The sequence below is a fragment of the Acartia tonsa genome, chromosome 4, assembly GCF_053477335.1.
Source record: "Acartia tonsa isolate MP-2025a chromosome 4, ASM5347733v1, whole genome shotgun sequence".
Taxonomy (NCBI): domain Eukaryota; kingdom Metazoa; phylum Arthropoda; class Copepoda; order Calanoida; family Acartiidae; genus Acartia; species Acartia tonsa.
This window is the reverse complement of record NC_137263.1, coordinates 56,879,115-56,951,203: the sequence shown is the minus strand read 5'-3', so window position 1 is coordinate 56,951,203 and position 72,089 is coordinate 56,879,115. Positions and strand designations below refer to the sequence as shown.

The following is a 72,089-nucleotide window of genomic DNA, read 5'->3' as shown; positions in this document are numbered from 1 at the left end:
AAAAAAATCTACAAAAATTAAATAAAATCATAAAAGGGTCATTAACATAAGATATTGTTTAATTTGTGTAGATTTTTAATGCAATTTTGGATGATTTTGCACACATTTTTTTAGCAAGCCTCACTGATTTTAGTGAGCCAAAAAGTTTTTTAAGAATCCACCTCAGTAATGGATATAAAACATGCGTGGATGTATAGACAGGGGAAAATTTGTCAACAATTTAGTTTGCTAACATGGACCTTATTCATTGGTCAGTTCGTTCATCCAGTTGGAGGGAAGGGTATGGGCTAAAGGGGGTTGATAGGGGGATTATTATTTTAGCAAGCTGCGATTATCACTTTATTAGATTACATGAAAATCTGATGCAACATCCAAGTAATAATATATCAATTAAAATGTCAAATGTATTTTCAATTCAATAACTAATGTCAAAAATCAAGTTTTTTTAAAGCGAAGCTTTTCTACAATTATGTTCGGTATGTACGGCCGTACGTCAATTCGATCTTCAATAACGAAAAGATCTTATGGATTATTTAGGCATGTTAGAATTATTCTATATACAATTTTGTTTAGACTTATAAATCAATATTTTTTTTATTACGTTATTACGCTCTAATTCTACAAGGGTTAATGTTCGTTTGACCTACCGTCTGATTTTAGATGTTTCATTAATATATTGTAATATTTTATTTAATAGAAATAAAAAATAACAAATAAACAATAGCTTAAATCCTGTCACAATTTTCAGCGAATCTTAGTATTCATCTATGGTAGGTTAAAGCCTATTTGGCGTAGGGGTAGGTGGAGTAAAGTTAAATAAATGTTTGTTGTAGCATAACCGACAGACCAACTGACCTAGAAATGCTGGATGATCTCAGGTAAGAGGTATATTAGCTAAAAAAACTCGGAGAGTAGCTTCGCTACTAAAAACAGTTTAACCTAAAGATAATGGCAGCTAATGATTTTTGTATAATACAAGGATGACAACATACAAAGAAAAAAAAGAATATCGATAGAAATAATTAAAGATATTCATCCAATCTTTCTGCCGAAGACCCTTTACTCATTATTGAGATGAAATATATTATTTTCTCATCTAATCTACATATAAACTTTGAAAAAATAATCTTGAATTTAAAATATAATATTTTTTTTACGAAAGTTTAACAATTGAATAATCATATGATGAATGTACGTAGTAATAAGGGAGGGTAAAAATACAATGGTTTTATAAGCACGTAATCTTATTCGTTGGCTCAATACTACATTTGTTGATTTTTTAAAATCAATAACATTCAAACTTTTCATACAAAAATTTCATCTACAGGAGGGGTAATTTTGTTTATCTTTATTGGGGATGTATATAAATTTATCGTCTATTGTCTTATCCCTTAAGATCCCTGATAATTATAGAGAAGCGTCGCTTTTAAAAAATATATAATGTTGTAATCGTTGCGTTGTCTGTAAAACTTCCTTTCATGTAGTTTCCTTTTCAAAAGCGAAGCTTATCTATAATTAGAATTTGTCAGTCCGTCTATGCGTTCGTATATACGTAACGGTTAGCTCTTTTCGTTAACTTAAGCATGTTAGAATTGTCCAATTGATTTCAAATTTTGCGTAGCAACTCTATGATCGTTACCAGAAAAAGTATCCTGTATTTCACGCAAAAAATATTTTTTCAATTTGCTTTAAGCTTATAATGTTCTGACACTTTTTATGTTCAAAGGATCTCAGAATCAACGGACCGATAAGGTCCTCCTTTACCATGAAGCTTATCATAGGTACAGGGAAGGTTTATAACTATTTTGGGGGAGGGTTTCTCTATCCTCCTAAAAAAATCACCCGTAGGAAATTATCCTCCTACCCCAAAAAAAAATGATTTTACTTTTCTGTTTAAAAAATGAAATTGAAAGGGGATGGTTGGTTGACTTCTACTCCCCCCCCCCAAATCCCCCCCCCCACCCAACCTTTTTCCCAAATGTACTAAAAAGCCTCTAGGGACATGAATAAATTGAAATTACAAAGGAAAATTCGATTTGCAAGCTTTTGGGATTTTCACATTACTACACATTGGCAAGGGTTACTGGGCCAATATAAAACCCTGTGAAACTTGAATGGGGTTTTGTAATCTTAAAACAACGGGCGCGCGGGGGTATATAATGTGCACTCCCCCTTATAAAACCAAAAATTTAAATTCCTTCAAACACAGGCATGTTGCATATCAAAATGACCGCATTGAAATGCTGATTACGAATCTAAAAACCGTTTTGAAAAATATTGATTCAGTCTTAACTGATCTTCAAATAAACTACCAAAATAAACAGTGTTTACTAAATCAGCTGTTTTAGATACTTAATTCGATCTTATTTGAACTAGGATCAATATTTTTTAAAATAGTTTTTAGATTCGTAATCAGCATTTCAATGCGGTCATTTTGATATGCAACATGCAAATTATAATTTTTGGTTTTATAAGGGGGCGGGCAAATATTATACCCCCCGCGCGCCCGTTGTTATTAGATTACAAAACCCCTTTCAAGTTTCACAGTAACCATTCCCAATGTGTAGTAATATAAAATTTCAAAATCGACCCACCCTAATGGTTGGTCGACTTCTGCCCCCCCCCCCCCCCCCCCCAACATTTCCCCAAATGTACTGAAAAAGCCTCTAGGGACTAGATATGAATAAATTGAAATTACACAGGAAAATCTAAAACAAAATGTTTTAGCTATCGTATTTCTCCCTCTAAGGATTACTAAGTAAAAGCATTTTTTTATTGTATGAAAATCCTCGTGTCTAAACTTTAAATTTGCATTTGAATTTAACTTGAATGAATAACTTTGGATAATTAATCCCTTTTAAGGTGTGGGGAGGGGGTGATTTTCGCCAAACCCTCTTATTTTTCTGTCTCTTTAAAACAAAAAAAAGAAAGCCTTATTGACTTATAAGTGGAAAAATATTTGAAATAACCACCTTGTAGACCTTAAAAAGAATTAAAAACATAACATCAAAAATTAGTGTAAAACACGCAAACTTCAGGATCCAGGTAGGATCCTGGATCCTGCAGGCAGTGATCCAAAAGAAAATAATCTTACCTGTAATTTCCTAAACTGTGGACTCACTTTCAGCGCCTCTATGAACCTAAACTCTGTGTAGGACGGATTTCTGCCGCCAACCGTGGCGGCAGGACCGATCCGGTGACCGCCAGCCGCGGTCATGACCAGTAGGTCACTATTATGGTGGTTGTCATATTCCATTTTTAACTTTTTTTCCCTTTTTTGTCACTTTTTTTCATTTATTTCTCATTTTTTATTAAACATTATCAAAATTCACTAATTAATAAATAGAATATATGTTATAAAATCACAATAAATCACTATTTAACAGATATTTTTCTTTAAATAAATAATGCCACTTATAAAAAACGTATTTTCACTAAAATTTTAGTAGAAATTTTTTTCACATTTTTGCGTCTTGACTAGATTGAGTTCTTGCGTTGACTGAGTATGACTTATTTGTGTGTAGGTGTGTGTGTTTGTGTGTGTATTTCTGTGTATATGTGTGTGTGTGTGAGTGTGCGTGATCGCGTATATTGATCTACGCTACGCTACGTTTATGCCCATCTTCAAACGATATTCGGAAATAAGAGCAGATCCTATAGTCCGTATAACCACAAAAATCACTGAAATCACAGCAATTGTAGCGTGTTATTGTACTGTTATAGTCTTTTTGAAGGAACCATCAAAGGACCTTTAAGCACACACACGCTCACGAACCAAGAAAGGGAAAGGGGGTGGGGGGGGGGTCGCAAGGATAATATGTACGGCGCATAGCGCATGGAAAAAAAAGAAAAATACAAGGGGGGGGGGGATTTGGTTGACGACGATTTGGTTTTGAGGATTTATAGTTCATTGGGATATTAGCAGAGATAGAGACATGTGTAAGGGGAAACGGTTTAATGTGAATCTAAAGGGATAAGACAATGGCAGATAAATCACCAATTAAGATACACAAAAGTACCCCTTAGTAGCTTACAATTAGTGGTTGAAGTAATTGGACACTGAATTTAATGTAGAAACCAATTATTTTGTTAGGGTTAAAAGTTCAAGGATATGTAAACAGAAGAAAATTTTGTATCAAACATAATTTCTGCTTTTTTAAAATTTGGTAACGAATATTTTTTCTTAAATTGTTTTGTTCTCAAATATCTGAAATATGGGAAATGAGAATGGACATAATACCCAGTGATGCTAGACAAAATTGCCCCTTATTTTGATGAAAAATATTGGATAAAATGCACTATAAGTTTATAACTACCTAACTAATAAAAATTAAATAAAAGTACCCAAGGTTATTGATCTAACGAATAAGATAACGTGGTAATAAAACTTTGGGTACTACTGTATTGACAGTCCAAAGTCCTCTCCCTCTCTGTCTATTCCTTTATTGTGATTATCAGAATAGCGTTATCTATTTGTGTAGATGATATAAGACAAACAAACGATATTACTACGGACTGACACTCTAAGAAATAAGTATTTTTTTCAATTTAAATACAAATACAACTTTATATTTAATACAAAGTAGAATGATGTCTTTCCGTCCCTTAAGATCTCCGTAACCACTGAACCGATAAATTATGGGCAGCAGCACCAGAATTAATTTTTTTTAAAATTACCTCATGGGGCAAATACCCTAGAGGTTAGGGGCGAAGCCGCTAGTATTATTATACAGTAAAACAACGTTTTTTAATTCAATTTTATTTATGTTTAACTTAAAGCTTCATGCTTTCGCAATCTTCAGAAAGATTCTAATATAATTAGATGATTTATTAAAAAAAATTTGCAAGATTTTTCAACATTAATTTCATTCAACTAATCACCAATGTAGATGTATATTAATTGTTCGTTCATTGTCTTATCCCTTAAGATCCCTAATTTTGGTTCTTAGTTTCCGGAGAATAAACCTTCATGTAATATCATTGTTTTATGCTATTTCTTTAGAGTGGTATTACTACACATATGTATTCTGTATTTGCATAATACATATGTACCCTTTAAATGACTCTAAACTACATGTAGATGTTTGTGTGTGTGTTTTCATGGAGGGAGGGGACATAGGGCTGTTTATTACTAGTTCCCAAAGTTTTATAAATATAATACAAAGTTTTCTTATTCGTTGGCTCAAAAACTTTGAGGACTTTTGTTAAATTTGATTGGTTGGTTTATCAGGCAAAGTGTTTTATACGTTTCAACCATTAATTGTAATCTACAGGAGGTAATTTGTGTATCATCATTTGGGTTGTACATCAATCTATAATGTCTTATCCCTTTAGATCCCTGGTGTTTGTGTGTGTTTGAGTGTATAAGTGTGTGTGTGTGTGTATGGGTGTGTTTGAGTGTATATGTGTGTGTGTGTGTGTATGTGTGTGTTTGAGTGTATATGTGTGTGTGTGTGTATGTGTGTGTTTGAGTGTATATGTGTGTGTGTGTGTATGTGTGTGTTTGAGTGTATATGTGACAATGTGTTTAATTGTGTGTGTGTGTGTGTATGTTATTCTTACTATCTGAAACCAAAAAGGTAGGAACCTACATGTGTAAAAATCTTATTTTGGTAGCTACTAATTTATTAATTTAAACATGTTAGAATTGTGCTTGCGAATTAAAACTTGTCATGAGCATTGCTATAATAGTTTGGTAAGATTTTGGAAGCGTAGGAACTGTTTAATCATTACAAGAAAGTAAGTATTTTTTTAACAGTATAATTTTAGTCTTTTTAGCCATTTTTTAAGATATATTCTTATTCCTAGTTTTAATAGTTTGATTTCTGGGACGATAAGGCACAATTTTTTAAGAAAAGCACCTCTATTATCAAGTATTGAAACTGAGTATTTTCATATCAAGAATTCTGTATTTATGTAATTTTTGGATTGAATTATTTATATAAAGCTTTTCAGACTTCTTGTAAACTTTTTTTAGTATGGCTTCAAAACCCATTAATATCCGGTGGATTAGAACTGGTTCTCAGCTTCACTGAAAAATCATGTCTAGCATCGTATTACAGATACATTTCAATGAATATTAAAATAAAAATCATAAAATTAATACCCGTTCTGTTAGCCCGGGCCTTCGGCTCTTCGGAGCTAGCAAAACTGGTTTGCATCGAATATTTTCTTATTTTAATATCCGCGGAAAGCTTTCTATTATACGATGCGATAAATCTTCAGAAGACTTCACCCTACCCTGGAAGTAAAAACACGACAATTCCACGACGCCCATTCTTTCTGAAATACTACAACTTAATTCTCTTTCTTTCTTTCTTTTTATTCCTCTTTTTCTATATCTCCCTTTGTTTTTATATCTTCTCTCCCTTTATCAATGTATTTTTTATCATTTTCTCACTTTTTCTTTTTTTAATCACTCTTTAATTCCCTCTCTCTCTCTCTTTCTCACTTTTTCTTTTTTTAATCACTCTTCAATTCCCTCTCTCTCTCTCTTTCTCACTTTTTCTTTTTTCAATCATTCTTTAATTCCCTCTCTCTCTCTTTCTCACTTTCTCTCTCTCTCTCTCTCTCTCTCTCTCTCTCTCTCTCTCTCTCTCTCTCTCTCTCTCTCTCTCTCTCTCTCTCTCTCTCTCTCTCTCTCTCTCTCAATCTTTCTATAATTATCTTTTTCTATTGTTGCCTCTCTTTTTTCTCCCTTTTCTATTTTTCATATGGCTTTTAAATCATCTTTATGCCTTTTTTCTTTTTTTATGTGTTTTTAAAAGCGAAGCTTTTCTATAATTAGGGTCGGTCCGTCCGTACGTCCGTACGTCCGTAACGGATAGCTTTTTCCGTTAATTTAGGCATGTTAGAATTGTCCTATCGATTTCAAATTTTGCATGGTGATTCCTTTAGTAGTTAGGTACGATTTAGAAAGCGTAGCAACTCTATAATCATTACCAAAATGTCCGTACGTCCATTTTAAACATGTTGATTTTTTACTTTTTTAACAACAAATTTTTATGTGATCAAATCATCGGATTGATCTGATTTTTGGTATATTGATTCCTGGGACAACAAAGTATAATGTAATAAGCGAAGCAACTCTATAATCAAGCCCTAAAAATGTAAGTATGTCCATAAAAATTATCCTGTATCAAGCAGTTTTACAACAAATTTACTTACAATTTTGCTTTGACTCTTATAAATTTATATTATGATAATTAAGTTCTAACACTATACAAGTGTTAATGTCCGTTTGTCCTACCGTTTCAGTGCTTCGCTTTTATGGATGTTGTCATCCTTGTTATTTTGTTTTTCGTATACAAAACAATAATTTATAGTTTTAACAGATAACCACCACTTTTGATAAAAAAAATTACCCTTATTCAAAATAAAACTGTTGTGTAAGAAGTTCAGAAGCATGTAGTTGTTTCAACCTAAACTAATGAATATTTAAGCAATTTAAAAATATTTTTAAAAGCGAAGCTTTTCTATAATTAGGGTCGGTCCGTCCGTACGTCCGAACGTCCGTACGTCCGTAACGGATAGCTTTTTTTGTTAATTTAGGCATGTTAGAATTGTCCTATCGATTTCAAATTTTGCATGGTGATTCCTTTAATAGTTAGGTACGATTTAGAAAGCGTAGCAACTCTATAATCATCACCAAAATGTCCGTACGTCCATTTAAAACATGTTGATTTTTTTACTTTTTTAACAACAAATTTTTATGTGATCTGATCATCCGATTGATCTGATTTTTGGTGTATTGATTCCTGGGACAACAAAGTATAATGTAATAAGCAAAGCAACTCTATAATCAAGTCCTAAAAATGTAAGTATGTCCATAAACATTATCCTAAATCGAGCTGTTTTTCAACAAATTTACTTACAATTTTGCGTTGACTCTTATTTACTAAGTATATTTGCGATAACTTTTATTTAATAGATTCTTCTAATTTCTAACATTTACAAAACAGCCTGCTTAATTGCTTCAAGATCCATGTCAGATCTATATAGGAAATAAATGTCTATATATGAGCTCAAGTTTTCCAAGGAATATATGTTTAAAACTCATAGCGCTCCAATAATCCATAATAAACTTCCATTGACCAGAACGATATGACCTATTATTTTACTGCTTGAAGAATAAATTCTTTTTTTTGTTGTTTCATGTTGCTATTTGAATTATATTGAAGTATCAAATTTATATTCATGAAACAGAAAATTTAAATTTATAATATAGTAAATAAAAGAAAACTTAGTTTTAAAATAATTTGATATTTGCGATACGTGCGTAATGTGGTCAGATATTGAACTAAAATTTAACAGTTAACAAAACATTTTAACCCTTTCAGGACGATAATTTGAAATAAAAAATATTAGGATCCTAAAATATTTTAAAGAAAGAGGAAATACTTTAATACTTTAAACAGGGATAGGACAATGGAAGAAAAAGATTAATATTCAATCTAGCTAATAGCGGAATAATTTTAGAACGCCACCTCTAGTACATTTATATTCTGATTATTCAGTTCTGACACTATACAAGTATTAATGTCCGTTTGTCTTACCGTTTCTGTGCTTTTCTTTTATGGATGTTGTCATCCTTGTTTTTGGGGACAGTTTAATTTCCAGTCCAATGTCACCTCCCTGCCTGAGTTTCAAGGCCACCACAGTAAATGATAGATTAGCTTCGCTCCTAGCTTGGTTAGAAAATGATTTAGTATCGTTAAAACCCTGTATAGTGATAAGACAATGGCATAAAAAAATAATCTACTTTTGAAAACCTATTACTTAAGACATAATTTATTCTAATCAAGTAATCTTTGGGTAAAGAATTATTTATTGTTCATTGTACTTTCCCCACGTCCCTGGCGTAAAACCCAAGTGTAAAGCTAAAGGTTAATTTTTTGTCGTGTACTTTAACTTCCCTTCATAATTTTCATTTTCTCTATATCTATCTATATATTTTGTCTAACTATTTATCTATTATTCAAAATCTATCTATCTATATATATTTATGTCTATCTATTTATTATATAATTTCTATCTCTTAGAAATTTGTCTATCCATCTATCATTTGAATTTTACCTATCAACGAATATCTGATTCTTTATATATATATATCTATTTATCTATCTTTCTATCTTTTTTTCTGAGTATATCCTTTTATAAATTAAGCAAGATTTGTCTGTTTGTCTATTTGTCTGTCTGTCTGTCTGTTTGTACCAAAAGATCTCACTATCCGCTCGAAAAATACTTGAAAACCTTCCAAAGACCTATAACAATCATCACTATAAAGTAGACTCATACCGGTGTCTAGCAGCATATGAGATCTTTCGTTACAGATAAACAGACAAACATCCTGTTACTTGACTTAATACTTTCTAACAAAAATAAACATTATTTCTTCTATTTTTATACCTTATGTTTCCAAAGGTACCCAAAGTTTTATAAACAATAATATTTTGAGAACGTCTAATCTTAATCTTGATATGTGGTTACACACCAAAAGTGTCTAAAATTTTCCACCAATCATTTTGCCGGGGTCATTTTGTTGATCATAATTTGTCATATTTGTCTTATCCCTTAAAATCCCTGGTGTCTCTTGTATTCTATATCATTAACTGTTAAAACAGAAATACAGAAAAAATAGCACAGTAGAAATTTACTGTAAGTTTAAAGTTATACCTGTTGATCTAGCCCTGTCAATCCAGGGAGGGATGGGACATTTGGCTGTTTACTACACTTTAAATTCAAATATGTATTGGGACAAAACAACATATACATTTAATATCAACATTTATAAATGATAATTACATTGCATTAAAAATTTATTAATAAACTATTTTTTGTACACAATGAATACTATAGGTTTAATACAATATAATCCAAGGACTGAATGTTTTAAAATTATATTTTCTTATTCGTTGATTTAACAACTTTAGGGAATTTGAATTTAGATTAGTTGATAATGGATCATGAAATTGAGTGTCCAAATGTTTCAACCATTAATCATAATCTAGAGAGAATGCGTAATTTATTGATCGTCATTGGGGGTGAACAACAATATATTGGCCATTGTCTTATCACTGCTGTAGGAATTATATTTTTTCATTTTAAACCATTTTTAAGGAAGGGGGGGCGAGGAGATTAATATAGGTTCCTCGTATTTAATGATTTCTATATTTCAAATATCAAAATACAACAATCAGAATCACACTTCGATGACACTGCCTACGTTGAAAATCATCTCACTGCGGAAATTAAATTTCACAGTAAAAGAAGGTTTCAGGACAAAAGCAGGAGTGACAAACGTCGGAGTATCTAAAACATTAAGTTGATCAAGTATTTCCATACAGGTTAGGCATTTAAAATTTAAAATAAGTTAGGTTAGGGTAAGTGTCCACTCCGACGTTTGTCACTCCTGCGTTTGTCCTAGGACCTAAAATTTACATAAAACATAGACAAATTAATTGAAACACGAATATCAATATGAGTTTATTAAAATAAAATATGGACTTTTATGTTCGAAAATTTTATAAAAAGTTGATTGAATATAAGACTTGATATTTAAAAGATACGTGTTGCTTATAAGTATTTAAAATATAAGCTTAAATATCAAATCACATATATGACTTAGGAATAAAGGGATTCTTTATTATACTATAAAAATCATCGAAAATTCATCCAAAACTTTTAAAAGTATCATGTGACATCCTTATACTAAAGTAACAGGATGTCTGTTTGTCTGTTTGTGTGTTTGTGTGTCTGTGTGTTTGTACCGAAGGATCTCGCTAACCGCTGAACCGATCGGTTTCTCCTTAACAGGGTAGCTTCTCATAGGTCCCGGAAAGGTTTATAACTATTTTGGGGGAGGGTACTACCACCCTCCCAAGAGAAATCGCCCCTAAAAAAATTCCCCCCCCAAAAAAAAATTTTTTTTTTTAATTTTTTTAACTAAAAAAATACTGAGGGGCAACCCCCCTATAAAAAAAAATTTCAACCCCCCACCCAAAAAATTGTTATTTTACTTTTTCTTTTCAAATCTAAAATCAAATTCGACTCTCCCCTCTTCAAGAGCCCCTAGAGGCTTCTAGGGGCGTAGCCGCTAGTATAGAATGTAATAAGAAAATATTGGAGGAAACATCAATTAATCTTCCACTTATATTTAAGTCTGCTTATTCATAAACTATAGACGGTTATGATAATAGTTATTTTAAAAGTGATAAGACAATAGCCTATAAATTGATATACATCCCCAATGATAATACACAAAATTACCCCATTTTGTAGATTACAATTAGTTGCTGAAACGTCTGGACACCCAACCTTAAAAACCAAATGATCAAAATACATGAAGGTCCCCAAAGTTGTTAAGGCAAATGAATACGAAATCGTTATTATACAATTTTGGGTACTAGTGGAATAATGTACCCTCCCCTTCCTGAGATGGGTTTTTAAAAGATGAATGCCGCGTTTTTTCGGCGTTTTTTAGACATTGATTGATTGAACGAAGACGATAGAATTTCAACAGAGTATATAACTTAAGAATACTGAATTTTAAATTATTTTTTTAGCAATTTTTATAATGTCTAACACAGCTCTAAAAAGATGCATTAATTAATATGCAGCAAAAATGGATTGAAGATAATTTGTTTTTCTTCTATGAAGGCCGTACCAACAAAAGCGAAATAATTAAATAAATCGTTGTATACTCTTTTAGATTTCGCGAATGCCGCGCTTGTTATTCATAGCGTAAAAAATGTCGAAAAAACGCGGCATTATCTTTTAAGAACCCATCTCTGGCTAGTTTGTACAACGCAATCAAGTCCCCAAAGTTTTAAGTTAAACTATGAGGGAATCATTTAATTATTAGACTACTAGTCCCTTACTCACCTAGCGTGCGTCCGTCTTTAAACGTCTAATAAGTTTTAATTATAGGACCCGGGTCATAAAAAAAGAAATCTAAGGTTTTTTGGTTCTTTTGGTTTTGATATGAAAACCATTTACAATAAACATTTTTACCCTTTATATAGATTGAAATTATTGGTGGAAAAGTTTGGATAGAAAGGTTTGTACAAACCAATCAAGAATTAATAAAAAAGTACCCAAAGTTTTGAAGTCAACGAACATGATTATAAAACTTTGGGTACCAGTGTAATTTACAGTTCATTTAAACTCCTCCTATTTGAACTTTTTATGAATGATTATTTTTTTAATAAGATAATTCTAAAAATACTATTTAATATGTAAGTTTAATTTATATGTCATAGAAAATAAAAATCTATTTAGAAAGGTTAATATCTATGGTTTTAGGCTAGATTTTATTTGAAAGAGAGGGGACAATGGACTGTTTATTACACTAGTCCCAAAGTGTTATATTAAAGTTTTCTTATTCGTTGGCTAAACAATTTTGGAGACTTTTAATAAATTTTGATTGGTTGGTTCATTAAGTTGAGTGTCCAAACGTTTCAACCGCTAATTGCAATCTACAGATGGTGTAATTTTGTGTATTAATATTGGGGATGTACATCAATTTATCGGCCATTGTCTTATCCCTTTATATCCCTAAGATTTTTTCCTTAACTATGGCTTGGGCTAGTGAGTTTTATTTATGAGTAAGGAGTGATTTTGTGTATTATCATTGAAGATGTACATCAATTTATCGGCCATTGTCTTATCCCTATAAATCCCTGAAATGTAGAGAATATACATAATATTTGTTAAGAAAGGTTAATGTTTTAGGCTAGATTTTTACCTTAACTGGGGCTGGGGCTAATGAGTTTTAATTATGGAAAACGTGACCTTGACAAAAAGATAAATAGATCAACTTTTACACAATATTATACCAGGGATCTAAAGGGATAAGACAATGGTTGATAAATTTATGTATATTCCCAATGTTTATACATTATATTGCCCCTTGTGTAGATAACAATTAATGGTTGAATCGTTTAGACACAACTTTTTGAACCAACCAATCTAAATTCATTAAAGGTCCCCAAAGTTTTTGAGCAAACGATTAAGAATATGTTATAATGAAACTTTGGAGACTAGTGTAATAAACAGTCCATTGTCCCCTATCTCCCTGGAAAATTATACACATTCCATTTTGGGGGAAATAGAGAAATTAAAATGACAAAAAATATAAAAGAAGAAGAATATGAAAATAACAGGATGTATATTTGTCTGTCTGTGTACCAAAGGATCTCACGATCGACGGAACCGATATGTTCACGTTTATTTTTTATGGCACTGATAAGATAAGATAAGATAAGATTTATTTTCCTCAAAGGTACAACATATTTTATTAGATATATATCATACATTAAGTTACTATGCTTTGATTGGTTTGATTCTTCTGTTTTGTTATGTTTGATGCAGGTTTGATAACAATATACATAATAACTATTATTAAGTACCTAGCATGGAATTGACCGAACTTCGTCTCCACCTAGTTACCAGGCCAGTTCGAATAGGATGAAAATAACATTTTTACTAGAAAAATTCCATGCAACATTGTACCAGATAGTTGGCATAACCCATTTAGGGTTGTGGAGCCACTGGTGTACTTTGACGCTTGCCAAGCCGATACAATGTTATATGTGCAAATAAATAATAAATAATCTTAACAATGATAGAATATAATATCTTGCTGTGTATTTCAGACATCCTCCTACTATCAGTTGCAACTTCTCCAAGCGTAAATTCGGAACAATTAAGGAACCAAAACCTTCAAAAGAAGTCGCTATTCCCGTTGTGATCCCTTTTCAGCTCTACCTAGACAGTTTCCTTTGTAACAAATTATTTTCTTTATAGAGTGGAGTTATGTCCGGGTCTAAGGACATCTCCACACCAATAATTACAGGATAACGATAAATATCACGATAACGCTGGTCCAATCCAAAAATCCAAAAATCCAAAAATAAAATAAGATACTCTAATATATAACGTATCATGTACCTAAGTGAACAAGGTGTAATAATTGGTTTCGATTCCTACGGAATCTGATTTTTATTTCTTGAGAAGGGATATAATAATCCTCTGATGTACAAATGTACAAAATAAATATAGGTCATGTGCGATTCCTACGGAATCTGATTTTGGTATTTTGAGATAATGGGAATGTATCCCTAGATGTGTAAGGTTCGATTCCTCCGGAATCTGATTTTTATGTTTTGAGAACTGGTCACAGCATCATAGCTGTGAATGGGGCATCAGTATGGGGGGGGGTGGGAGAGGGGGGGGAGGTGAGGGGAGAGTGGTTTGTGCTCAAAAAACGTTTACATTAATCCATTAATCTCACTTTTTTGAAGGAGAAGGGTAAAGGTGGGTCATGGTAAGATAAAAAAGAAGGTGGCGTGCTATTGCGCGCACAATTTGGTCATAGCTTAGCTTTTAGTGGAGTTTTAATCTTACTGTTGTTTAGGCACGAAAATGTTCGGAGAGGAAGAATACCAACAAATGTGGCAGCCGCTACGCAATAGATTAACAATAACATATCAACGACTTCTCAATATAGTTAATGGTGACAATGTCAGTGAGGAAGTGCGTCGTGAGGTAGCCCGTCTACTATACCATCAAGGTTATCTAGAAACCGAGTTGGCACTCACTCTGTACAACCCAAACAAAGACTTGGAGTATCATGAAACTAAATTAGGTGAAATTGCTCAGCGGATAACTGCACAAGAGGGGGCCTGTCTCCAACTTTAGCTCCAGAAAGTGGCCATTACCGGTCAGGACCAGTTATGGTCAAGTTCTCTGCGACTTCATATACAAGATATCCGCAAAAATATTCGCGAAAACATCCGCAAAACATCCACAAAAATCAACAATAATCAACAGAAAAAAGCAAAATCGTTACAAGATGTGTCTGATATGGCTATTAAAAAAACTGTTTTGTGAGAAATAATACTGTTAAAATTTGAAAATTTGAAAAAGAAGTTGAAAATTTAAAAAAATATAATTTTAAAATGTACCATAAATTCATCGATTTGTTTTAATTAATAAATCCTAGATATCTTGCTATGAACTTTTATTTTATTATTTGAAAGATGTATAAAGCAATAGGATGTCTGTTAATATGTTAATATGTTGCTATGGAATAATTTTGTATTAGCATCAAAAAAAAATAAGGATAAAAAATATAGGTTGATGAAGTGAGAGACTAGTTTATTAAGGGAGAGAAATCAAGGAATTGAAAAGGTATAGGGGAGGAGGGGGGGGAAAACGAAGAGAAGAAAATGGGGCGTGGTGAGTGGTTTGTGCGCGGTCGTGGCTACCAGCCAGACAGACGGAGCGGCGCTTATCGTTTGGTATGTGCATAGGGGGGGGGGGGTGGGGAGAGGAAATATGGGATGGAAATATGGGGTGGGGGGAAGAGTGGTTTCCTGGTATAGCACAGCAGAATAAAGAAAAAAGGGCGGGAGGGAAACAATTGGTTGTGAAGCATAGGGGAAAATTGCGCGGGAAACGGAAGTGGGGAAAGTGTTATTACTAATTAATAATATGAATTAAAGATTGCATAATGCATGGTATTAAAACACAAAGGGGGTATAAATATGGGGTAGGTAAGGTCAAGGTTCAATTGTTTCCAAGATGTCAGATCAAGAAGAAGAAGTAGGACAAGGCCAAGGTGCTATACCAGACGGGGCGCCGGAAATTCCGGAGGAGGCTGGAGGTGAGGAAAATGTTCCCCTCCATGATCAGGTGCAGGAGCTCATCGCTATGCTCAATTCTAGCGATGAAGTCGATGATCCTGTACCCGTGCACGGCGTCCAGCAGCTGCTAAACCTCGCGGCAGTGCCTGATCTACTCCCATTTCCGGGGGTAGACAGGCGCTGTCTGGACCTCTGGTTTATGGTCAAGCGCAGGTTGATGGGCGTTGTGCACGAGGGCGACATGCTGATGTGGCGGAGATTCCGCAACGATGCCATCGATGAGGAAGTCCTCCGCATGATGTATTCCAACTATGGGTTAGTCGTGAGGTTAATATCAGAAATGCCCACGTACGCCCGTTCCTTCCAGGCCAACATGGACGCCATCGCCACAATGGACCGCCTGGTCACCGTCCAGCAGGACCTTCTGGAGGAGCTACTCCATCAGGAACCAGACGGCGTCGACGACTCCAGCGACTACGACGAGTAGATGGCTATGCCCACTATTCATGAGCTTAACCAGTCTGCGATAGTCATCATAATAAATTTCGATATCTAAATTTAAATAAATAAATTATATTTTCGGCCAAAATTCAACCAAAACTTTGTTATTTTTTATTATATAGATAGAGGTTGCGCGATTCGTTAGCTACTGGATAAAATAATATAAAGTCAAATCAGCTCATTAATTTTTTTGGTGTTGGGGGTGTCCCCCCCCCCTCTTAGAAAATAGCTTAGACTTGTTGCTTTAGGGGAGGGCGTTGGAGGTAAGAAAAATAACCACCACAAGACATTTATACAGATTCCCTGAAAGTAACAGCCTATTCGGATCAGCCATCTTCGAGATCTACTACTTTATGTTATAGACTAGCGGCTACGTCCCTAGAGGCCTCTAGTGGCACTTTAAATGTTTTGTTTGTTAAAGTTAATTTTTTATGTACGATATCTCTTTATTTGACGTTGAAGTCTCCCATAATTTTTTTTTTAAAATTCGATTTTTTTATCATTTCTCTTGGGAGGGTGGTGGTACCCTCCCCCAAAATAGTTATAAACCTTCCCGGGACTTATGAGAAGCTACCCTGTTAAGGAGAACCCGATCGGTTCAGCGGTTAGCGAGATCCTTCGGTACAAACACACAAACACACAGACAAACACACAAACACACAGACATCCTGTTACTTTAGTATAAGGATATTAATTAATTAGCAAATTATCTAATAGTTATAGATTTACTAGCGGCTTCGCCCCTAGCCTCTAGGTAATAAAAAAAATAGAGATGCAACCACTGATTTCAAACTGATTTAAAAAAATAGACCCCCCCCCCAAGAAAATAGATAGATAGATAAAACGTTTGCTAATTGATAGATAAATGTATATTTAATTTTATACAAAATATGAAAATTATTTCCCTTATAAGGAATATATCTGTTTAATTATAAAATTGAACCCTTTTCCATATAACTAATTATAATTCTTATACTAAAGTAACAGGATGTTTGTAGTATATAAAACAAGGATGAAGGATGAAAAAATCCATAAAAGCGAAGCTCTAAAATGCTAAGACAAATAAGCAGAATATAAATGTGTAAAAGTCGAAACAAAATTGTAAGTAAATTTGTTGAAAAACGGCTTAAATACAGGTAATGTTAAAGAACATACTTACACTTTTGGAACTTGATTTTAGGATGCTGTGAGAATTGGTGCAAAAAATATGACGTAACAAAAAAAATTAGCCAATGAGAGGCCGTTATTGACCAATGGCGGCCACTACCATTGCCGCCATTTGTCAATAACGGCCTCTCATTGGCTAATTTATTTTGTTACGTCATATTTTTCGCACCAATTCTCACAGCATCGATTTTAGAGATGCTTCTCTTATAAAATTGTCCTATGAATCAGGATTCCAAAAATCAAATTAAACGGATAATTACATCATATAAAAAGTTTAAAAAAATCAACATGACTTAAATGAACGTACGGACATTCTGGTAACGAATATAAAGTTTATATGCTTTGTAAATCTTACCTAACTACTACAGGAACCACAATGAAAAGTTTGAAATCGATAGGACAATTCTAACATGCCTAAATTAACAAAAAAAGCTATCCGTTCACGACGTAGGACGAACTGAACGACCATTATTATAGAAAAGCTTCGCTTTTAAAAGGCAAATTTTCATCTATTCAGGGTAGGGTATCTCAAACATTACCCCTTCCCTCTTAGTTTTTTTTAATCTAGGGGGGCTCCAGTGACGTAGCATTCTAAAAGAAAATAGATAGATAGTTAAATAATTTTAAGATAAAGGTATAAGACAATGGCCGGTAAATTTCATGTACATCCCCAGAGATGATACACAAAATTATCCCTTCTGTAGATTACAATTAGTTGTTAAAGCAATTAGACACTCAACTTAATGAACCAACCAATCAAAATTCTATAATGGTTCTCAAAGATGTTAAGCCAACGAATAAGAAAAGGTTATTATAAAACTTTGGAGACTAGTGTAGAAACATCCCAATGTCCCCTCCCACACGGTAATAAATGATTATTTAATTTGAAAATTATTACCTTTATAAGAAAAATCAGTTCATTAGATTTAAATTCTTTTTACTTTTTAAATCACGATTAGAGGATTGTTAAAGATTATCAAAATAGGGTGCCATGAAAACATTCTCTCATTAGTTGGCTGAAAGATTTTGGTGATTTAATAAAATCTTGATTTGTTGGTTATAGCTAGCAGTATCCAAACTTTTCAACCAATAACTGTAATCTAGAGAAGTGGTTATTTAATTTATCATGATTGTAAATGTACATTAATTTATCGTATAAGGTCTTATCCCTTAAGATCCTATAATATTCCGATATATTTGCTACGCTAAGAGGTGATGGGAGGCTGAATTCAACCTCCCCATTTTTATTTTATTTGGGGGGAGGGGACGAGGTTACATCCCATCCCCCCAAATAGTTATAAACCTTCCTAGGAACTATGAGTAGCTACATTGTAATTGAGAACCATATCGGTTCTGCAATTAGCTAGATTCTTCGGTACACACAGACAGACAAACAGATAGATTTTGAAATTGTGTAAACTCATTTGAAAATCAATTTGATAATTAACGGGTGAAACCAACTAGGGTTAATGTAGTGGTCAAATTAGATTAAGAAATCTGCCGAGCACAAGAAATCACTTCCCTTATTTGAAAATAGCGGCTACGCCCCTAGAGGCCTCTAGGAGCACCTGAGGAGGAGAGAGTCGAATTTGATAACCCAATTTATTATTTTAGATTTTAAAAGAAAAAGTAAAAAAAATATATTTTTTTTTTTGGGGGGGGGGTTAATTTTTTTTCGAGGGGCGATTTTTTATAGGAGGGTGGTGGTACCCTCCCCCAAAAAAGTTATAAACTTTTCCGTGACCTATGAGAAGCTACCCTGTTAAGCAGAACCCGATCGGTTCAGCGGTTAGCGAGATCCTTCGGTACAAACACACAGACACACAAACATCCTGTTACTTTAGTATAAGAGTAAGAGGATGTCTCTATGGCAAAAGTAATTGATCTTGCATACCGCTGATCCTTTATAACTCTTCTTTACCAGGGATAAGACAATGACTAATAATTTGATGTACATCCCCAATGATGAAACACAAAATTATACCTTGAGCAAATAAAAAGTAGTGGTTGAAACGTTTGAATACTTAGTTTAATGATTTAACAAATTGGAATTCACAAAAAGTCCCCAAAGTTTTTAAGCTAACGAATAAGAAAACGTTATTATAAAACTTTGGGGACTAGTGTAATAAGCAGAACATTGTCCCCTCTTTCTCTGCTACTTTACAGTGAAGCTTCTTATAGTTCCAAGTAAGATTTATGACTATTTACAAAAAATATAGATAATAAATAAATAGATAGTTAAACAAGGATGACCACATCCATAATTGTAATGTACAAACTGACAAAGTTATTTATAAAGCAGATGTTGAATTATAATCCTAATATAATCGCAAATTATGAAGGAATCTTAACTTTATATTTCAGTAGTCTATCTTCAAAAGCAGTTGACAAAATTACAGTTCCCCATGAACTTACGGACAGACAAAGTAAATTATAGAGTAGCTTCGCTACTAAAAATGATTTACATAAAGGTCTTGAGGTCATACTAGTTATTCCATATACGCCCTTATTTAAATGTTCTTTCATTTATGCAAATATCAATAAAAATAGCAAAAAATAATTGAATATTTTTAAAACAGATAAGGCTGGAAATTAATTTATTTTAGATTCCGGAATAGAATTTCCACTATGGCTTTGAAACCGATCAATATCCGCTGGATTGGAACCGGTTCTTGGGCTCATCATAAAGCGTCGCATTATTGTCAATTTTCTACGAATATTAAAAAATTTAAAAACATTATAAAATTAATATGTACATTATTGTTAGTCCAGGCCTTCGGACCTCGGGCCTAACAAAACTGGTTTAAAACTTAGAATTTTTATGAAAAAAAAATATATGAAAAGTCAGTTATGAATTTCTTCGGCGGTGATGTAAAGTTTTTACCAAGGTTTTTGGTACAAGTAAGACAATTATAAGTTTAGAAAACATGTTTAATAGTTTATTGCTTACGAGATCCTTCGCTACAAACAAACAGACAGACAGACAAACAAACAGACAGACAGACAAACAGATAGACATCGTTCTACTTTGTATTATAGATTGCGTAAATATTTTAAGAATCTTACAAATTGAAAAAAAATGCGCAAATGAATAAATCCTTATTTACATAAATCACAAAGCATTCCTGTAAAGCCGATAATTTAAACAGCAAACTTACGTGAAGGTAATATTTAGTTTTAGAATGTTTTAAACCATTTTTGCGTTAATTTAGGCATGTTAGAATTGTCCTATCAATTTCAAACTGTGCATGGTGATTCCTGCAGTAAATAGATACGATGTAGAAAGCGTAGCAACTCTATAATTGTTACCAGAATGTCCTTACATCCATTTTAAATATGTTGATTTTTACTTTTTTAACAATAAATTTTTATATGATCTAATTATCTGATTGTTTTGATTTTTGGCATACTGATTTCTGGGACAACAAAGTACAATACATTGAAAAAACACTAAGTCACAATGCAACGCCCCCCACAAAATTATCCACATTATTTCATGTCTTGTGGGGGTTATAGTAGCAATAGTGTGGTAGGAAGGGAGGGGACATTGGGCTGTTTATCACACTAGTCCCCAATAATCACAGTCTTATAATAACGTTTTCTTATTCGTTGGCTTCAATTGAACTGTTATTGTTTGGTTCATTAAGTTAAGTGTTCATTTAATTGAGTGTCCAAACGTTTCAACTAATTGTTATCTACAGATGGGATAATTTTGTGTATCATCATTGGGGAAGTACATACATTTTTCGGCCATTGTCTATCCCTTTAGATCCCTAGCTGATCAGAGATAGGACAATAGTTTAAAAACCACGTAAGCCTATTCGTTGGCTTAAAAACTTTGGGTACTTTTTGTTGAAGAGGTTGGTTCCAAACTTTTATTGTGCAAACTTTTCAAGAAACAATTTCAATCTACAGAATTTGTAATTTTGTTTTTATTCATTGAAGTTGATTTAATTGATTTATTGTCCATTGTCTTATCCTTAAGATCCCTGCTTTTATTACAGTGGCAGTAGTAGATATTTCTGAATGGGGGCGGCATGAGGAGTCTTAGGGGGCGAAACCAATCAGAGACCATATTCTACTTATCAACCCGTTAAATTTAATTTTAATAACATAATGACATTTCTTCAGGGTTAGAGGGATAGAAAAATAGATGATAAATTTACCTTCCATCAGAATTATTATAGGAAATTTGAATTAGGGGGGAAAGAAAAGGATGTATAATAGTTTAACAGGTATTGTCCCTTGCTTCCCTGAATTGCATAGGGTTAAATAAATTAGGCGTATTGGAATTGTATATAAATATTCGAATAAACAAAAATTAAACCAAGTATGACAACAACTTTGATATAAAAACAGAAACAATATGAGAGAAATATGAAAATAGCAAAACTAATTAATTAAAATTTCAGAAGTATATCTAATAAAATAGCCGAGAAAGTATTATTTCTCTTATACAAATATTAGTTTTCTAATAACTTTATGAACGAACGGATTAAGTGAGATATAAAACAGTTTGTCATAGTAATTATATAAACAAGGATGATGACAACACCCATAAAAGCGAAGCGATATGACAGACGAACATTAACTTTTGTTGAGTGTCAGAACTGAATATACAAAATATGAAAATATACGGTTTGTCAAAATTATATGTAAATTTGTTGCAAAACTTCTTAAATACAGAATTCTGTTTAAGGACATACTTACATTTTTAATACTTGATTATAGAGATTCTTGCTCATAATATTGTACCTTCTTGTTATAGGAATAAGTAATAAAAAAATCAGATAAATCGGATGTTTTTATCAAATAAAAAATTGTTAATAAAAAAGTATCAACATGTTTAAAATGGACGTACGGACATTCTGGTAACGATTATAGAGTTGCTACGCTTTCTAAATCGTACCTAACTACTAAATGAATCACCATGCAAAGTTTGAAATCGATAGGACAATTCTAACATGCCTAAATTAACGAATAAAAGCTAACTATCTCGGACGGACGTACGGATGGATGGACCGGCCCTAATGATAGAAAAGCTTCGCTTTTAAAAAGAACATCACCAAAAAACATCAAGATAAATAAAAAGAGAAGGAACTTTGTCAGTATGTGTGTTTATACCATAAGATCTCGCGAACAAATTGACCGACTTTTCTGTGAAGCTTCTTTTTATATCCCAGTAAGATTTTAAAATAAACAACCCCAACCCAAATTCCATTTTATCTTTTATTTTTATTTTCAACTAAAGATAAAAGTAGTTTCAAAAATCTTCTGCCCTACCTCCCATCCTTCTATGAATACAAGTTCCTGTCTTTGGGGGGTGTACATTTAAATCTAATGGTTTTTAAAAGTGCAGCTACTCTATAATCATACTAGCGGATTTGCCCCTAGCTTCTAAGGGATTTGCCCTAAGAGGTAATTAAAAAAAAAAATCTGGTGCTGCTAATATTATGTGAATTAGTTTTCCCAGAATTTTTTTTTTTTTTGAGGGGGGAATTTTCATTTTTTGGGAGGTTAGTGTGTCCCACCCAACAAGAAAATAGCTTAAAACCACCACAGGACACAGGACCAATAGGTATATACCCTGAAGAGTAGAATCCGATCGGTTCAGTAGTTACTGAGATCTTAAGCTACAGACGAACATCAAGCTACTTTGTATAATAGACTAGTGGTTTCGCCCCTAGCCTCTAGGGGCTTTGCCCCAAGAGATGATAAAAAAAAGTGTAAGATGAAATTCGTAAAAAAATAAATAAATAAGAAGGACCAAGGAAATCTTCTGCAAACACTACTTATTTTCAGATAGAAAACAAATGTCAACGCATAATGAAAGTTATCAAGAGTTTGGAAAACACCGGTCATGCTATAGATATTAAAACTTGTATTAATTGCATATTAGGATAGAGATATTAAAAGTAAAATAATAAGAAATGCCTTGGCCATAAATAGTCCCAACTAGAAAAGACTTGCAGAAAAGGGTCAAAGATCAGAATTGATTTGATGAGGAGAGAAGATATTTACCACCCGGCCCCAAATTAGTTGATAAGTAGTCCCAGGAACGCGTTCCGACACCCCCCATCCCTCATCTACGAACAGAAAATTGAAGAAAAAAGATTTTTCTTGAAGACAAAAAAATGAATTGTTCAAAATGGAAAGAAAAACACAAAGCTTTTATCTTAAAATCTAGTCTGGATGAAAGAATAGTTATTTCTCGCATCGTATTATAAACAGCTTTCCGCGGATATAGAATGTACAATTATGAGGTTAAAATCATTTTTAGCCCCGAGGTGACGAAGGCACGGGCTAAAAAAACTGGTTTTAATCTTATGATTGTACAATTTTTATATTCGTAGAAATCTGGATATAATACAATGCTAGACATAGTTTTTTTCGTATGGATGAGAACCGGTTCCTATCCACCGGATTCGAATGAAAACGAGAAAAGTGTTAAAAATGATTTAATTTTGTTGACTTAGGTTTTGCTTGGACCAAGGTTTCTTTGATTTGTCTGGCCTTAATAGAAAGCTTTTAAATGTTAATATTTTTTAATATGTTTTATTACAGGGCCGGGGATAACTGGGACAATTTGACATAATATTATAAGTTTAGCAGCTCTGTGACTCAAAGATCATTTAATCTAAATAAGATAATTAAAATACTTTTTACTTTGCAGTAGCTATAATAGTTATTTCTCGCATCGTATTATAAACGGCTTTCCGCGGATATAGAATGTATAATTATGAGATTAAAACTAGTTTTTTTAGCCCCGAGGTGACGAAGTCACCGGCTAAAAAAACTAGTTTTAATCTTATGATTGTACATTTCTATATTCGTAGAAAGCTGGATATAATACGATGCTAGACATAGTTTTTTCGTATGGATGAGAACCGGTTCCTATCCACCGGATTCGAATGAATACGAGAAAAAATATGATTGCATTTTGATTGGACATCTTAAGTTTTTCTTCTTTTTTTATAAAAAAAATGCAATTGAAAGTTTTCATTCTCTGATATCTTTACATTTAGCTATAGATTTTAGAAAGAAAAGTTGTCTGGCATTGAAACTAAATATTTGTAATTTGTACTTTAAATAATTAAATAATTTTAAGTTAATATCAACAGTCAATGAAATGTTAAAGTTCTTCATATGAAGATAAAATTATTTATAATAATAACCTAGAGGCATAGTCTGTCAAGACATACATTAGAGTTATAACTACTAGAGTAGTAGCATATATTTTAAGTTAATTCTAACAGTCAATGAAATGTTAAAGTTAGTCAAATGAAGATAAAATTATTTATAATAATAACCTAGAGGCAAATTCTGTCAGGAAATACAATTGAGTTAAAACTATTAGAGCTTTAGCATATATTCTATGTCAGTATCAAAGTCAATGAAAAGCTAAAGTTAGTCATATGAAGATAAAATTATTTATAATAATAACCTAGAGGCATATTCTGTCAAGAAATACATTAGAGTAAAAACTATTAGAGAAATAACATATATCTTACTGTATAAAGTAGTAAGATTTGTTGTTCTAGATGCTAGGGGCACAGTCACTAAGTTTTAAAATCTATGAAACTTATCAAATTATACAAAATAAAAAAATTGCATAAAATTTGTGGTTTTAAACTTATTGTATGGTAGTACATTTCAAAACAATATTTAAAAATAGCCTATTAAAATTTAATAAAATTCTCCAAAGTTTTTAAGCCAACAAATAAGAAAACATGATAATTAAACCTTTTACTAAATTTAATCAATAGTCTCAAAATTCCCAGTATAATAACAAATATTTTTTAAAAATCAAAATCGACCATCCAATGGATATATAATATACGTTGATATTATGACAGGTGAAAATTTGTCGTCAATTATGGTGTAACTAACTTGGACTTCATTTATTTGTCAGTTTGTCCATCCAGAAGAAGGGGAGCAAAAGTAATAATATAGCGATTACCAATCCTGAAATGTATCACTCTATAGTTTATACCTATATTGTTAATTTTAACTAATTCTGAAACTCAGTGTGTGACATACCCTCTCGGAAAAGGGATAGTTATTTAGAAATTTTAAATAATACTAATCATTTAAATCATTTAGGTCCCAGGATGATTTTATTTTAGATTAAATCCTTTAGATGGTTCTAAGTTATTTTTCTATCCCCTAATCACCCCTTTGAATGCAAAGACACTAGATAAAATAATGTACTAAGGTTTTTTCTTTGTCCGCGTATTGGGTTATTCATCTCAGAAAAGCCTCACATAAATAACGTGATGGATTCAAACTATTTTTATTTTTTTTAAACCTTAGCCTACCAAAGAGAATTTTACCCTGGAAAAAAAATTATCCCCCTCTGGCCAGCAATAAATAAAAAGATACAAATTATCAAAATTATGAAAACTTTACCCTTTCCATGAGAATAAATCCTTCAATAATCGAGTCCATTAAAATTAACTTCAAATGAGCTAGCAAGGACGACTTTTATCAATAAGTTGCGCAGAGGATAAATATCCGCTGAATTAGATACGGTTTTGAACATACTGAAAAATCATGCATATCTGTATCGTGTTGACAATTTTTCGTGAATATTAAAATAAAAATCATAACATTAATACCAGTTTTGATAGCCCGGGACTAACGAAAGTGGTTTTAATAATTTAACATACACGGAAAGCTGTCGATAATACAATGCGATAAAGGACTATTAGTTTAGATAAAATAACAAAAAAAATCTTTATTTCTTTTTTTCCCAAATGGGAAATTGTCGAATAATTCCTAAAATTGTTTTGTATACGCGAATTACTATTTCAATCACAGGGAGGGGACAAAAGCGCTAAAATTATTTCAAAGGGAAATAGATATTGGACTGTGTATTACACTTGTACCCAAAGTTTTATAACCGCGTTATCTTGTTTGTTGGCTCAAAAAATTGGCTCCAAACTTTTCAACTAAAAATTTCAATCTTTAGGGGTAAAAGTGGTAATTTTGTTTATTATCATTTGAAAGAAGGTATATTGATTTATCATCCATTTTCCTATCTCTTAAGATCCATACATTTCTTTTCCCCAATAAGAATAGGTCACTAGTAGAGGCTTACATATTAAGGAGAAAGATTAAAATATCATCCATTGTCCTATCCCTCGTATCTCTGTATCAACGTCTACTCAGAGAGAGGGGACAATAGGTTGTTTATTACACTAGTCCCCAAAGTTTTATAATAACGTTTACTTATTCGTTGGCTTAACAACTTTGGGGATCTTTGTATTTCTATTGGTCGGTTCATTAATTTGAGTATCCAAACTAATTGTAATCTACAGAAGGGGTAATTTTGTGTATTATCATTAGGGATGATTTATGGGCCATTGTCTTATCTCTTATATTCTTGTATATACACATACACTTTGTGTTTATCCTGTAACAAGAACAATTAAGCTTTTTGTACCCAAAGGAGCGAAGCTTCTCTTTAGATATATTTTTATTGTGAGCCAATAAAAGAATTTCATTAAAATTCTGCATATAAAAAGTTGTCAAGATGTTAATATTTGAGACAGTTGACTAGAAATTGATATATACATCCCCAATGATAATAAACAAATTACCCCTGTGTAAAATTAATGGAGGAGATTTCTTGACACTGCATTATTTTATCCTTGTTTTCTTGTGCAGCCTTGACTACGTAATTGCGGGGAAATTATTGAATCTGCATATACATGTGAGAATAATACACAGTTGCCAACTCTAAATTATTGAATCTGCATATACATGTGAGAATAACATACAGTTGCCAACTCTAAATTATTGAATCTGCATATACATGTGAGAATAACATACAGTTGCCAACTCTAAATTATTGAATCTGCATATACATGTGAGAATAACACACAGTTGCCAACTCTAAATTATTAAATCTGCATATACATATGAGAATAACACACAGTTGCCAACTCTAAATTATTGAATCTGCATATACATATGAGAATAACACACAGTTGCCAACTCTAAATTATTGAATCTGAATATACATATGAGAATAACACACAGTTGCCAACTCTAAATTATTGAATCTGCATATACATATGAGAATAACACAGAGTTGCCAACTCTAAATTATTGAATCTGCATATAATATGAGAATAACACACAGTTGCCAACTCTAAATTATTAAATCTGCATTTACATATGAGAATAACACACAGTTGCCAACTCTAAATTATTGAATCTGCATATACATATGAGAATAACACATAGTTGACAACTCTTAATTATTAAATCTGCATATACATGTGAGAATAACACAATGTTGCCAACTCTAAATTATTGAATCTGCATATACATGTGAAAATAACTCATAGTTGCCAACTCTAAATCATTGAATCTACATATACATGTGATAATAACACATAGTTGCCAACTGTAAATTATTGAATCTGCATATACATGTGAGAATAATACGCTGTTGCCAACTCTAAATTATTAAATCTGCATATACATGTGAAAATAACATACACAGTTGCCAACTCTAAATTATTAAATCTGCATATACATGTGAGAATAACACACAGTTGCCAACTCTAAATTATTGAATCTGAATATACATGTGAGAATAATACACAGTTGCCAACTTTAAACTATTGAATCTGCATATACATGTGAGAATAACACACAGTTGCCAACTCTAAATTATTGAATCTGCATATACATGTGAGAATAACACAGAGTTGCCAACTCTAAATTATTAAATCTGCATATACATGTAAGAATAACACAAAGTTGCCAACTCTAAATTATTGAATCTGCATATACATGTGAGAATAACACACAGTTGCCAACTCTAAATTATTGAATCTGCATATACCTGTGAGAATAACACACAGTTGCCAACTCTAAATTATTGAATCTGCATATACATGTGAGAATAACAAACAGTTGCCAACTCTAAATTATTGAATCTACATATTCATGTGAAAATAACATACAGTTGCCAACTCTAAATTATTAAATCTGCATATACATGTGAGAATAACACACAGTTGCCAACTCTAAATTATTAAATCTGCATTTACATATGAGAATAACACAGAGTTGCCAACTCTAAATTATTGAATCTGCATATACATGTGAGAATAACACACAGTTGCCAACTCTAAATTATTGAATCTGAATATACATGTGAGAATAACACACAGTTGCCAACTCTAAATTATTGAATCTGCATATACATGTGAGTATAACACACAATTGCCAACTCTAAATTATTGAATCTGCATATACCTGTGAGAATAACATACAGTTGAGTTAAGGATGCGATAATTTAAAAATTTGTTTCCAGATCAAGATCAAATGAAAATTATTAAGTATTCAAATATTTGTTTTAATACATGGTTGCCAACTCTTAAGTAAGGCAGAAAGCTTACCACGTATCTAGGGTAAGCAATACAAATTATGAAGAAATTAAATCTTTGATTAAAGACAAATCACTTTAGATTCCTGCACTCCAGTAAGACAGGTATGAAAAAAATTATGCATATTAACAAACAGCAATTTTTTCTAATGTATATTTTGGCACCCCTGTTAGAAATTATCTATTAGTTTTATCAACCCGCGTCACTTAGTTTTTGTCTGCTCAAATTATTGAGGTGAGAATTATCCACACAAAAATGCAAAGATAACACAATGGAAGATTTAATATTCCAATAATTCTCGAAATGCATAAACCATGGTAAACAATATTATTGATGATTACAGATAACATGTTTTATTTACTCAAATATATGAAATTAGACAGTAAGTAAGAAAAAAAATAGCTACCAGGGACTTTAAGCTTAATGACGTCCAAGTTTTTTTTTTTTGGGGGGGGGAGTGGAGGAAGTACAAAATCTTAATAGGGGGAAAGTGTAATTCAAGTTCGGAGAAAAGGAAATATCACTCAAAGTGCTGAACCTTCCCCAATAGTTTTACTCTTAGCTTAGGCTATGGACTTGGACATCCCTGCCTCATAAAGTGCATAAATCTAAAATTTTAACACAGTTTTAAAAATTGTACTTAATGAATAAATCTAACAAATACAAGTAGGGAAAAAGTTAATTCTTAATTTTATTATTCTTTTAAATATAAATGTTCACACATGGTTTTCATACAGGCTCTCAGTTCTTGTTCTTTGTATCATAGATGAAATGGCTGTGACCAGGAACCCCAAAATCTATGTCTGTAATGTTTTGAACTCCCCAGAAACCTGAAAAAGCAATATGATGTTTAAATATCTATTGATAAATCAAGAATCTATCTTTGAATCTATTTTAAAATCTGTCATTGAATCAATTGTTGGATTTATCAGTGAATCTATCAGTGAATCTATCAGTAAATCTTTCAGTCAATTTAATAGTCAACTTATTAGTCAATCCATCAGTTAATCTATCAGTCAACCTATCAGTCAATCTATCAGTCAATCTAACAGTCACTCTAACAGTCAATCTATCAAGCAATTACTAGTATCCATCTACCTGTCCAGTGTCCATCTATATATCTATCAATCTATTTATATACCTGACATCTCCATCTTAGCCAGCATATTATATGGATCCTTGTTATATCTACCAGTATCTATCTACCTGTCCAGTGTTCATCTATCTATCTACACTACCTATCTATCTGTCTATATACCTGGCATTTCGATCTTAGCCAGCATATTATATGGATCCTTATTATATCTACCAGTATATCTACCTGTCCAGTGTTCATCTATCTATCTACACTATATATCTATCTATCTGCACTATCTATCTATCTATATACCTGGCATTTCCATCTTAGCCAGCATATTATATGGATCCTTATTATATCTACCTGTATCTATCTACCTGTCCAGTGTCCATCTATCTATCTATCTACAATATCTATCTATATATCTATATACCTGGCATCTCCATCTTAGCCAGCATATTATAAGGATCCTTGTTATATCTGCCAGATATTTCCCTTGCAAATCCACGAAATAACCTGAACCAAATGTAAAAAGATTGCTCTAGGATTTAGGTACTTTTTAAAAGCGAAGCTTTTCTATAATTAGGGTCGGTCCGTCTGTACGTCCGTACGTCCGTCCGAGATAGATAGCTTTTATTCGTTAATTTAGGCATGTTAGAATTGTCCTATCGATTTCAAACTTTGCATGGTGATTTCTGTAGTAGTTAGGTACGATTTAGAAAGCGTAGCAACTCTATAATCATTACCAAAATGTCCGTACGTCCATTTTAAACATGTTGATTTTTTTACTTTTTTAAATAGCTTTTTTCGTTAATTTAGGCATGTTAGAATTGTCCTATCGATTTCAAATTTTGCATGGTAATTCCTGTAGTAGTTGGGTACGATTTAGAAAGCGTAGCAACTCTATAATCATTACTACAATGTCCATACGTCCATTTTAAACATGTTGATTTTTCTACTTTTTTAACAAATTTTCAAGTGTTTTAATTATCCGTTTGATCTGATTTTTGGTATATTGATTCCTGGGACAACAAGGAACAATATTATAAGTCCAAAAATGTAAGTATGTCCATAAACATTATCCTGTTTTTAAGCAGTTTTTCAACAAATTTACCTACAATTTTGATTCGACATTTATACATTTATGTTCCGATTTTTCAGTTCAGATACTATACAAGTGTTCATGTCCGTTTGTCCTACCGTTTCAGTGCTTCGCTTTTATGGATGTTGTCATCCTTGTTTTAGTATGGGGAGATAAGATAAAGTATTAGGCCTCACCAAAAATTAGGTTAGGAAGGTAAGGGAATTGGTAAGGGGTTAATTTAAGGCCTTGTTCTGTACAGTACACATTTTGTACATTTTTTAGTAGCGAAGCTACTCTATAATTTGAAATGTCCGTCTGTCCGTATGTCCGTCTGTCCGTATGTCCGTCTTAGTTTGGGGGAAACGTGATTTTCTCGGCTCCTATAAAAGATAAAAGGCTGAAATTTTTTGACAACATTCCCATCATCAAGGAGCACAATGAACTATAAAACATCAATGGCGATAGGACCGCTTTTTAGCAGGTTTTAGGCTATTTTTGTATTTTTCACATTTTTCTCCATATCTTTGGTGTTTATGATCCGATTTCCAAAATTTTTTCAGTTATAGAATCAAAATTAAATTTCCTGTCGTTTCAAGAAAACAACTATGACGGTCAGACTGCCTTTAAGCAGGTTTTAGGCTATTTTTGTATTTTTCACATTTTTCTCCATACCTTTGGTGTTTATGGCCCAATCTCCAAAGTTTTTCAGTTATAGATATCAAAATTAAATTTCCTTTCGTTTCAAGAACACATCAATGTCGGTCAGAATGCCTTTTTGCAGGTTTTTGGCTATTTTTATAATTTTCACTTTTTTCTTCATATCTTTGGTGTTTATGGTCCGTTTTTTTTTAAATTTTTGTAGTTAAAAATATCAAAATTAAATTTCCCGTTGTTCTGAGCATCCAGTATGTAATTTACTTTGACCGTCAGTCTGTTAGTCATAGTACTGAAATATAAATAAATATTAAGAAATTAAAAACAAATGTTGAAAAGGTTTCGTGATTTTTTCCTAATATACATGCTTTTGTCAACTAATATCTAAACTCTTATTTAATTGTTTATGCTTTGCTACTTATGGATGTTGTCATCCTTGTTTATAATTAAGTTTATAAATGTACTAAAATATACAAAAAAAAGATTCTCAAATCCAGTATTTTATTTGTTATTTTTCTTCTCATATTTTTTAAAGTTGTGTACATTCTTTGGTAACTGGGTGTCATTCATCCGTCAGAAAACATATCCATGCTGCAAAAAGAATTATGGAAAGATAACAAAGTAGCGGGTTTCGTCGTATTTTCACAGTAGCTATTCTCCTATTTCTATCCCCTGCGGGACAATCATTAACATTTACTTAACCTGAAATAACCTATCAAAAGCTACTTTGAAAATACGACGTAACCCGCTTCTTCGTTTTCTTCAATGATCCCAAAAATTAACCTGTTATTGAGTAAATTCTGCATTTGTCGCCATTTTGGTCTTGTCTCCCGTTTCTGTAGTCCCCAATGGTTCATAAACAAGTTGTTTAACATCAGAAACTTGTATCCAGCTACATACATCTCATAGGCCTAGAGAAATTATTTATTATGGTACCCAAAGTTTTAAAAAAAAACTCTGATTTGTTAGCTTAAAAGATTTATAAACAAGTTTTTTAATATCTAAAACTTGTAACCAGCTACATACATCTCATAGGCCTACAGAAATGATTGGTACCCAAAGTTTTATAAACACAATCTGTGATTCGTTGACCTTATAGATTCTAAACAAGTTGTTTAACATCAGAAACTTGTATCCAGCTACATACATCTCATAGGCCTAGAAAAATGATTTATAATGGTACCCAAAGTTTTATAAACACATATTGTTTAACATCAGAAACTTGTAACCAGCTACATACATCTCATATGCCTAGAGAAATTATTTATAATGGTACCCAAAGTTTTATAAACACATATTGTTTAACATCAGAAACTTGTAACCAGCTAGCTACATACATCTCATAGGCCTAGAGAAATCATTTATACTGGTACCCAAAGATTTAAAAACACAATCTCTGATTTGTTTACTTAAAAAGGTTCACAAACAATTTGTTTAACATCAGAAACTTGTAATCAGCTACATACATCTCATAGGCCTAGAGAAATGATTTATAAAGGTACCCAAAGTTTTATAAACACGATGTCTTGATTTAAGTTCATAAACAAGAAGTTTAACATCAGAAACTTGTATTCAGCTACATACATCTCATAGGCCTAGAGAAATGATTTATACTGGTACCCAAAGTTTTATAAACATGATATCTTGATTGAAAAGGGTCATAAACAAGTTGTTTAACATCAGAAACTTGTATCCAGCTACATACATCTCATAGGCCTAGAGAAATTATTTGTAATGGTACCCAAAGTTTTATAAACACATATTGTTTAACATCAGAAACTCAAACTTGTATCCAGCTACATACATCTCATAGGCCTAGAAATATTATTTATAATGGCACCCAAAGTTTTATAAATACATAATGTTTAATATCAGAAACGTGTATCCAGCTACATACATCTCATAGGCCTACAGAAATGATTTATAATGGTACCAAAAGTGTAAATTATACTGGTACCCAAAGTCAGATAGATTCATTTGCATAAAAACATGGGTACTCTAAACAAATCTCAATTGGTTGGTTTAAAATTCCAGTGTCAAAACTTGTCTACTAATCATTTTAATTTACAGGAGAGGTAACATTGTTTATTATCATTGGGAATGTATAAATTTATCGTCCATTGTCTTTGGCGTTGATCACAGAAGAGCTGATAAATGAACAGAATCAATAAAATAATAATATAAAAGTCGTTGTAAATTATTTTTATGTTTATAAAAGAAAATAAACGTTCACTGTTATTATTCTTTTTATCAATTCCCATTAACTTCAAAAACTCAGAGAGGGTGGGGACATTGGACAATAAAATCATGCTTGTACCCAAAGTTTTATAATTCCAAAATCTTAATCGTTTGGAACCTAGTTCGTGTTGTACATACAATCCTTAAGTGTCCAAACATTTCTTTGAATAATTTTAATCTAGAAAAAGGAATATTTTGTGTATTTTAGTTGGGGATGTATATAAATGCAGAAATACTCTTTATCATACTAATCCCCAAAGTTTTACAACAATGTTTTCTGATTCGTTGGCTAAACAAGGATGGCAACATCTATAAAAGCGAAGCTCTGAAACGATATGACAGACGAACATTAACTTTTGTTGAGTTTCAGAACTGAATATACAAAATATGAAAAAATAAGGTTTGACAAAATTATACGTAAATTTGTTGCAAAACTTCTTAAATACAGAATTCTGTTTAAGGACATACTGACATTTTTAATATTTGAAATTAGAGATGCTTCGCTCTTAATATTGTACCTTATTGTAATAGGAATCAGTAATCAAAAAATCAGATCAATCGGATGATTTTATCATGAAAAAATTGTTATTAAAAAATCAACATGTTTAAAATGGACGTACGGACATTCTGGTAACGATTATAGAGTTGCTGCGCTTTCTAAATCGTACCTAACTACTACAGGAATCACCATGCAAAGTTTGAAATCGATAGGACAATTCTAACATGCCTAAATTAACGAATAAAAGCTAACTATCTCGGACGGACGTACGGACGGACCTACCCTAATTATAGAAAAGCTTCTCTTTTAAAAACTTGACTTTTGTGATCTTGATTAGATGTCTAAAAATGTTGAATGTTCAAACGTTTCATCCACTAATTGTAATCTATAGAACGGGTAATTTTGTATATCGTAGTTGGGGATGTGCAACAATTTAGGGGGAGGAGGGGAGGATCAAACTGAACAAAAAATATTTCAGGTTTTTTTATGATAAAGTTCTATCAGTGTAAATAAGACAATAAAAATAAGAAAACTTTTACTTGACAAATAATAAAAAGTTACTTTACAACAATGGATATTATGACAGGGGAACAGTTGTTGGATTTCACTTATTAGTCAGTTTGTTCATCCAGTAGGAGGAGAGGGGATTGGGTGATGGAGGTTGATGGTGGTTATCGTTATTTATCAGCTGCGAGTACCACTTTATTAGATTTACACTTTATTATTTTAATATTGTACCAGTTTTGTCATGTACTCTGATAAAGTAACGTTCGCAGCTAGCTAAAATTACGATACCCCCCCCCCCCCATCCACCCCTTTACCATACTGGATAAATGAACTGACTAATATATGAGGTCAATATAATCATAGTCAAGCTTCAATGTATCATTATCCACGTATATATTATATCTATTTATTGCTTACCTGAGTATTTCTGGTCATACCAAATCCAATGAACCGTTCGTCAAATATTGGAGTTTCTGCCTTGGCTACATACAGGGGCTCATACTTGAATAAATAGTGCTCTACTTCGTAGCTAACTTCAGTCTTTTCCTAAATTATTGTTAATCATAATTTCATAAATAAATTAACTATTAATAAAATATATATTTTTAAAATAATGATACTAACACTAAAACCATGTAATTTTTGCTACAAAAAATTCAATAAATGAGAAGGAAAGTGTATTAAAAACCTGATTGGGTATAGCCTCCCATTTATCCAGGTTAGAGCTCAGCTGATTCAACAGGTATACAGTTTGATGGAACCTTCGGGCCAGGTATCTGTCCAGCAGATACAGTAGCTCTGTCTAGATAATAATAGGTGGAGTCAACAGGTATACTATCTGATGGAACCAGGTATAGTATCTGTCCAGCAGATATAGTAGCTCCGTCTAGATAATAATAGGTGGAGTCAACAGGTATACTATCTGATGGAACCAGGTATAGTACCTGTCCAGCAGATATAGTAGCTCTGTCTAAATAATAATAGGTGGAGTCAACAGGTATACTATCTGATGGAACCAGGTATAGTACCTGTCCAGCAGATATAGTAGCTCTGTCTAAATAATAATAATAGGTGGAGTCAACAGGTATACTATCTGATGGAACCAGGTATAGTATCTGTCCAGCAGATATAGTAGCTCTGTCTAAATAATAATAATAGGTGGAGTCAACAGGTATACTATCTGATGGAACCAGGTATAGTATATGTCCAGCAGATATAGTAGCTCTGTCTAAATAATAATAATAGGTGGAGTCAACAGGTATTCTATCTGATGGAACCAGGTATAGTACCTGTCCAGCAGATATAGTAGCTCCGTCTAGATAATAATAGGTGGAGTCAACAGGTATACTATCTGATGGAACAAGGTATAGTACCTGTCCAGCAAATATAGTAGCTCTGTCTAAATAATAATAGGTGGAGTCAACAGGTATACTATCTGATGCAACCAGGTATAGTACCTGTCCAGCAGATATAGTAGCTCTGTCTAAATAATAATAATAGGTGGAGTCAACAGGTATACTATCTGATGGAACCAGGTATAGTATCTGTCCAGCAGATATAGTAGCTCTGTCTAAATAATAATAGGTGGAGTCAACAGGTATACTATCTGATGGAACTAGGTATAGTATCTGTCCAGCAGATATAGTAGCTCTGTCTAAATAATAATAATAGGTGGAGTCAACAGGTATACTATCTGATGGAACCAGGTATAGTATCTGTCCAGCAGATATAGTACCTCTGTCTAAATAATAATAGGTGGAGTCAACAGGTATACTATCTGATGGAACCAGGTATAGTATCTGTCCAGCAGATATAGTAGCTCTGTCTAAATAATAATAGGTGGAGTCAACAGGTATACTATCTGATGGAACCAGGTATAGTATCTGTCCAGCAGATATAGTAGCTCTGTCTAAATAATAATAGGTGGAGTCAACAGGTATACTATCTGATGCAACCAAAGAGTTACAATTTTCTTATCGGTTGGCTTAACAACTTTGGGGACTTTTTTGGAATTTTGATTGGTTAATTAAATCATAAAGTTGAGTGTTCAAAAGGTTCAACTACTAATTTTGTGTATAATCATTGGCACAAATTTATTGAAAATTGTCTCTTTACTTTTTTGTTTGTCGTTATTAATTTTACATGATTCTAAAAAGAATAAATCCCATTTCCTAGATATTTGTACATGGATCAAATGGGATAACAATGGCCAATAAATTGATGTACATTACTAATGATGATACACAAAACTATCCCTTCTGTAGAGATCAATAAGTTTGATGAAACGATTGACACTCAACTTAATAAACCAACAAATCAAAATTCAATGAAAGTTCTAAAGTTGTTAAGCCACCGAATAAGAAAACATTACTTTAAAACTTTGGAGACTAATGTTTCTACCTCCCTGACATGTAACCTTTATCTAAATTCAGGCTCCTAGATGTTAGGGGGCAGCCGCTTATGTTTCTAACCAGGGAGGGAGGAAAATTGGGTTGTTTATTACACTAGTCCCCAAAGTTTTACAATAACGTTTTCTTATTGGTTTGAATAACAACTTTGGAAACTTTTATTAAATTTTATTGGTTTGCTCATTAAGACAAACAGACAGACAAACAGACAGACAAACAGACAGATAGACAGTTGCTACGCTTCCTTAAAACAAAGCAAGGATATTTATAATTAGAATTGATTGCCATTATTATTAGCAATTAACTTTAGTATGTTTAGACCCTACGTTTTTTTAAGTTGCATAAGCTACTCTATAACTAGAGTCAGTCCGTACGTCCTTCCAATTAAGTTAACAAAAATTAGACTTAATCTATGAAAAATAGAGATTTTTTCTAGTGAAGATTCCCCTAACATTGCAGCCAGTCTGTACTTTTATTTTCTTTCTTTTCTCTATTTCTCATCGTCTAATTATATCTCTTACATTTTTTAAAAATTTTAATTTCTCCTTACAATTTCCCTCTCTCTGTTCATTTCTACTACTTCTTCTCTTTCTTTTAAAAAATGGGAATTTTAGATGCTGAGCTTCCGCTACCTTAAAACATACTTGGTCTTGTTTTTTTACTTAAAAAAGGATGGCAATCTACAACAAAAACAAACAAACATACTTATAAACAAGATAGGTAACGAGGCTCCTCGGAGCTAAAAAAACCTGGTTTTAATCTTATAATTGTACATTCTATATCCGCGGAAAGCTGTTTATAATACGATGCGAGAAATAACTATTATTTCAGATAAACCTTCCCTGCTATAAGAAAGAATATTTGCACTCGGAACTTAATAAATTGTGAATGATTGACGTCTTTAATTAGGATTACAAAATTAATTTTTCCGGTGTCATGTTGGCCTTTATACCATGCAGGGATAAGACAATGGACGATAAATTGATATAGGTCCCACCGATGATGACAAACAAAATTACCCTTTCTATTGGTCGAAAATCAACCAACCAATCAAAATTCGATAAAATTACCCAAAATTTTTGAGCTAACCATTAATTATACAATGGCATAATTGTTCCTTTAGCCATAGAGATACCCAACCCCTTACCATTGTTATGATAAAGTAACAGGATGTCTCTGTGTTTGTGTGTGTGTTTGTACCGAAGGATCTCTCTAACAGCTGAACCGATCGGGTTCTCCAAAACAGGGTAGCTTCTCATAGGTCCCAGGAGGGTTATAACTTTTTTGGGGGAGGGTACCCGTACCCTCCCCAGAGAAATCGACAAAAATTTAAAAATGAATAAAAAACGCCGCCCTGTGGAATTTTTTCCTTTAGCTAAAAACATAACTAACACCATCTATCAGCGAAAAAAATATGTTTGGTAAATAGCTGATTTTGAAATAAATTGAAAAGAAACAATTTTACGTGTCCCTGGAGGCCTCTAAGGGCGTAGCCACTAGTTAATTATACATTAAATTACGTGTTCCTTTAGCCATATAGATACCCAACCCCCTACCGTTAATTATGCACTTTATTATACAATAATTTGTTACAATACACTGTTAAAAAGCAATTCTTTAATTATGAAAAAAAAATACTTGCTGCCAAAATGTTAGAAGTTTGATAATGTAAATTTTGATGTGTAAATGTCTGTCTGTAGTGTAAGATCTTGCTATACTGCTCGGCAAATATGGTTCTCCTTTACCATAAAGATTCTTAAGGTCCAGGGAAGGTTAAAACTATTTTGGGGGAATTACCTCCTCCCACACAGATACATTTTCTGAACTATTCGAATATATTTTTTTAGGGATTGTAAAAGTCATTAATTTAAGACTTTTTAAAAGCAATATATATCTTCATTTTTTAGAGTTTTTATAGTTTGTGCATATCATTTAGTTAGTTTGAAGTGTTGTCATACAGACTTATTAGGTATTTATCTATCTCTTTAAGTTTAAGAAGTATCTATCAACTCATTTTAAAGGCCGGGATAAAACATTCTGCTGTTTATCACACTTGTCCCTTAATTGTTGGCATTCTTTATTGAATTTTGCTTGATTGGTAAATTTAATTTGGGTGTCCAAATGTTTCAACCACTATTTGTAATCTATAGGAGGGGAAATTTTGTGCATCATCATTCGGGATGTATATTAATGTATCTACCATTGTCTTATCCCTTTAGATCCCTGGTTGTCATAAAGACTTATTAAGTATTCATCTATCTCTTTAATATTTCTAAGCATTTTATCTTTGAATTTTGTTAGTGTTTTCCTTAATTTGTCAATTATCTACAGGGATCTAAAGGGATAAGACAATGGCCGATAAATACGTAGATGTAGATCCCCACAAAATTATACCTTCTGCAATTTACAATTTGATTCTGTTGACTGTGAAAGTATGTGTTTTGGTTGTAAAAATGTAATCAGTTACAGACACTCTAACTTTGTTACCATTCTAGCTGACGTAATTTAATATTGAAATTTCTATCATGAGCAATGTAAAACTTACAAAATTTTCATCTACCTAAAATGTAATGACTATAACTTTTTTCTTATTGAAGCTGAAGACTTTAAATTTGGGGAATTTGGTCTACTTGTGGCAGTCTTTCAGCAGTTAGAGCGGTGTATTTCTTGCAGGCTTACTTTAAGCAATCAGTAAGACATATATTTAGACAGTTTAGATTCAACTGTCACTGAAATTTTACCTTATTTTGAGGCATGCTGTCTCTTGGTATGGAGGATTTTATTTCATAAACTGGAATCACAAAAGCACACTAAAATATTGTTTAGAAGAAAAATACATGAGTTTGCATAAGTTTACAAAAAAACACTTACTTAAAAATCAAATTTTGATTTAATTTTAAAATTCTAACATATTTTGTATAATTTAAACACACTGAAGTCTGTAAAGTTTTTCCAGTATGGCTTTGAAACCAATTAATATCTGTTGGATTAGAACCGTTTCTCTTTCATACTGCAAATCTTGCGGAGTATCATGTTTTACACCCAACTTTCTATGAACGTCAAGATAAAAATGATAAAATTAAAACCAGTTCTGTTAGCCTGGACCTTTCGCCTCTCGATGAAAACAAAACTTTTTGTATTTTATCATCCGTGGAAAGCGGTTTATAATTTGCTGCAATGATTAACTAATATACAAATCAATTAATAATGAACAAGAATTTTACCTTTTCACAGTTTGCATTTTCAGGTATAGACAAAAACTCCTGAAAGATTGATTCATCACTAACAGTAAATTTTCTATTAGAAATTACCCTACAATATTCCCCTTAGGGATAGTTATTGGATGGAGACCCAAGATTATATTATGTCTGTCTGTATCCTAGGATCTCGCTGACTATTGAACCAATATAGTTTTCCTTTACAGTGAATTTGTCCAGAGAATTTATTTATTTTGTACAATGGTGCCTTATTTAATTATTCTTGGCAAAATATGTTTTTTTTGCAAACCTAAAACTAAAAGTAGAGGGTCAACTTAACTAACCCTTACCACTCCTATCTTTGTAGAAGCAGTTGTAAGTTATTGGTTTCTGAGATATTACACAACACAAAACATTACCTCTAATTTTTCTGCCATATTTACTGATGGTATCATGTCTGTGTCTGGAACTGTTGTAAATGGTGTCTGGCAACCTTGCTTTCCAATGTTTCTGGCTAGATTCTGTGGATATCTAGAATATGTCACATTAAGTATAGTCTGGCAACCTTGCTTCCTAACATTTCTGACTAGATTCTGTGGATATCTAGAATATGTCACATTAAGTATAGTTTGGCAACCTTGCTTCCTAACATTTCTGACTAGATTCTGTGGATATCTAGAATATGTCATATTAAGTATAGTCTGGCAACCTTGCTTCCTAACATTTCTGACTAGATTCTGTGGATATCTAGAATATGTCACATTAAGTATAGTTTGGCAACCTTGCTTCCTAACATTTCTGACTAGATTCTGTGGATATCTAGAATATGTCATATTAAGTATAGTCTGGCAACCTTGCTTCCTAACATTTCTGACTAGATTTTGTGGATATCTAGAATATGTCACATTAAGTATAGTCTGACAACCTTGCTTACCAATATTTCTTGCAAGATTCTGTGGATATCTAGAAAAATATTACATTAAATACAATCTGGCAACCTTGCTTCCCAATAGTACTAGCTAGATTCTGTGGATATTTAAATGTATATATTTTTTACAATCTGGCAACCTTGCTTTCCAATATTTCTTGCAAGATTCTGTGGATATCTAAAGATATGTGTTTTTTTTTACAATCTGGCAACCTTACTCTACAATATTTCTGGCTAGATTCTGTGGATATTTAAATATATGTATTTTTACAATCTGGCAACCTTGCTTCGTAATGTCTCTAACTAGACTCTGTGAATATCTAAATATATGTGTTTTTTACAATCTGGCAACCTTGCTTTTCAATGTTTCTGGCTAGATTCTGTGTATATATAAATATATGTATTTTTTTTAAATCTGGCAACCTTGCTTCCCAATATTTCTTGCAAGACTCTATGAATATCTAAATATATGTGTTTTTTTACAATCGGGCAACCTTGCTTTTCAATGTTTCTGGCTAGAATCTGTGTATATATAAATATATGCATTTTTTTAGAATCTGGCAACCTTGCTTTCCAAGTTTTCTTGCAAGATTCTGTGGATATATAAAGATATGTATTTTCTACAATCTGGCAACCTTACTCCCCAATATTTCTGGCTAGATTCTGTGGATATGTAAATATAATCTGGCAACCTTGCTTTCCAATATTTTTGCAAGATTTTGAGGATATCTAGAATTTTCAAAAAAAATATAAAGCTTAAAACTTTTTTTCTTTTTAATTTTTCTATATATTTGTAATAAAGCAAAACATTGTTGACTTAATTTTCATACCAGCATAAATTGTTTTGGAGTGCTGGATAAATTCATTAACTTTTAATTATTCAGACTACTTTGTTCAAGAATCGAAATAAAAACAAGCATGATTATTTTCATAAGAAGCACAGTTATAGTTTTTTTATGTAAATTATATTATTATTAGTTTTTGATGGGTATTTTAGATTTTGTTTTATGAAGAAATAGTCAAAACAAATGTAAAAGGGTTAAGAATTTTTTTGTAAGCGATTTATTTTAGGATGCTCTTTTAAAATAGTTAAAATACACATAGGGCTTAAGAGAAGGTTTACTTTAAAATAAAATAATATTCATCCATCCGTTAGTGAGATCTTTTTTTGAACTGACAAACAGATAGACAATCTGATGTTTCTGTCTAAACAACAAAACAGTAAATAATTTATGGTTTTTAACTTATTATTCGTGGAAAATTGTCTATAATACGATGCAATACATGATTTTTCAGTATTGAAATTTGCTCTAAATCAACTCTAATTGAAGCCATACGGAAAAAATCTATTACCTTAATGTATCCCTCCAATTTGTCATTTCAATTGGCCTTAGAGTTAACAGATTTCCTAAAAAAAATACATGAATTTTTATTCATTTTAGTATTCTTACCCAATTCCCTTTAGTTACATCACACAAAAAAATGTAATCACAGACCCTAAGCTTACTAAAGTTATTAACCAAGGCCTGATAACGTATAATGATAATAAACAAGGATGACAACATCCATAAAATAAATTAAAAATGATGGTGGGTACGGCATATAAGTCAAAGGTTGGGGTAAAGGATGTCTACCCCCCCCCCCCCCAAACTACAGGGTGGGGCACATAAATCCGGACTTTTTCAATTTTTTAAACAAATGAACATAAAATCGTAAATTTTAAAGATTTTATTGAATTTTAAAAACTGGTAGGCAGAATAGGTATATGACTATTAGATTATTCAAAAAAATGGCCGCCAGTCTCATTCACCGCCTCTTCCCGCCTCCTCAACCGCCGGCAGGCCCAGGTCAAAATGTACATGGCCAAGCTGGCGAAGTTCTCCTTGATAGTGGCAATGAGGGAGGTCTTTGTGGTATAGGCATGTCTACTGGTGCATGCTTCAAAGTAGCTTTAGGCCCAAAAGTCCATTGAATTAAGATCAGGCTGCTGGGAGGCAGGGAGTAAGGGAGGGGACAATGGATCGAATATTCAATTTTTAGGAGTCTCAGACTTTGGGGACTGGCCTAAAGGGAATATGCAAGAATTTAGCAGTTTCTGACTGAGTTTGGGGACTTGCGCATAGAATGCCGCTACTCGTTATGTATGTTTTGAATATTGCAGACGGGGAGAAGGGATAAGGGAAGTGGGGGGAAGGGATATAAACACTCGTTGTGTTAGTTTGGAATGTAGCAGACGGGGAGAAGGGAGGTGGGGGCAAGGGAAATAAACAGAATAAAAAGGGGCAGTCATATTCTTGCTAGCAGCTGGCCGGGTCCAATAATCTTTTAATATAAAAATCACACCAAAAAACCTCAATATATTTCATCAAAAACAAGTTGTGATTTCACTTTACATGACGCTATGGAAATCTAGTATTCAATTAACAATCCCTTTATAATTTCCTACAAATTTATTGTATTAAACTGGATTTCATGCCCTTTCTTTGATAACTCTTATATTGAATTAATTGCCCATTGTCCCCTCCCTTACTCCCTGGCTGGGAGGCCACATTTCCTTAGGAACGTGATTAACCGCAGGATCCAATTTAACCCAACTTTTAAGCTACCCTTAGACACGGAGGTTCTTATTAGGACCACAGTTGAGCTAGAACGACGTTCTGTACCTTTTTGGAAATGGCATGACAAACGGTTGTCAGCGTAATCCATAGTCTAAAATGAGTTTTAAAGTTCCATATGGGTTCCTGAAATCGAGAACCGAGAAATATTCACAATTTTTCACGATTTTTGACGTTTTTAACATCTTAAAATCTGGCACGTTTCACTTTGCTGGAGCACTACGGCCAATCCATTTCAGATAGAGAGCTCTAGTCTTTTCTAGTGTCTTACTTATGTATTTAAGAGTATCTCCTCAAGTTTTGAGTAGAAATCAACCTTATTCGACATTCACTCAAAGCCCCAAAAATAATGGACTTAAAAGTGTATTAAACTGTATATAAGACATTTGCGAATATATTGGTACCATTAATTTGCCTCTGAGATAAAAAAAAGTATGTTTTTTGATATTTTTCTCTTGCAACAAATCAAATTTCAAAATTGAGTCACCAAAAATGTTAAACTAATTTTTGCTCTAAAACAATCATTTTTTGGAGTTAGAAAGTGCTTAATATCTCATTTTAATCGCCTGGCATTGCTTTATAATGTACAGGTAATTACTTGGTTGTTTTTAGAACAGTTGACTAAAAAATCGAGGTTTTGTGATTAACCCACTTTTGTTGTTACTCCATAAATGATATTTTTTTTTCCAAAATTTTTGGCTGTAAAGAAGCTTTATATATCCATATAACATCCACCAAAATTTGACTTTTGATATTTTATTTATAACATCACCAGAAGGAATTGAATTTTGGAAAAAAAATATCAATTTATATTTTGCACTGCTATGCATTGTTCTCGTTCTTGTTTCTAAAAAATATTTATATAATTAAAAAGAGAATTATTTAACGCTTCTATAGGTATGTTTATCATTTTTCTAGCTTAAATATAACTATAATTTCAGCATTTTTAAACATGATCATATTCAAGTTATTTTAACAACTATTTATTAAAACAATTTTTACCATGCAAAACAAGGTGTTATAAAGTGTAGGATCCCTCACAATATCTATCTGTCTGTATATAATGCATTACATATGTAATGCTAATAAAGAGTATGCTATAAGAGTGATCTTTTATTCAAAGCTAAAAAAGTGTTTAGAGTATATGCTATTAGATAATTCCAAGAGCCAAGGATATTAGATGTAACTCAAAATTCCTAGCTATCAGAGTATGATATAAGAGTATTTGTTGCAAAACTACTTAAAAACAGAATACTGTTTAAGGGCATACTTATATTTGTAAGTAACAATTCTGGTAACAATTATAGAGTTGCAATGATTTCTCCTAACTTTGAGTTTAAAATTAAAAGAGCAATTCTATCAGTAAGAGTTATCTGTTTTGATTAAACAGAATTCAAACCTTTGCTTTAAAAAATCATACTTGTATTTTTCTAACTTCTAAAGGAAAGCAAACCATTTCATTTTTTTCTGAAAAAAGTTATATAATGAATTTTAAAATTTTATTATCTTTTGAATATTCTTTAACATGCATAACATTTAGATCATTTTTATCAGGCATAAAACAATGGTATTTCTGAGTATTCTCTATGGCCTTAGCTGCCTGACGCCTTGGGAATAAAAACAGTTTAGTATTGGCAACTTGTTCACTATTTATATACAAAAATTTAATGTTTTTAATTGCTGTTACCCCATAGTCATAGAGTTGTTTAGGAGTTAAAATTTGATTGTCAGCTGATTGGCGAAGTGAATAGTTGGCAACTTGTCTTTTCACAACACCCCCTAGCCCATCACACTCGGATTTTCCATGCGAAGTGGCAAAAAAATGCCACTCTGCAGAAAATCCATTATCCTTCTCGTGGAGAGCCAGATTCAGAAAATTGTATCTGTTAAATGTTTAATAAAATATCATTTTTAGAAAATATTATGTATCTTATTAACCATATAATAAAATTTAGATAAAGCTAATCATTATTTTATGTTCTTCTAGCTTCAAAAATAAGAAAAATACAGATGTTTTTAAAATCTTTAAGTAAACAAGGCTCTAAAAAGGTTGTTAAATAAAAGAGTAAGGGAAGTGAAAAGATTACTATTACTCACTTAAAGTCCGAAATTCATTATCAAACCAGGGACATGCACAAAATTTTTAAGCCCTTTAGCTCTAATGGGGGCTGAGATAATAGGAGGGATAGATCTTAATGAAATTTTAATACGTTATGTAGACATGTAAGAAAGATTATGTTTAAAATTTGAAGTCTCCAAGTCAAAAATTGCAGCCACAGAAACCTTTTAAATATTTCTGGAGACCTGGAGGATCAGGTCCTGTAACCTGAAATTTACTTGAATACCTGTATTTAATATGAGGATGTACTACTACAGTATATTTTAGTATTTTGGTAAGATAATATGCTTTGTTTAAGTCAAAAAATATTTTTGCTCTTTACCTGGATATTTATGAAAAAATTTTGTTGCACACAAAAGTTGACCCAATATCTAGGATCAATGAACTTAAAACATAATACTATAATAATATCATGATATTTTTATATGTTCCTGTTCTTGTATTGTCCTCCACAGCCATCACTAAAGTAAATAACTCTTCCTGTTCTATTATCTACTTCCAGGCTCCCTGTTCTTGTATTGTCCTCCACAGCCATCACTAAAGTAAATAACTCTTCCTATTCTATTATCTACTTCCTGGCTCCCTGTTCTTGTATTGTCCTCCACAGCCATCACTAAAGTAAATAACTCTTCCTATTCTATTATCTACTTCATGGCTCCCAGCAATGATTGGATAAATGCATACTCTGTAGGGGTTGTATGCTTCATTTCATCACTGAAAAGTCACAATTTAAATGTTTTTAACTTTTTTCTATTTTTTGAGATGTAAAATATGACATCACAAAAGATTGGCTTTCAAGACTCAAGGTTTGGACATAAATAGTTAGACTAAAGTTTACATTGTGATTCTAGGACTAAGGGTGTGCTGATTGGAGCATTTTGTTGTCCTATCCTTATCAGACAATGATATTAACAAAATTATTGTTCATGCTGTCAGAGTAATTAAGTAAGACAAAGTTTTCCCGGACAACATGTTAAAGAATATTCAAAAGATAATAAATTTTTAAAATTTCATTTTTAAAATTTCCTTTAGAAGTTAGAAAAATACAAGTATGATTTTTTAAAGCAAAGGTTTGAATTCTGTTTAATCAAAACAGATAACTCTTACTGATAGAATTGCTCTTTTAATTTTAAACTCAAAGTTAGGAGAAATCATTGCAACTCTATAATTGTTACCAGAATTGTTACTTACAAATATAAGTATGCCCTTAAACAGTATTCTGTTTTTAAGTAGTTTTGCAACAAATACTCTTATATCATACTCTGATAGCTAGGAATTTTGAGTTACATCTAATATCCTTGGCTCTTGGAATTATCTAATAGCATATACTCTAAACACTTTTTTAGCTTTGAATAAAAGATCACTCTTATAGCATACTCTTTATTAGCATTACATATGTAATGCATTATATACAGACAGATAGATATTGTGAGGGATCCTACACTTTATAACACCTTGTTTTGCATGGTAAAAATTGTTTTAATAAATAGTTGTTAAAATAACTTGAATATGATCATGTTTAAAAATGCTGAAATTATAGTTATATTTAAGCTAGAAAAATGATAAACATACCTATAGAAGCGTTAAATAATTCTCTTTTTAATTATATAAATATTTTTTAGAAACAAGAACGAGAACAATGCATAGCAGTGCAAAATATAAATTGATATTTTTTTTCCAAAATTCAATTCCTTCTGGTGATGTTATAAATAAAATATCAAAAGTCAAATTTTGGTGGATGTTATATGGATATATAAAGCTTCTTTACAGCCAAAAATTTTGGAAAAAAAAATATCATTTATGGAGTAACAACAAAAGTGGGTTAATCACAAAACCTCGATTTTTTAGTCAACTGTTCTAAAAACAACCAAGTAATTACCTGTACATTATAAAGCAATGCCAGGCGATTAAAATGAGATATTAAGCACTTTCTAACTCCAAAAAATGATTGTTTTAGAGCAAAAATTAGTTTAACATTTTTGGTGACTCAATTTTGAAATTTGATTTGTTGCAAGAGAAAAATATCAAAAAAACATACTTTTTTTTATCTCAGAGGCAAATTAATGGTACCAATATATTCGCAAATGTCTTATATACAGTTTAATACACTTTTAAGTCCATTATCTTTGGGGCTTTGAGTGAATGTCGAATAAGGTTGATTTCTACTCTTTTATAACCCTACCTCACCTGCAGATGGGCTGAGGTCAGATTTAGTGGGCCCTAGTCGAGAATCAAGATTAAACCACCAGCGCATTTCGAATCTGCCTTATTGAACATATGCGCGGCCAGCTCGGAATACACGCCCATCATCGTCCAAAGATTTTTTTGTGCTAAAAGTTCATTACCTAAGCTCTTTATAGAGGGGTCAAACATCCTGATTGGTCAAGTAGTTTTGACGCTATGGTCGTTTTAAAAAAGTCCGGATTTATGTGCCCCACCCTGTATAAAACCCCTTATTTTACCCCACTAAAAAATTGAAAAATTCATTAGGTTATCCCCTTAAACATTTGAAATTCCCATTTCACCCCCCCTTAAAATAAAGAGCTTGGACTTCTCAGGAAAATAGGCGATAGTTTTTCCCTAGGCTTAACCCTTGAACTTTCTGGCAATGACTATACCTAATTAAGTGTTGAAATCGATAGGAAAATCTTATTATTACGATTTGGCCTATACCGTTAAAAACAACCACCAAATAAACAAAAGCTTAATTTAAAAAAAAAATACTTTTGTATAAAAAAAAACTACCTAAAACTATATGAGGAGATTCACAGGGTAGTGTATCCAAAATTCCATCTAAATAAAAATATAAACAAGGTTGACACATCCAAAAGTAGCGAAGCACCAAAAATATTGTAATTGGTCAAATGATCATTTTCTGGCTAGAAAACTTTGGGAACTGTCCTCAATCTTGTTTTGGTGGTCACGCCAGGCTACAATTGAATCAAAACAAAAGTAAGTGCCGAGCTATCCTAAGTGCCTAGTATGGTGAAATTAGACATAAAACCATAATGATTCCAGGTAAAACCAAAATATTTCAGCGGGATCTTTTTGAGAAAATTAGATTTGGAAATTTCAGGTTTAATTTTCACCCCTTATGAGTTGCCGTATAATCATGACAAGAAAAGCAAAGATTATTTATTTATAATATTGAACAACTTTGCTTTTATGAAGTCTTTCATACAACCTCTTTATATGTGATTTATTTAAGGCTAAATTTCTGTGACCTTAGCAAAGCAACTAATAAAAATGGCCATTAATTAACTCCCTTTAGGAGATTTTTATAAAAGCAAACTTGTTCAAAATTTTTAATTAATAATCTTTGCTTTTCTTGTCATGATTATGCGGCAATTCCTAGGGGGTTAAAATTGAACTTGAAATTTTTAAATCTAATTTTCTCAAAAAGATCCCGCTGAAATATATTGGTTTTACCTGGAATCATTATGGTTTTATGTCTAATTTCACCATACATAGGTCCCAGACTTACTTTTATCTTGATTCAATTGTAGCCTGGCGTGTGGTACAAAATACCAATATTCAATTTTATATACCAATAATTTTAATGTAAGAAAACAACCAGTTGATTTTCCATTGTCTTATTCTTTATGATCCATGGAAACACTAATTTATCTTATATTAAGGTAGAGTGCAATTGATAATTTTATAATTTTAAACAATATATGCAATAATTATGATTTATAGATCCTTAATTTAAGCCATATTGTTCATATCAATAATTCATCCCTTTTTTTTAAGCGAAGCTTATCTATGATTCAAATATCTGTTCGTCGGTTAACTTTTAACCAAGAGGGGGGACAATGGGATATTTATTACACTATTCCCAAAAGTTTGGTAATAACGTTTCCTTATTTGTTGGCTTAACAACTTTTGGGACTTTAGTTAATTTTGATTGGTGTTCAAACGTTTTAACGACTAATCTTAATCTATGGAAGGGGAATTTTGTGTATCATCATTGGGGATTAACATCAATTTATTGGACATTGTCTTATCCCTTTAGATCTATGAACTTTAAATGTATTATATTATTTTGTAAATAAACCATTGCATTGACCAACGAAAATTTACTACATATTCCCATATAAATATAGAGTATATTTCCGTTTAACTAAGTACTAATAGTAATAGATATGTTTCTTTAAGGGTAATTGTTCTTTTAAAAAAAACATATACAGCACAGAATTATAGAGTAGCCTCGCTCATAGAAAATTTCTTTTGGGTAATTTTAAAAAATAAAGCAAAAACGAAACGTACAGCAAACTGAAATTGTAGAGAGCTTCGCTGTTGTTTGGAAAACTAATAAAATATAAAATATATGTTTGTAGATAAAATTACCTATCATAGATGAATTTCTTGGAGGGTAATCATCCGGATATAACACATGGAAAGATATCTAAATGTAAAATAGCATGCTGGAATTATCCTTGTTATGTAAGTAACAGGATGTTTGTCTGTCTGTCTTACAAAATGATTTCACCACCACTGAACCAATGTGTTTCTCCTTTGCAATGTAACTTCTCATAGAAGGTTTATAACTATTTTGGGGGGAGGGTACAACCACCCTCAAAAGAGAAATCGCTATTAGAAGAAAAAAAATATTTCTATACTTACTATTTTTATTTCTCTTTTCATATATTGAGGCGTTTCTATCAATTTCAAAAACAAATGTAAAATACAAAATTATTAATTAGTCAAAAACCGGTTACCTGGTCCCTAACTGAGGGATAACAGTTTCTAAGGAACTCAATAAACACCATTCCAATGGAGTATTCCACATCTGGTAGGAACACAGCTACAGACATTGGACCTGTCCATCTAGATAGATAGATAGTTAGGAACATAATAAACACCATTCCTATAAAGTATTCTACATCTGGTAAGGACACTGCTACAGACATTGGACATGTCCATCTAGATAGATAAATGGTTAGGAACATAATAAACACCATTCATATAGAGTATTCTACATCTGGTAGGAACACAGCTACAGACATTGGACATGTCCATCTAGATAGATAAATAGATAGACAAATAGGCATATAGACAAATAGACATATAGAAAGATAGACAGATAGACAGATATATATACATATTGTTAGACAAATAGGCAGATAGACAGATTGTTAGATTGATAGATAGATATACGAATAGATAGATAGACATATGGATAGACAGGTAGTTATACAGATATATAGACAGATAGATAGATAGGTAGACAGACAGATAGATAGATAGATAGGTAGACAGATAGATAGACAGATAGATAGATAGATAAATATGCAGATAGACGGATAGACATATAGAAAGATAGACAGATAGATAGATAGGTAGACAGACAGATAGATAGATAGATAGGTAGACAGATAGATAGACAGATAGATAGATAGATAAATATGCAGATAGACGGATAGACATATAGAAAGATAGACAGATAGATAGATAGATAGATAGACAGACAGACAGATAGATAGACAGATATACAGACAGATAAATAGACAGATAGATAGACAGATTGTTAGACAGATAGATAGATATACAGATAGATAGACATATAGATAGACAGATAGATAGATAGATAGGTAGACAGACAGATGGAGAGAAAGATAGATAGTGTACCTATTGGCCATTTGAACCAACCAGTGCATCCTATCCAAACTTGTATGAGTAGCTACACAAACCTAAACAAAATATAAGAACATTTAATTTAAAAAAAAAGAAATAAATCACGCATTTGTGTGATATAACCGTCTCTGTTTTTAAAAAGCGATGCTTTTGTTTATTAGGATCAGTCCGTCTGTCACTCCCTAAGGGATAGCTCTTTCATTATTTTGACTTAGAATTTGCATATCGATTTCAAACTTTGCATAACAGTATTATTTAAGAAGCGTAGCAACTCTATAATTATTACAAGAAAGTCCGTACATTGAGGTTATTTAGCAACAACTTTTTGTATGATAAAATTATCCTATTCATCTGATATTTAGCATAGTGATTTCTAGGACAACAATGTACAATAGTATGAGCGAAGCATTGCTATTATGAAATCCTGAAAATTAGAGCTTCAATCAGAGCTTCAATTTTATCGATGTTTTTATCCTTGTTGAAATAAAGATTTTATAAAATAAAATTACCTTTCTTTTTGAGTAATGTTGCCACTGATCCCCTTTTATTACAAAATTATGTATTTTGAATAATCTCCATCTACAGGTAATAACAAAATTTTATTCAATATCCCATTTCATTCAATTGGATTTTTTTAGCCATTCTCTCCAGATGGGCTGTTTATTACACAAGTCCCCAAAGTTTTATAATACCATTTTCTTATTCGTTGGCTTAACAACTTTGTGGACTTTTGAGGAGTTTCGATTGGTTGAATCATTAAGTTGAGTGATCAAACAATTCAACCACAAATTGTAATCTAAGAAAGAAGGAATATTTTGAATCATCATTGGGGATGTGCATCAATTTATCGGCCATGTCTTTAGATCTCTTTAGATCCCTGGGTTAGAGAGGATGGTAAGCTTCTAAACTACTCAAAGAAGGAATTAGGGGGGGGGGTAAAGAGACTGTCTAAATTGGTCATAGCCACATAGGGTTAGGGCCCTCCACATGGATATACTAACACCCATACCCCCTCTTAATTTCAATTTATTCTTTTAAGGGGGAGGGGTTTTCATTGAGCAACAGGCAATTTGTGTGAAAGTACCACCTAATTAGATCAATACAATCAATATATAGCATTGGTTAGAGACAGAAAGTAAGTGGAAAATTGGCTATTTATCAAATTAGTTTTTGAAACGTTTTCTTATTCGTTGCCTTTACAACTTTGTGGACTTTTGATGAGTTTCGATTGGTTGAATCGTTAAGTTAAGTGATCAAACGTTTCAACCACAAATTGTAATCTAAGAAAGAAGGAATATTTTGAATCATCATTGGGGATGTGCATCAATTTATCGGCCATGTCTTCAGATCCCTGGGTTAGAGAGGATGGTAAGCTTCTAAACTACTCAAAGAAGGAATTAGTAGGGGGGGGGTTGAAGATACTGTCCAAATTGGTCATAGAAAACGAAGTCTCAATTTCCAAGACAATATATTACAATTTATTATGGAACATGAAAATTATATGTCTGACCCCCTTTTCAGTATCCAAAGCTTCTATATAATTTGATTATAATTCGTTAGTATGTCATTATTAAGATAGTTTTGGTTTTTAAACGGCTAGAAATATCTTTCATTAAATATTTCAATTCAGTTAGTTTTCCTTTAAATGAATTTATCTTTCAATCAATCAATAATATAAATTCAAAATTTATTACCAATCTATCAATCGATTAATCAATCTTTAAATCGATCAACCAATCTATCAATCCATCAACCAATATATAAATTAATATATCAATTAATATATCAATTAATCTAGCTATTAAACAATCTATCAATCAATCTAGCTATTAAACAATCTATCAATCAATCTATATATTAATTAACCTATTAATAAATCAATCAATCTATCAATCAATCTATCTATCAATCTATCAATCTATCAATCTATCAATCTATCAATCTATCAATCTATCAATCTATCAATCTATCAATCTATCAATCAGTCTATCTATCAATCAATCTATCTATCAATCAATCTATCTATCAATCAATCTATCTATCAATCTATCTATCAATCAATCTATCTATCAATAAATCTATCTATAAATCAATCTATCTATCAATCAATCTATATAGAAATCAATCTATAAATCAATTAATCTATATATCAATCAATCTATCAATCAATCTATATATTAATTAACCTATTAATAAATCAATCAATCTATCAATCAATCTATCAATCAATCAATCTATAAATCAATTTAATCAATCTATCAATCAATCTATCACTCAATCTATCAATCAATCTATCAATCAATCTATCAATCAATCTATCAATCAATCTATCAATCAATCTATCAATCAATCTATCAATCAATCTATCAATCAATCTATCAATCAATCTATCAATCAATCTATCAATCAATCTATCAATCAATCAATCTATCAATCTATCAATCTATCAATCTATCAATCTATCAATCTATCAATCTATCAATCTATCAATCTAACTATCAATCTATCTATCAATCAATCTATCAATCTATCAATCTATCAATCTATCAATCAATCAATCTATCAATCAATCTATCTATCAATCAATCTATCTATCAATCAAATATTAATTCATCTATTAATCAAATATTTATTCATGTGTACCTGTCATAAACTCCTTCATCAAAATTGAGATGTAACTTCAAATGATTATATTGTTCGGGGTGAACTAAGAAAAACAAATTAATTTAAGATAGGAATCATTATTATAGCCCACTGCAAGTTTCACTTAATTAGATAATATGAAAATCTGATGTAAGATCCAAAAAAATAATATATTCTGATTTGGTTATCTTAAAAAAATGTTCATGGTGATTCCCTAGGCCTTAAGATTATATACTTTGTTGTATGTTAGTTTGTTTGTATTGGTTAGGGGCAAAATTGGAACACAGAAGCCTTAAATTCTTTGATTCTTTAGCCATTTAGCATCTAATATTTGTCATTTATTATTTCTATGGGGAAATGTAATTTTTTCAAAAACTTAAGGGATTGATGTATACCCTCCATTATGGAAAACCAAATTACCCCTGTAAGTATTGCAGGCAAAGTTTAATACTGCTTGTTTTTGTATGAAACCAATGCAGTTTTGATAAAAGTAATCAAAGTTTTTAAGGAGATATTGTGTTTATGAAACTTTGAGTACATTTATGATTTACAGTCAAATAACTTCCCCCCCCCCCCCCTGAGTTATACCTTCATTCTCAGGATTCTCCATCATATTTCTATTAATGGCATCATCAATGAATTCATCATTAACGTGATTGTTTGTGTTATTATTGATATGATCAAGTGCTTTCTTCACGGCTACTCCAGCGTCCCTGAAAAGTTATATACATAATTATAGCAGGGATCTAAAGGGATAAGACAATAACCGTTGAATAGATGTCTTTAATGACAATACACAAAATTATCCCTTCTTTAGATTACAGTTAGTGTTTTAAACGTTTAGACACTCAACTTAATGACCCAACAAATAGAAATTCAATAAAATTTCCCAAAGTTTTTGAGTCACCGAAGAAGAAAACCTTAAGGACATACTGACATTTTTATTGCTTGATTACAGAGATGCTTCGCTTAAAATATTGTACCTTATTTTAATAGGAATCAGTAATAAAAAAATCAGACTAATCGGATGTTTTTATTACATAAAAAAAAATTTTAAAAGTAAAAAAATCATGTTAAATGGACGTACGGACATTCTGGTAACGATTATAGAGTTGCTACGCTTTCTAAATCGTACCTAACTACTACAGGAATCACCATGCAAAGTTTGAAATCGATAGGACAATTCTAACATGCCTAAATTAACGAATAAAAGCTAACTATCTCGGACGGACGGACGGACCGACCCTAACTATAGAAAAGCTTCGCTTTTAAAAATTGGTAGGTTCTTGGTGATACACTATCTATTTAAGAGATATTTTTCTACTTACAAACAAAAATGAGAAAAGCTAAGCTTTATAAAGCACGATTGTGTGTAAATAAATAAACCTGTAAATCATTTCACGTTTGCAGAGCAGTAATGCCTGTTTTTAGAAGCATATTTTAAACATTAATTGAACGATTTAAAAACTTTTCATATACTTATTTATTATTATTCTGAGAAAGACTATATAATTGCCATGTTGTACATAATTAAATTGTAAATAAGACCGACAACACTCAAAGATAGTGTCCACTCCCTCTAAGGAAAATTTCAAAATACAAAAATAGGTAAAACATTTTCAAAAATATTGATTACAATCTATGAACACATAGAACGAATATAAGAAGTGTTTTTTACCATATTATTATACAATTGGATTTATCATTACTTGGATCTAACATTAGATTAAAATGTAACCTAATAAGTCAAACTTGTAATTGGCTAAATAACGATTCCACCATCCACCCATTTTATCCCATCCCCTCTTATTCTACTGGACCCGTTGCACAGTGAGCCCAGGAATCCAATTTTGTTGAAAAAATTAATAATTTTCTTATTTTTTAATCAAATCAAACAATTTTTTTTTTAATTGGAAGGTTTTTATAGTACCTTTTACAGAACTAACAAAATTACCCCCTCCCCCCCTCCCAAGATGATTGGGGGGCCAAGATATCCCCCCCAAAGTGAAAAATATTCATAATTCTTATCTTAACTTTCTCATTTTTTCCATAAAATTCAATTCTTTTTTTTAATTGAAAGGTATTTAAGGTACTCTGTATTAGATACAAAATTTACCCTAAACCCCCACTGGGGCTACTGGGGAGGGGTTAAAATTCACCCTCCAAAAGGGAAAAAATAAGATATTTTTCTTCTAATTCGCTTATCTTTAAATCTATTTCAACAAAATGTACTTTGATATATGTATAATTATATAAGAAAAATTCCTTTAACCTAAAAGTCACCCCCCTCATCCCCAGGGGCGAAGAGTGAGCAAAACATCTCCCCCCCGCTTAAAAAAATGTAAAATATTGGTACTTTGACAAATTTTTACTTAATTTAAAATTAAATATTTTAACTAGCTGATGAAAAGATTTTGTATTATATTCCCCCCCCTGGCCCCTCGTTTTTGTTCTGCTAATAGGGGCCGGGGGGGGGGGGGGGGCAAGGCCATGTCAGCCTAGAACCTCTCATCCCCTGCCTTAAATTAAATAAACTACTTTATTTATATTTTTGTGAAAATTTACGCTAGGCTGGTCTGGGCTGCCCTCCATCCCCATAATTCTTTGTTTCCGGCCTGGCTGGCCAAAAACAAACATTTACACACAAAAATTAAGATCCTACTAAATTTAATCAAATTAGAAACTTGATTGTAGAAAAACATAAAATTATTGAAAAGAAACCTAAAAATGATAATGAGAATACTGAGTTTTGTACCCATATATGATGATATGATTTATTAGCAGTAAATTACAGATTAATTTTACAAATAATTTAATACATTTTAAATTACATCATTTTTATAGATATATTTATTTATATTGGCATAATTAGGGTAACTGTACTACAGGGCCTTTAAAGTCAATCTTGACTGTCCTTCGGCCCAATTTTCATTTAATTTTTTTAAAAATATTTACAAGTTTCACAAATAATATAAAATAATATTAGCTATTTACAGGGTATGGCATTAAAGTAGCTTACTGGTTGCGATATTCAAATTATATTTATATTTTTCCACAGGGATAACACTTTCTCTCCCTGCATTGAAATGTTTTGTACTTTGATATACACTTATTTTTTACATATTTTTTAACAGCTTTGGATGAATTTAATGATCTTAGCTCACCTGCCCAACTATTCCAAATTTTCGGGATTTTTACTGAAGGGAAAGTTTCATAGATTTTATAATTTGGCTTCTCTACTCTAAGACATTTTGATCTAGTATTTTGCAATGGTGTTAGAAAATTAAGCATACATTTGGGAAGTTTGTTTTCTAAATATTTAGAGACAAATTCAACTACATTTGCATCCCTTAGGTCAAAAATGTTAAGAATATCTAGTTTTCCCATCAGGGGCTCGGCATGCACATTGTACTTAGCATTTAAAACATTTCTTACAGCTTTCTTCTGTAGGTTATGAATTTTTGTGATATGCTCATCCTTTGCCGCCCCCCAAACAATTAAGCCATACTCTATGTGGGGCTTAGCGAGGCTGTTGTAAATTGTTTTTAAAGTAGTGGTTGGAAAGAGCTTTTTTGTTTGGGATAGGGCATAGACTGAGCTTGCTATTTTATTTTCTACATAGTTTATATGTTTGTCCCACTTAAGTTCATCATCTATAAGAACACCAACAAACTTGAAAAATTTAGTATTACAATCTCTGCCAATTCTTTCAATTTTTTCCCCTCCTATTTTTAATGTGCATAACTCTGGATCAAATGGCTTTTTATGTGGGCGAAAAATCATATATTTAGTTTTTGATACATTTAAGGCTAGTTTATTTGCTCTAAACCAATTTTTTGCTTTATCAAGTTCTAAATTAGAATCTGCAATTAAGTCATTTAAGTTGTTGTTTGATTTGCTAAAAGTAGTATCATCAGCAAATAAATTTGTTAAAAAGGATGTTGCATTTGGTAAATCATTTATGTATAGAATGAATAAGAGTGGGCCTAAAATACTTCCCTGTGGAACCCCTGTTTGAATGATTTTTTTAGCTGAATTTACACCATCGATTGTAACAAACTGTTGCCGTCCTATTAAATAGTTTTCAAACCATTTCAATGTATTTTTAAAACCATAGTGTTCAAGTTTGTTTAAAAGAATTTTTATATTTAGGACATCAAAGGCTTTTGAAAGATCTAAGAAGATGTTTATTGTATATTCAGGGTTCTTTTTATTTAGATTTTCATAGATATGCTTAAGTAAATTTAATAAAGGCTGTGTTGTGTTATGATTAGGACGAAACCCATATTGATATTTATATAGGATATTACAATCTGATAAAAATTTGATCATTTGTAATGCAACAACTTTTTCTAAAATTTTGCTAAATGCTGAAAGAATAGAAATTGGACGATAATTAGTAAACTTATTTCTTTCTCCTGCTTTAAAAATAGGTACTACACGAGCAATTTTGTAATTTTGTGGTATGAATCCTGTTTTTAATGATAAATTAAATAGGTATACTAACGGATCAATAATTTCATTTATAACTTCTTTGATAAGAAAGATTGAGATGTTATCCTCCCCACAACTCTTTTTGCTTTTAAGTTTATTTAGAGCATACAACAAGTTCTTTTTAGTTACAATACCAAAATTGAAATTAGTATTATTTTTCTCCCCAAGAAAGCTATGAAAATTGGATTCAGAATTTGGTATATTTTCTGCAATTTTAGACCCAATACTTGAAAAAAAGTCGTTGAAACCATCAGCTATTGACTTTGCCCCTGAATATGATTTTATGTCATCATAAAAGATGTTAGGTAGACTTTCCTTATGCTTTCTTCCATTTATAACTGAGTTTATAAGAGTCCAAGTTTTCTTAATATCATTTGATAATTCTAGAAATTTATTGTGATAATAATCTTTTTTTGCCTTCCTTAATTTGTTTTGGTAAAGCCGATTTAAGTCCCTCCAATCGTTAAAATTAGTTTCATTAGGGCATTTTATGCGTTTTTTAAATAACTTATCTTTTTGTCTTCTGATAGAAAGTAGTTCTTGTGTCATCCATGGATTTTGGGGGTGTTTTTTTCGATTTTTTCTTCTGTTTGAGAAGGGAAAACTTTCATTAAATTCCTTTTCTATTTTATTCTGGAATGACTCAAAAGCTACTTCCGGCCTAATTTCATTCATAACACTGTCCCAATTTGATTTTGCTAATTTTTCTTTAAAAATATTAATATTTTTCTTAGACATAATTCTGACTTTATCTTCACTTATACTATCCCTTTCCTCCTTCCCCTCGCATGTGTGTGCTAAAAAGACAGGTAAATGGTCTGTAATATGTTCTAGTATTAACCCACTTTGAAAATTTAAATTTTGTTTGTTAGAAAATATATTGTCGATACAAGTGGCTGTGTTTTCACTTATTCTAGATGGTAAAGTTATAGTAGGCATAAAGGAATGGCTAAGCATCAATGATAAAAATCTATTTGTAGGGGCATGATTTAGATGTGATAAAACATTAATGTTGAAATCTCCAGAAATTAAAATTTCCTCTGCATTTTTAAGTTCCTTACAGTCAAGCTTTTTGAGAATAAGTTCTAAGTCTTGTAGAAAGATATCAATGTTACTATTTGGTGGGCGATAAATGTTTCCTATTATCTTATATCTGCCGTTTTGTGTAAATACTTTAATAAACATGCTCTCAAGAAACCCCTCTTTAAAGACATTTAAATCCCTTAACTCCTGAAAGTTTAGTCCCTCCCTTATTAAGAATCCGACACCGCCCCCTTTTTTCCCCTCCCTCCCTTTGTATACTATAGTTTGATATTTGTGAATATTAACATCCTGACTATTTTTTATGGCCCACAATTCTTGAAGTGAAATAACAGAGAAACTAAATTTTTCATTTGCTAAATTTTTTAAAAGACTTTCTAGGCTTTTACAATTTTTTGTAAGACTTCTTATATTATATGATAATACGGAGCAAATTTCTGTCTTTTCCTTATACAGATCATTAAATTCTTCCAAGCTGAAGTAAGAACATTTAAAAAGATTTTCATCTACAAAATTATCAATCATTTTCAATATGAGACCAATAAGCTAAGTTTAATGCTACGAGAATTAAAGAAAATATGAGAATCATAGTCCTGATTAATGTGTAAAGTTATATATACAGGCGAATTATTTCAGTTGACAGATATATAATACTTTTAAAAGTAAAGATAATTTTAACCATATTGATAGAAGTAGAAAGTAAATGAAATGAACCTTAAAAAAAAGATTTGATTTAAAGCTATACATATGAAGCAGTGTTGATAAGATTTGAATGGGATTAAAAAAATATTTTCTTTGAAAGTGCAACTAACTTATTAGTTTTTGATTTCTTCCTTTTTAACTTTTTTTACTAATTGATCTACCTCTATTTCAGTTAGGGTGCATTTGCTTTCGTCGTCTCCAAACTGCTTTGTGATGGGTTCCCAGGCACCGTCCCGCTTCACCTGCATGTAGATGGTCCCGTTCTGGTCTGAACTGAAGTTGTTGATATCTCCATTTCTCTTGAGCTTCTTCAGGTGTTGAACCAGCATGCCCCTACGCTTTGTCAGATGGAAACAGATAAAGAAGTTGGGGAGTTTGATGTGTGCCTTTTCTTCTTTGGATTTAGCTTTTCTCCTTTCTTCTCCTTTTAGCCCACCTCGTTTTATGGCCTTGACCAGACTGCTATAGGCACTATCATTGCAGCGGTTGTTGAATTTAACCAGAATAGAACCCGGCCCTTTCAGTCTGTGGCAGGCAGCCAAGTCGCTGTCTGGAATTTCGATGCCATAATGCTCTAGGATAAATTCCTTGGAATGCTCTTGGATGGTTTTATTTTCTTTTTTCAGAGTCTCGTCCGATTTGATAATTGTCTGTAGATTTTTAGTTGGGATGTCTGGACTGTGCAGGATGACATTACTTTTAAGGTTTCTTTGCCAGAGATTATCATTATCATCTTTCAGGCCTCTTATTTGTTGCTTTGTGTCTTCTTGTTCGTCTGGGTGAAAGTCCTTCTCACGCTGCTCAAAGATGGTTTCAAGGGCACAAATGATTCCTTCAAAAGCTTGGTTGCCATTACTTATATCTTTTTTCAGACCAAATTTTAGAAGGATATTTGACAGTCTAGTTAATTGATCTTCACTAATAGTTACTTTTGAAGCTGGCATTTTGGCTGTCACTTGAAAAAAATTCGCTGTATCTGAGTCTAACCTTTAACACATATGTGGTAGTTTAACCTTTACACCGGAAGTTCACTGCTCGCCGGTCAAACTATGCAGTGTTCTGGAGCCAGAGCCGGGAGCAGCAACATTTTTGGTGGAGCTGGAGCCGGATCCGGAGCCGTATTTTTCGTTAAAAACAGCTCTGGCTCCGGACTAGCTAAAAATGATTTTTTAAAGTAATATTATAATTTGGCAACGGTCTATTTCCATATAATAAACTGAAAAACTATTGTTACTTAACAAATAGACACACATCCTTCTACTTTTATATAGCTTTAATCAAATAAAAGCAAAATATTTTATATTATTTATTTTATTTTATCAAATTCAATAATGAAAAAAATTGATATATTAATTTTAAGGTAGGAGCCGGAGCTGGAGCTGGAGCCGGAGCCGTAATTCCAAATACGGCTCTGCGGAGCCGGAGCCGCATCAAAATTATACGGCTCTGACACCCTGCTGATATATGTTTCCAAATCAAAATTGTGGAGGATGAACCACAAGAAGAACAAGAAAGGGGGGGGGGGGTGGCATATTTACATATTCTATATTTTTTTTTTTTGGCGGGGGGGTTGAGTCAACAAACATCCAGTCTTAATTTTATTTATAAAAAGAAAAATTGAAGAAATTTTTTTTTTATTTTGGGGGTGGGCAATTTTTTTCTTTGGGCGATTTCTTTTTAGAGGGTGGTAGTACCCTCCTCCAAAATAGTTATTAACCTTTCCAGGACTCATGTGAACCTATTTAAAGGAGAACCATATCGGTTCAGTGATTAGCAAGATCCTTCTGTTTCTCTTATATAAGGATTATACACTAAATTTAGCTTAATAAGGTTGCGTATGACCTTTACAAAACTGTCTATAGAGCTTAAGCAACTAAGTAAAAGTTAATAAGACCAACGGGATTTTGTTATATATTGCCTAAATAATGCTAGAACTCAATCCTAAAAGATTTCATCTCGTTGCTAAAAAGATCAAGGTATTTGAATCAGAGCATAAGAAAATATTCAATGTGCTTTTTCTTGCAATTTCACTGACTGTCTTTAATATGGATTTAAGAGGTTTTTTTATACAAAACTATTTTGTTTCTTGTTATCCAGCGTTAGATAATTGCACAACGGTTCTAAAATGGTATTACATTATGTTCTAAGTTAATATTTGATTAAATGGCAGGTAAAACAAAAAAATAAAAAATAAACATTTTTTGGGGAGATTTTTGTATCTAAATTCTGTGAATTCCAGGGTAACAACTTCAGAAGGCTATAAAAACTTTAATTTTTTTATATTTTTCATTGATTTAAAAATGCAAACCTCCTCTAATATGATGAATATTAACATGGACTTTTAAAATAATTGATTTTCTAAAGTTCGATTTTTGGGCCTAAATAATTTTTTCCACAAAGTTGGATTCCTGGGCTCACTGTGGTTGGTTGCACGAGCTTTGCCTGTTTATAGCTCAGGGCACTCCACAACTATTTATGTCATGTGACTGATTTAGCAGGAGTAGGTACATTTTTAAATAAGAATAACAACCAAAATTTATAATTAATTGATTCTTATTATGCTTTTCCTGTTTAAATGAATATATATTATTATCAGTATGATCCATAGTCTCATGGGCCTACAAAGAAAAAAAACAATTATGTCCAACAATATCTCACAAACGGTTATAATACAGTATTATAAATATCGGTTATATGTACTTTAGATAGATTTATTTAGTAAAAAGGATTCATGTCTTTTAATACATCAATCAATTTCAAAATAATTAAAACAATTAATAAAACATAGCAATAAAAGTATTAGGATATGTGAGTGTATTATGATGTACGCCCCCCCCCCCCCATGTTATCTTAGTTCCTATTAGAGCTAGAGGGCTAAAATTTTTGTGTAAGTCCCCTGTGTTATGATGAATTTCCGACCTTAAGTAAGTCAAGGTCAATTTTCGCTTCCTTCACCCTTTTATTTAACAACCTTTGTTTTTAGGTCCTTTTTTACTTAAAAGTTTCAAACGGCTGTAATTTTTTTATTTTTGAAGGTAGAATAAAATTTTTTTACAGAAAATGTTAATCTTTATGTAAATTTTATATTTCAAATATCAAGATATAAATTTCAGCGGCCGCAGCTGTACTTGGCAGCTGCCAGCCGCCGCAGTCGGCGGTCGGCGGGAAAACGGCGGCGGATCTTTATGAAATTTTAATACGTTATGTAGACATGTAAGAAAAGTTTAAGTTTAAAATTTGAAGTCTCTAAGTCAAAAATTGCGGCCACAGGAGCCATTTAAAGATTTCTGGAGACCTGGAGGATCAGGACCTGCAGGATCATACCTGGAACATGAAATTGACTTGAACACCTGTATATAATATGAGGATGTACTACTAGAGGATATTTTAGTATTTTGGTAAGATAAAATGCTTTTTTTAAGTCAAAAAAATATTTTTGCTCTTTACCTGGATGACCCTGCCAGGTTTGCTGGCATCATGTGCCCGCCAGGATGGAGATATTCAAAAAATTCCAACTCTTGGTTATGTGTCATACCCAAACTTAAAAAGTCAAGCAGTTTGGGCTCTTTATCTTTCACACACAGAAAATGAGATAGAAAAAACCGGATGGGTTAAGTATGACTGTCTTGCAGATGGACAAAACAATGTGTAGATTAGATGCGCATATGCCATAGGAATCTTAATAAAACTTCAACTTACTTTTTTAATATCAACCGAGAAAATAACATTTCCCCCATAGCGTTACGACTGACTGATTGAATGACAGACGAAGAGACAAATTGAATTATAGAGTAGCTTCACAACTAAAATATACCTGCATTAAAAAATATATGTAGCAAACGTGGAGTAAAGCATTACATAAAGTTAGAACCAACACATACTAAATATTTGAGTTTTTAGAGGAGTTATTACAGTTTCATCTAATATTAAAAAATATATGTAGCAGACGTGGAGTAAAGCATTACATAAAGTTAGAACCAACACATACTAAATATTTGAGTTTTAGAGGATTTTTTACAGTTTCACCTAATATTAAAAAGTATATGTAGCAGACGTGGAGTAAAGCATTACATAAAGTTAGAACCAACACATACTAAATATTTGAGTTTTTAGAGGAGTTTTTACAATTTCACCTAATATTAAAAAGTATATGTAGCAAACGTGGAGTAAAGCATTACATAAAGTTAGAACCAACACATACTAAATATTTGAGTTTTTAGAGAAGTTTTTACAATTTCACCCAATATTAAAAAGTATATGTAGCAAACGTGTAGTAAAGCATTACATAAAGCTAGAACCAACACATACTAAATATTTGAGTTTTTCGGGAAGTTTTATTCAATTTCTTACTCATTCTTTAAGAACCCTGCATTATAATGCATATATGACTCATCTGAAGCTTCAAACAGATAATACTATATGACGGCAGCATAAAACTGACAGCTGCCATTATACTTACGTCATCCAACCATACTGGCAGCAGCAAGATTTTTCAGAAACTTGTCAATGACTCGAATATTCAAAAATTAACATTACAGACAAGCCCACCAACGTGATTGACTTATGGAGAAGCTTTGCCCCTGATAACTCAAAATGGATTTAGGATATACGTGGATATTATGACAGGGGAAAAATTGCTGTCAATTTAGGTTGCTATCACCTATTGGTCAGTTATCCAGTAGGGAAGGAGGGGATGTGGAAAAGGGGATGGAGAAGAAAATCATTATTTTAGCCCGCTGCAAGTTTCACTCTACTAGAGAACATTATAATTTGGTGTAAGATCCAAGTAATAATAAATCCTTTAACTCAAATATTCCTGTATACAAGACACGCGACTATTGTGTTTACCCATTCTTGTTTTCTCTTTAAAACTTATATGTATGTATTCTTTATATCCGATGGATTAGAACTTGTTCCCAGACATACTAAAAAATCATGTATAGCATCGTATTACAACAAATTTCACGAATATTATTATTAACCCTTAACAGTCGGGCCCCTTGCCGCAACTTAATCGGTCGGGGGGAGGGCGTTCAACGACCCTCCTATTATCTCAGTTCCTATTTGAGCTAGAGGGCTAAAATTTTGTTAATGGATTTCCGACCTTTAGTAAGTCCAAGTCAATTTTCGCTTCCTTCACTCTTTTATTAAACAACCTATGTTTTAGGTCCTTTTTTAATCAAAAATTTCAAATGGCTATAATTTTCTTTTTTTTGAATTTTTTTTTGCAAAAAATGTTTATCTTTATGTAAATTTTTTATTAGAAATATCAAAAAATAAATTTCAGCGGCCGCAGCTGTACTTGGCAGCTGTCAGCCACCGCAGTCGGTGGTTGGCGGAAAAACGTCGGCAGATCTTTATGAAATTTTAATACGTTATGTAGACATGTAAGAAAAGCTTAAGTTTGAAATTTGAAGTCTCTAAGTCAAAGATTGCGGCCACAGGAGCCTTTTAAAGATTTCTGGAGACCTGGAGGATCAGGACCTGCAGGATCATACCTGGAACCTGAAAGAGACTTGAACCCCTGTATATAATATGAGGAGAATTTATTATTTTGGTAAGATAAAATGCTTTGTTTAAGTCAAAAAATATTTTTGCTGTTTACCTGGATGACCCTGCCAGGTTTACTGGCATCCTGTGCCCGCCAGGATGGAGATATTAAAAAATTTCAACTCTCAGTTATGTGTCTGCCCTTACTTAAAAGTCACGCAGTTTGGGCTCTTTATCTTTCACACAATGAGATAAAAAAACCGGAGGGGTGAAGTTCAACGCCCCCCCCCCCCCCCCGACCGTTCATTGTTAAAATAAAAATCTTAAAATTAAAACCAGTTTTGTTAGCCAGGGCCTTCGGCCTCTAGGGTTAACAAAAATGTTAAAATCTTATAATTTTGCATTTTGATATCTGCGGACAGCTGTCTATAATACAATGCAATGAATCACTATTATGTATTTTTTTCTGTTAATTTTTTAAACAATACATTACTAATTTAACTATTTTATACATATTAAAGTAAAACTTATAACTGACTAAATTTTCTTTTGTTTCTTGGCTTTACTTAACACCTGCTATTAAGGAGCGAATGAACTCTACAATTAAGCTTTATTCTTTATTTTTTTTAAATTAATATTCAAGCATAAAACATCAGAAAGAGACGGGAACATTTGGCTGTTTATTGCACTAGTCCTCAAGGTCTTATAATAACGTCTTCTTATTGGTTAGCTTAACAACCTTGAGAACTTTTATTGAATTTTAATTGGTTGGTTAATTTTATTGAGAGTTCCAACCACAAATTGTAATCTACAGAAAAGGAAATTTTGTATATCATCATTAGGGATGTACATCAATGGATCGGCCACTGTCCCTTCCTGATAGAACAAAGGTGAGGGGTGATTAGTTGGAATATTGGCCCAAATTTCGTCATTTATTAAAGACTTTAAGCGCAGTAACTACTGCTGCTATGTCAGATGATTATAAAACAGAGCTAAATACATATATCCCCATTCACAGTTAGTAGTTTTTTATACAAATATCGTGTATTTAAAGGGTTGGTTATTTGCAATAGTTTGGATGTTATTGCCCTATTATATACCTGAAACCAAAAGAAAAAAAAGGGAATAAATGCATTTTCTTAAAAACATGCAAATTTCATGCTAACAAAAAAATTTTTCATTTATTTTCATGTTTTATTTCAATTTCTTATGTCTGCGCTACTTTGTAAATCATCCTTGTTAATTCATATTTAAAATTATGAAAAACATATTTTCTCTTTAAATTCTATTTATATAACAAATAAAAATTTAACAATAATATAAAACTGAACAATTGAATTTCTAATTTGGCTAAAACCGATTAATACCCGCTGGATTAGAACCGGTTTTCAGCAGTACTGAAAAACCATTTATAGCATCGTATTTCAGACAATTTTTCGCATATTGAAATAAAATCATAATGTTTTGATTATATATTTTTATCATTTTAATATCAGCGGAAATCTGTCTATAATGCGATAAAAAAACTATTCTATGTCAAAGACTATCACATTATAAAATCTTTACAGATTAAGAAAAAATCAATATTCATCCAAATTCTACCTTTGGTAACAAAATATTTGGATGAGTGTTCCTTAGGATCTCTCAAATGATATGTACATAATATTTAGAATATCTATATATTTTCCGACGGCAGCTTTTATGCTATTTTTAAATTCAACCTTCCATTTAAAGTGCGTAGCTGAGAAAAGAGCCCCTTCCCCTGATTTTTTATTTAATTGAATATAAGTATTGTTTATTATTTCATTACTTTTGTTCAGGTTGGGTTGTATTGGGTACTTGGTAACCCCGCAGGGTTAGGGCTCGGCCCCCTGGAGGGATTAGACATAGGGAAAAAATTAAGAACTCTGCCCCTTAATTTTAATTAATTTTAAAAATAAGGGGGGGGGAGGCTCTGTGCTCAACAAACATTTTGAGGTAAAATACAAAACGAATCAATATCTAAATCTAATAATACTATTCTCTAAGATCCAGCGATGAATTTCTAAGACTAATCTGACTTCCAAGATTCTTTTTAAGATTATTAACCAGATGTGCACCATTAGCAAGATTACCAACACTTTTTGTAAACTTTGATGCAACAGATCCCAACAATCCTCTGATTCTTGTTGATGATTTGTATTGTCCTGTGGCAGCAGTGTTAGTATTATCTACAGCAGTAGTAGCAGCTTTAGTATCATCATTATCATCACTATACTCACTATATTCACTATACTTACTGCTTGAATCAAGATCATCATCTAAATCATCAAAATCCTCATTTTCTTCTTCTTCATCGTCATTTTCCTCGACGATAACCTCAAAATATTTATTAATCGTGTCAACAACCCATTTGCGTTCTTCTTTCAGCTTATCACTGGGTCGAGTCACTGGACTCTTTCTTCGCAAATCTTCCTTGCTGGTGGAGGAGACATTGAGATTTGAGCCAGAGCCACCAAATTTGTATTTAGGAGCTGCTGATTCAAACATGGCCTTGACCATCCTGTTGGACACGCTGACCTCAGCCATGGTTTCCTCGTCCAGGTCTGCACAGGTGTTGGCAGTTTTGAATGATTCACCTGTTATTCCCACACAACTTGTGGATCTCCTGCAAAAATGATGAATTATGTACCGAAATTTTATAAATTAGCGGCTACGCTTCAAGAGGAATCTATTGGCACTTTAAGAAGGGATTTGAGGGATATGCCGACAGTTTTAGTTTCAATTAGTTTTCAATTTTAGTTTCAAGAAGATAAGTTGTAAAAAATCTTTTTTTCAGTGTAGGAAGGAAGCGGATAAAAGGGTGATTTCTCTTAAGGCCTGTAAGAAGCTTCACTGTAAAAAAAAAACTATATCAATACAGCAGTTAGCAAAATCTTTAGCTACAGATAGGCTGATATGTTAAACCGTCTGTTTGTCTATCTGAATATATCACCCCTCACTCTCACCAACCATCCCAAATTCTATATGATTAAATAACCTTTAATCATAATTTGGGGGTGGATTTATTTATCAATTATCCATCCCTGTATCCCTACAGCTACATGACACTTAATTCACAAACAAGGATAAGACAATGGCCGATAAATCAATGTACATCCCAAATGATTATACAATAAATTATCCCTTGAGTAGAATTAGTGGTTGCTACGTTTGGGCACTCAATTTAATAAACTATCCATTATAAATTCAAGAAAATTCCCCAAAGTTGTTTAGCCATCAAATAAGAAAATGTTGCCATAAAACTTTGGGCACTAATTTAATAAACAGTAAAATGTCCACTACCCTCCCTGATTCACAACAATTAAAAACTGACCTGAGTCCAACCCTTGGTTCAGCTGATCTGTCAGTTCCTCTACCCCTCTCAATTCTCTTCATAGCGGACAGGTGGGAGGAGCTGCGTAGAGCCTCCAGCTCGTTCTCTATGGTCTGAGATCCTCTAAAGTCGTCTTCTGTCAGTTTATCTGATACGCGGCATTGCACGTTATTTTTAATTATATTATGGATATTAAACTTAAAGTAGAATATTTTCCAGTATTGCTTCGAAACTTGATTAAAGGTTGATCAAAACTATAGGTAGAAACGTTTGGACACTCAATTTATGGAACCAACCAATCAAAATTTAGTAAAAGTACCCAAAGTTTTCAAGCCAACGAACATTGCATATTCCTCCCTTCCCCTAAATAAGAAATTTATAGATTAAAATTAAATTAATGTTCCTGATTTTTTTCTTGAAGTATTTTCATATTCTCTTCTTGTACTAGATTCTTCAAAATAATTACCCTCAAATCTGTTCTTTACTCCTGTAATCAATGATTATTGTAATAATGAAGATACACAACTCTAATATAAATGTAGCCAGCCCCACCCATCCTCCCCCAACACCCATTAATTTTTTTATAGATTTTTTAAGAAGAAAATATTGTTGAAACTGCTTTACTTTTAAAAAAGAAATTTTGGTTTAGGGGGTGGTATTTTTTATTGGTCAAAATGGGGGATACTCCTCCCCCCCCCCCCCAACTCCTTCACCTTAACTTTGAAATTAAAAATTGTAGACATACCCAGAGATCACGATAAAGAGGTTTAGCTTTTTGCTTAACTTGTTTGTTTGTTACTTAAGGTCAGGTGAGGTTAGGAGCAGGGTTAGGATACCACTTGTATACTCACTGCAGGTAAATCACCAAAACTTTCAACTAAACAGTCATTACCTTTAATATCAGGTAGGTCATCAATATCCAGATCACTTCTAGCTATTCTTCTACTAGTGCTGTTCAAGGCATTCTCCCATTCTTCTTTTCTCTTGGCCATACTCATGTCTGGGTAATTAACACTTATTGGATTCATCAGGGAGAGAGGGAACAATGGACTGTAATTCATGTACTAAAAAAATTGGAAACTTATTCATGAAGTTTAGTTGGTTAGTTTCTAAACTAGTTGTGTCTAAACTTATCAACCAATCTTTTTAATCTACAGAAGGGGTTTTTAAAGTTTGAAAAAAATGATTTCATCAACTCTATGGCAGACCTCGATTATAACAATTTTAGCCAGTGAAAAATGGTCAAGAAACACAAAATTAACTGATTACAGCCATTCTAACAATTTGTTAAAAACTTTTTATTAACCTCATAAACAACTAAAAAATATTTTACTATACTTAAACTTACAGACACACTTTTGGAAACCATGGTTTTGGTGGTCCTTAGGTCTATACAAATTTCAAAATGGCAGACAAGTTATTTAATAAAGCCATAAAGTGTTTCCTTTGAGATATTCTTCTTCAATCATAACACTTCTCCTTCTCTCTCCTGTTTGGAAAGCTTCCCCTGTCTCAAACATCCCCTTCAATAAAAGGTAAGTGAAAAAAAAGGTTAATACTTTTCCAGAAACCGATTAATATCCGCTTGATAACAATTGGTTTTCAGCCTTACTGAAAAATCATGTATAGCATTTAATCAAAGACAATTTTGAATGAATACTTAAATGAAAAATCCTAAAATAATACAAGTTTTAATCTAATAATTTTTCATTTTAATATCAGCGGGAATCAGTCTATAATACGATGCGATAAGTATATAGCCTAGATTATTTCAGTAGTACTGCAGATGTTCAGTGTCTACTCTATAATGGCATGTGTGTCTGTCTGGCTATCACTCGTTACCTATGTACAGTAATATGTAAATACATACAATATCACCTCTCTGTAATTTATTTATTCTAAATCTGATGCAATTCTATAAAAAAAAATGTTTTTTTCTTATCTTTGCAGCTAATTGCTTCGTCGAATTGTCCGTTACTCTAAGGGAAAACAATTCACCTGACAAGAAAATTTGTTTTCTATGGTGTTATTATAGATACTAGATAGACAGCTAAAATTTAAGCAAAATGATTTATTAGCAATGGGTTTCTATTCTTTAACTTGCTCTTTATCTATTAGATTATATGTTTTTTTTTTGTGAGGGTTGTTACTTATTGATGAAGTCATCCTTGTTTAAATTTGAAAAATTGTTTTACTTACCTTGATATTAGTGCAAGAACCAGTAATATCTGACAAGTCCACACATGACCTATGAATAGTCTTAGTGTCTGAAAATTCATTTGCCTTGGCTTTGGAAGACTCAAAGGTCTTGGTCATCTGGGACTTTCTCATGGTCTTCAGGATGTTGAGCAGACTTGAAAAGGATCCAGTCTTGTTGTTTTTCTTCTTGAGTTCAGGTGAACTGTCCCTGCTGGAGTCAAGGTCAATATGAGAGTATTGCTCTTTCAGCTGTCGTTCATATTCAGCCATGTCTGATGTGTCCTGTTTTTTTTAAATCATATTTTTTTAAGATTATTTTTTTTCAACATGTAATAAGGTTAACCCAGTGGTGTTGATTCAGCACATCAATTCCATTTGAAATTGCTGATTTTTTTGTGTTGTAACTAAAGTGGAATGGGTAAGAAGAGGTGGGGGAGATAAAGAAGTGGGTAAATTTTCTCATAGAATTGTTTGTCAGAAT

At 32.2% G+C, this 72,089-nt stretch overlaps 3 protein-coding genes across 5 annotated transcripts in view; all 3 read right to left on the bottom strand.

Moving 5' to 3' along the window:
* Window positions 1–3,451, bottom strand: part of LOC145315569 (rap guanine nucleotide exchange factor 6-like) — a 134,111-nt gene extending 130,660 nt beyond the window's left edge. Inside the window, exon 1 of the mRNA XM_080155550.1 lies at window positions 3,095–3,451. Coding sequence (XP_080011676.1) covers window positions 3,095–3,256 — 162 coding nt within the window. The 5' untranslated portion in view covers window positions 3,257–3,451. The remainder of the gene's footprint in view (window positions 1–3,094) is intronic.
* Window positions 3,452–29,399: 25,948 nt separating this feature from the next.
* LOC145318391 (beta-1,4-glucuronyltransferase 1-like) lies at window positions 29,400–64,455 on the bottom strand. 3 transcript variants are annotated; one of them, XM_080159685.1, is made up of 20 exons: window positions 64,379–64,455; window positions 63,138–63,182; window positions 55,714–55,754; window positions 54,916–55,040; window positions 54,328–54,391; window positions 52,194–52,263; window positions 51,679–51,740; window positions 50,769–50,877; window positions 50,398–50,455; window positions 48,793–48,840; window positions 42,667–42,721; window positions 41,454–41,491; window positions 40,805–40,878; window positions 40,413–40,451; window positions 39,930–39,998; window positions 35,469–35,582; window positions 35,198–35,326; window positions 32,320–32,447; window positions 30,232–30,314; window positions 29,400–29,550 (listed from the first exon to the last, which is right to left on the bottom strand). In XM_080159685.1, the coding sequence occupies exons 1-20, from the start codon at window positions 64,382–64,384 to the stop codon at window positions 29,462–29,464; spliced, it is 1,446 nt and encodes a 481-aa protein (XP_080015811.1). In that variant the 5' UTR covers window positions 64,385–64,455; the 3' UTR covers window positions 29,400–29,461. The 3 variants fall into 3 exon arrangements, with proteins under 3 accessions (XP_080015811.1, XP_080015810.1, XP_080015809.1); XM_080159684.1 differs by lacking the exon at window positions 41,454–41,491 and adding an exon at window positions 35,809–35,834 and having other exon boundaries at window positions 35,469–35,556; window positions 40,805–40,916; XM_080159683.1 differs by lacking the exon at window positions 41,454–41,491 and having other exon boundaries at window positions 40,805–40,916.
* Window positions 64,456–67,324: 2,869 nt separating this feature from the next.
* Window positions 67,325–72,089, bottom strand: part of LOC145315568 (uncharacterized) — an 8,407-nt gene continuing 3,642 nt past the window's right edge. Inside the window, exons 2-7 of the mRNA XM_080155549.1 lie at window positions 71,609–71,899; window positions 70,856–70,932; window positions 70,302–70,411; window positions 69,818–69,896; window positions 69,410–69,562; window positions 67,325–68,701 (exon numbers count right to left, since the gene is read on the bottom strand). Of these exons, the coding sequence (XP_080011675.1) occupies window positions 68,071–68,701; window positions 69,410–69,562; window positions 69,818–69,896; window positions 70,302–70,411; window positions 70,856–70,932; window positions 71,609–71,899 (1,341 nt within the window). The 3' untranslated portion in view covers window positions 67,325–68,070. The remainder of the gene's footprint in view (window positions 68,702–69,409; window positions 69,563–69,817; window positions 69,897–70,301; window positions 70,412–70,855; window positions 70,933–71,608; window positions 71,900–72,089) is intronic.

Coding starts and splice junctions, on each gene's coding strand:
- LOC145318391 (XM_080159685.1), bottom strand. Junction 50,456..50,768: donor ATCCCTCAGTTAGGGACCAG/GTAACCGGTTTT, acceptor TTTTACATTTAG/ATATCTTTCCATGTGTTATA. Junction 40,452..40,804: donor ATATGGCAGAAAAATTAGAG/GTAATGTTTTGT, acceptor TCAATCTTTCAG/GAGTTTTTGTCTATACCTGA.